Source organism: Peromyscus leucopus, chromosome 1 (assembly GCF_004664715.2).
Source record: "Peromyscus leucopus breed LL Stock chromosome 1, UCI_PerLeu_2.1, whole genome shotgun sequence".
NCBI classification, from domain to species: domain Eukaryota; kingdom Metazoa; phylum Chordata; class Mammalia; order Rodentia; family Cricetidae; genus Peromyscus; species Peromyscus leucopus.
In genome coordinates, this window is record NC_051063.1 from 120,934,077 (window position 1) to 121,006,165 (window position 72,089).

Below are 72,089 nucleotides of genomic sequence, written 5' to 3' on the forward strand. Positions count from 1 at the left end.
GATCAGCAAGCCATGCGTTTGTTAGGAGCTTCATGGAAGCCCTTTCACAATGATGATGGGTTGCAGCAGGAGAGTGAGCAGAAGTGTCCAGAGGTGAATCATCCAACAGCTCGAGCAGACAGGAAGAAGGAAAAAGAACGGAGTAATTCAAACCACATGATGGATTATTTTTTTTCATCAGATGGACAGAAATTACATAATGCAGCAAGATCAAGCCTTTGGTGAGACGGGAAGGAAAACATTCCAGCCATCTGCCAAGGTAGGGGATGCAACATCCCCTGGGCTTGCAAAGAAATAATAAAGCGGAAACTGGGAAAGCATGATATGATTGTCTCCAACAAGCTCAGGTTTCTCTTTATAGGACTAATAAATTCAAAGAAAATATACAGAAGAAGTTTAGTATACCTTTTTAATAGGGAAGATACGGAAATTATTTCAATACCCCTTGTGAAGAAAAGGAAGAGATGTTATGTAGTTTATTCAAATAATGAAATACTAAACATATGTCATAGGGAGTTTCATCTGTGTATATTTCTGCAATAGATTTCAAAAGACAAATAAATATAGTGATAGATCTAGGATAATAGCATTGACTTAAGACATATATTGCTAAAGATGCTTATATACATATATTCACACATACAATGTCTATAAATATGACAGTCTACTGATTGGATATACACTGAGTTCATGACAGTGTAAAAGGAAGGACTTCTAGTATGAGGCTAAAGAATAATCTGATTCTTTCTCTCTCTTTCCCCCTTCTCTCTCTCTCCTGAGCATTCTTGTGTAGTCCAACCTAGCCTGGCACCATGTAGCTCAGGCTGACCTTGAACTTGTGGTTCAGGCCTTCTGCATCAGTCTTCCAAGTCAGCTCTATAGTGTTTTCTTTATTTCTAAGAATAAAGGACTCCATGGAAACAAAATACAAACCATTGCTGACCCTCACAAGGGGAATGCAGGTGCTCATCACACTCGCTTGTGTATTATTGTGTGTCCTAAAGTTCTCTAAGTGGGAATCACCCCATACAAGGAGCCGTATACGCCTGCTCTGAACTCACACTTCAGCCCTGAGTATGTGACTAGATGACTCTGCTTTCTTGGAATGCTCCAAGGTCTGCTCATGTTCCCTCCTCCCCTTGCCAACAGGCTGCTGCTCCTGCAGGTGTCTGGAGGTAGGTCTGATTTTCCTAACCTAATTCCATGTCCCAGGGAACTCCAGGTCTCAGCCCTAACCCCAGAATCTGGGGTAGGAGGCCTCCTCACTATGGCACTGCTGTGGGTAACTCTGTCACTAAAGGACATCCCAGAGACTGCAGAACACTAAGTCTGGACCATCGATCCTAGAGGCAACATGGCATAGCATTTGAAAACCTGTGCACTCCTCCCCAGGAGTTCTGTGAGGGGGAGTATCTGTGTGGACTTTGCAAATGGCAATATTTATATAAACTTTCCTGGTTAGAATTGGGAGTTATCTTGGCCTCTAATCCAGCTGCCTTGGCATATGTGATTCAGTTATTAGTATGGTCTACTCATTAATTCATCCATCCATTTACATCTAGCCAGGTATTAAACATTTGTGCAGACCTCCAGGATTCCTGTTTCCATGGAATGGGTGGCTTGTGGAACATCCTGAATAGTATGAAATTTCACCCCATGGCTGGGTTATGATATACAGTAAAGGTGAAGTGATTTTGATGTTGTGATTAAGGTCTCCCATGAGCCAACTTTTAGGAATCAGAAGGAAGGGTTTTCTGGGTGGCCCTGGCCTACTCAAGGGGCTTATTGAAAGAGGGCTCACGTCTTCCCTGCCAAAAGGGACTGAAAGCCAGATAGCCACACTCAGCTGCCAGTGCAGGTCCATCAGCCATGCTGTGTAGAGTGTTGTGCAGCCGGGACAGGCAGGAAGCTTCTAGAACATCAAGGACTGGACATCTGACCAAGAGTCGTGTGAGACTGGAAGAGGGAGGGCCTGGGGTCTTTGATGAGATGTCAATTCTTGCGGATGCCTCCCTCAGTTGCTGTCTGAGGAGACTCGGCTGTGTCTGCGCTCCTAAGCCATGGGAACTGCAGGATGGTGAGTGGGCATCCCATCAAGCCACTCAGTTTGGTATTGTGAAATACCTGTGTGGCAAGGGGAGGAGGGAACATGAGCCAGGGGGGATGGACCATTGGACCAAATCTGTCCTCAGCATCTCCTCCTCTTCTTCACTCAGGGGTGGAAATCAGAAAAATCAAGATGGGGTTGCTTGTGTCCGAGCCCTGACAAGAAAGTAAATGAAGCATGAGGCTTGTTAAGTGGGAAGATTGGTACATGTGCTCTGGATAACAGACTATGACCGCAAAATTTGGCCAGACCACAACCTGGCCCTAAGGCCACCCCAATTTTGTACAGACAGTACCTCTGCAAGGACACCCCCTCTGACCTTGGGCTGGTGCCACCCTCTCTGTTGATCTTCCCGACACGGGGAGCTGACTGAAACAGCTGATGCAAAGTTCATTTGCTTGTGAAACCTTTTCCTTGCTCCAGATTTTTGCATATGCCCATGGCTTACAATGCTATTATATCGTCAATGCGATGCTCTCTGTTTCCAGAGAATTTCAATTTGGGGAGAGTCCCCACTGTTATTCCAATCGAGACAGTGCTGGAAAACACACGTGGTATCTATTGTCTATCCGTTACTGGGACTGTCGAACCATGGTGCCATTTTTGCTCCATAGGCACTCAGAGTATAGTAGAGGAGACAGAAATGTTAGAAGTCAGAGCTTCTAAAAAGCTGGTTACCATGGGGTAGAGCATGCAGAGCTGCCAAGCCCTGCACAAGGCCAGCCAGAGGATCCAGAGAACCACTTCTCGAGAGCAGACACAGTGGGAAGGAGGTAATGTCCGCTCTGCTCTTTTCCTTTGGCCCTATGGCGTGGAGGGTAGAAGCCTGGCATCTCTGTGGCTGTGAATTCTTCACCTCCTACCTGGAGGACGATTGGCCGTGGGAGAGAACAAGGCCAGCAAACACAGAAACAGCCAAGAGCTGAGAAGACAGGTGTTCTTGGGGATGGTTGAACCTTGGTTCCAGCTGAGCGTGGTACTGAGTCTCAATCCCCATCCTTCTCAGTGAAGTGAACCAGGAAACCGCAGGTGTAAATTTGGGGTCATGTCTAATCTGTGTCCTGATGAATACAGAGTTAAATAAGCTTGCAGTGTACTACACTGGCCACTACTAAACTGATATATTAGTCCTCATCAACTAAATACTGTGAACACGTCGAGGGTGGCCGCCTGAGTTTGGGTGCTCACTACAGAGTTTCAATACTTGTATGTTCAAACACCACAGTGCAAAGCACTCACTCATATCATTGAAGAGAAACAGAGTGTCGAGGTTGGTTTTTGCAGTCCTGGTCTAGCTTGCTGGTGAGCATGGCCAACCACCCTGAATGGAATCAAAGGCCTGATGTTTTCTTGAAAGGACAGGCTGATGTGGTGATGTATGTGCTGGGCATAAAGAAACACCAGGAATTGCCACTCACACACCACTGCTGTGAATGGGAAGTGACAGCCCCAGGGTCTCAGAGCTTCAGACAGCAGTGGCACATAACATAAGCCTGTAAAAGCTCCACATCTCTAACATCCCCAGAGCAGGTTTCTCTTCCAGAAAGCGTGGGACTGTGTGCTCCCAACTCTTCCAAAGAGGTCCAGTCTTTAGGAAGGGAACTGAAAGAAGCTTAGACATTTGAACAAATTAGGTCATTTAGATCTGTGGGCAGCGCCTGCCTGGACTTTGTCTTCCTTCTGCCCAGCTGGCTGGCAGACCCCGGGAATCTGCCCTGGCTGGACATGACCTGCAGGTGTTGGTCATTGTTGCTGTTCTGCTGGTCACTGCTGGATGCTGCTGACACAGAATCAGATTCCGTGAAGGATGGCTCGAACTTGGTTTTGACCCTGGTTTTTGGAGGATGCTGTGGGTACTGGACATTCCTGGATCGTGGCTTTTTGTGAACAAATGTGGGCTTCTCAGGCTGGCCCCCAAAACTATTGTCCCCAGACCTGTAGTACATCCTTGGCTGGTACTCAGGGTCTCTGGTGTCACTTTCTGATCTGTCAACGGTGTGAAAACGAGAAGGCCGAGGGAGGTCTGTCAAGGAGCCAGGGGGGATGGACCATTGGACCAAATCTGTCCTCAGCATCTCCTCCTCTTCTTCACTCAGTTGTGGTGAGCAAGGCTTGTGGGGGGCCCAGGACACATACTGCTGCACATTCCTGGGGTACAGCTCTACAATGTCACCTAAAGCATCTATCTTGAAATGTCTTTCTGGCCAGAAAGTCGGCTGGGTCTTTTTGTGACAGTCCCGTTCATTCACAACATAGTATCTGGGAGCGCGGAGTCTGTGGCCAGGCGTCACCAAGGCAGAGACCCTGGGTCCACAGAAGCGAGGTCTGATTGGCTGAAAGTCTTTTCGGGAAAGAGGCTCTGAGCGAACATCCTTGAGGGGCTGTGTCTGTGTCACAGATGTGTAGGATCTGTTCTTGTGGAGGTTGCCTGTGCTGGCACATGACCCATGTGGATACCTGTAAGGCAAAAATGGTTAAGTAGTTATAGCCTCTGTCTCCAGCCACATTTCCAGAAATTCCAGAGCGTCTCTTGGTGATCTGTGGGTGCACTCAGGGTGTGGGACCACACTGGAAATCTTAGAGCTTTGATACAACAAGGAATGCCACTGTCCATGAGGGTACATGGCAAGGTGTGCCTCATTAGTATTATCCCATCACAGAGCACTGGTTCTGTTAGGGGCATTTCATGGGACCAGTGTTTGTGGAATGCATGTTAGGAATACTGCTTGCTCTAGTGCCTAAACTGCCCTCCAGCTTCTCAGGCACTTCCTTAAGAGTCCACTGGGGGGAGCTATACATGCCCCAAGGACTAGTGACTGTGGTTTGACACACCTCCCCCGTCCCCCGTGACCTCCCAAGAAGGACTTAGGTCCCCTACTACTTGTCAAGGTACTACAAGGATATGAAGACAACTTGCTTAGAACAGAGTCTCAAGTTCTGTGATAACCTGAAGAAAGGAAAAAGAAAGGAAAAAATTATATTTATCTCTATGGTATCCACTGTGCTACAAATGAATATAATTCTGGCTATGACTTTGGGATGACATAGCTCTGTCCCCTCATTCTTCTGGATGCTGTACAAACACTAAAGGGAGCTGGATTCTCCTGCTTTCTTGAAGAGGATGCTGAAGCGGTTGGGCCATATAGAAATGCATTGAAGAGCTTGCCAATAACTTGATCAGTCTCATGCGAAGCAGAGACCGTTTACCATTAATACCGCCATTCTGGGACTGAAGACGTAATGAGCAAGGCTGGACAGAAAGATGGGGAAGTTATGGGACATGGGAGAGAGGAAGGCGCGCATGACCCCCAGGGTGTAATGGGAGCCTCTCCTCAGCCGAGAAGCAGGAATCCGGCACACTCACCACTGGCTCTGAGGGCTGGGACACAGGGTTCATATTGCTCTCATGCATAGATCTTTTATGAGTAGTTAGGAACCAGGATTAAGGCCTGAATGTATATGACTTTGGATAGAGTCATTCCTTTCCCCAGACAAGGTCTGAGACCCTCAAACCAGCCTGCTCACTTTGTTTCCAGTGACGGCACCCTCCGGACTTCCTGTGTCCCTGAGAGGCACACATTTTCTCCTGACGAATTGCAGTCCTGCCAGGTGCGTCTTAGGAATCTCATTTACATTTCATCATAACCCTCTGCATGCAACAACTTCAACCCCTATTGCGACAAACCACAACAGCAAAGCAAAAACTACGAGGAGCCCACACCCATGCCCTCCAGAGCATCTTAGCTTTTCTTCGGAGTGTACCTCTCTTTTACTTAACCTTCCTGCTTAAGTCTGAGTTAAAATACCTTTATTAACTCAATTCTACTTCATAAACTGGCTGGCCCTGAATGCCTCCCTGGGTGGAAGCCATGGGTCCTAGTTTGGCCTGAATCAGGTCCTTAAAACTCTTGGGGAAAGCCAGGGCAGCGATGGCACATGCCTTTAATCCCAGCACTCAGGAGACAGAACCAGGTGGATCTCTGTGAGTTCAAGGCCAGCCTGGTCTACAGTGCAAGATCCAGGACAGGCACCAAAATGACACAGAGAAACCATCTCGAAAAAAACAAACAAACAAACAAAAAACAAAAACTCTTGAGGCTACTGAGGGTGATGGTATGGATCTGTGCCTTCTGCTTCTGCACCCCCAAATTCTGACTTGGGACATGACTGTTAAAAAAAACAGCTTATTTACTTAGGCTACAGAAAATATGTATACTAGGCTTCGAGAAAGTTTTTTTACAGATGATATGATAATGTAAGGTTTGAAAAGTCTTGACCTCCCCACCTCCACCCCGCACCATTTCCCACATCCTCAGCATCCTCAGCATCCCAGCAGTCCCTGCCCCCTGACTCCTTCTGTCACATCTGGAATTCAGCAGCCCCAGCTTCCTGATAGCTCTTCTGGTCTGCCACTGGTATCACACTCAAGAAGCCTGTTTACTTTCTGTCTCAGAGTTCACCCTCACCTACTGGCATCCTGCTCTGGCCTTGATCTAGATCCACCTGGAAGAGGAGAGCAGAGGCCCCTGGACCCTTGCCCAGGACTCTGGGGCAGGGACCTGGTGACCGTCTCCATCCTGAGGCTCTTGCTACTCAACGAGTCAAAGTTGACCATGTTGCCATTGTTTTGGGATGTTGCCATGTATGCTGACGACAGCTGGCTGATGAGGTCACCATCCTTTAGAAGTCTCTTGGTGCTCTCTTCATGGGTTTGGATTCGAGCTGCAGGCAGAGGGAAGAACAGGTGACAGGTCCAGGTTTGATGTCTATGCTTTGAACCTTAAATCCCCTGCAAAGCCCTCATGCTAAGCTCTAGTCCCTAAACTGGCACTCTTGGGGAGAGGTGCAGCCTTTAAGTGGTGGTAAGAACTCTGGCCTTAGGGTTCATGTTCTCTCAGGGGATTGTGAGAACCCGTTCTGTTTCAGACTGTGAGGTAAACAGGTTTGCTTGACACACACTCGCAGGGTGGTATGTCCCCTCCCTAAGCAATGGGTCCAGTGGAACACAGATTAGAACCTGGAACTGTGATCCAAAAGAGACTTCTCTGTCTTTATAAGAGAGTGATGTCAGGTGTTTGCTATCCCGACGGAAAGCTGGCTGACACAAAGCTGATTTAGGGGCAGCACTTTCATAACAACTGGATCTACAGTCGTCAGGTGCACCCACACACAGTGGACCCAAGGCAACACACATTCAGCCATTTGAAACATGGTATTCAAGGAGCTTAAGCAAGAAATCGAGGAACCCAAGGTACCTCAAGACTCTTAGGTACAATCTAATACTGTTAAGGCAAGGCAGGCCATTCGAGAAAGTCTCTGTGGATCCTGGCTTTGGGGGGCTCTGCCTAGATTAAGCAATATTCTCAATTGGCAAGTTCTCTCTCACAGTTACAGTGGGCTTTACAGGACAAGCCACAGTTACCTTGTGTGTGTGAAATTGTCACCCAGTGACTCTGCATGGAGTGTGATCTTTAAGAGCTCTCTTCCAGATAGCTCACCTTAAAATAGTTACAGGGACTGGCTTATGGTAACATTTGAGCCCCATTCTCTTTGATGCTCTGGCAGGTTAAGTGTGGACTGTGCCAGCCCAGTGGTACCCACTCAGCATCCTGGCTCTCAGCGCACTCGACTAGTGAGTGGCCTTAAGGGGCAGTCACTGCCTCTGTTTTGATCTGTACCTCCTCCCCTTGAAGTTGGCTTTCTAGCTACACCAAATCTTGTTCCCCACACTTTCCTTCTTTCTGGGCCATAGCCTTCTCTCCTTCATGATGGGTCTGAGTTTGGAGACTTGGGAGAAAGAAGGTATGGCCTTGGAGAGTCTGTGGCTTTGGGTCTTTATTCTGCAATCTGCTTCAGTGGCTAGGCCTGCCTGGGTGGCATCACTAGGTGAGGCTAGGACAGAGAGCACAGAACGTAGGAATGTGGGAGCCTGGGGCAGAGGCCTGGGATATGGGCTCCCATGGGAAGAGATGGGTGCCTGAGAGGACACACACCAAGCGGTCAGACAAATAGGTTCTTGAGTATTTTCCACTTTACCACACTGAGTTTCTCTCCTGTTTCAAAGCCCCTTTCTGATTACAGAAGTTTGGGGCTTAGTTTCAGGCCTGGGCATGATCAAGTCAAGGGCCCAGAGCAGTAGATGGCCTGGTTTTACTGTCGTGTGCCCAGTGACTTGTGAAAACCCAGCACTGGTGATAAGCAATCTTCACCAGTGGTAGGCCTTCTGCCCTTTCTCAAAATGCCCATCGACTTAAGAGAGCAGACATTTGTGTTTGAAGATTCACTTACCCTCTACCATTTGGGCAACCTTTTTCTTATCTTCAGCTCTTGCCTGAAATGTGAATGACAGTCAGCTTGCTTCAGCTTGGAGAGGAGGAAGTTCACATTTTATTTTGGGGAGAGAGAGGACTTATGTGCTATTATTCAGACCTTCGGTATATTCGCACCGATGAGAGCAGAATGGTCATAGAAACCGGGCCTGTTATTTGAGTGAATAAACACAAGCATGGAAGAGCCAAGGTTTTACACATGATGGGTTTCCTGTAAGGATGACTAATTCATGGGTGTGTGAGATTCTGCCAAGGCAGGCAGAGTATCCTGTATCTGAAGGACGTGGGACCTGTGGCTTTTTCACATTCTGGTTAAGTTAGGGATGAGATCCAAGTCTCAAATGAGATTCCTTTCACTTCACCTGTACTGAGTACATGGGGCCTGGAGGTGATCTGATAGAACATTATTTTTGGTAATTTTGTGCACAAAATGTTTTCATGGTGTAGAATTTTCCACTCATGGCCTCATGTTGACGACCAGAGACTTTCAGGTCTCAAAGCAGTTCAGATCTTTAGATTAGAGAGGCTCAGCCTGAAACGGCTTGAGTCACAAAGAAAACACAGATCAACCACTAGGGAAATATCCATGGGCAAAACGCCCTGCAACTGGAAATGGATTTCTAACTTGACATTTCACAAAGCAAGTCTGTTACCCCTTTACATAAATTTGAATTTATGGGAGCAGTTCTTTTTTTCTTTCCTTATTGAAAAAGGTACAGGGAGACAAAGAAGGTGACCAGGATGCCACACTTAAGGAACTATGACTCTCAGTGTTATGAAAGGCAGAGTAGATTGGACCCAGCAGAAGCCTTCTTGAATTTGGTACCCTGGGTGCTTCCCTGGCCTCCTCCTGACCCTGAGGGAGGGGATGCAGAGGAGCAGTCATGGAAGGGCAGGGAGTGCCTGCCTCAATCTGGTTACTTTAGGAGATGATTTGTACCCTGGGTGCGAAGGAGTCTATGCCAGTCATAATCTAAAGAATAAGAAAGAGTAGAACCCTGTCTTGAAAAACCAAAAAAAAAAAGGAGAAGAGAGAAGAGTGTTTGGGGGTACACACAGCCCTAGGGGTTCAAAGGTCAAAGTTGACTCTGGTTAGATTAAGAGTGGCTTTTCAACAAGGTGCTTGGCACACTGGGAGCCTGGTGTGGCCATGCAAAGAATGTTCAAGCAAGCCAGCTTGTTCCCAGCCAATGGAAGCAACCACTGGATAGTCTTAGAAATAGCTCAAGGGGACTTTGAGGGTATCCATCCACTTTGTACCATAACACGTGGCCAAGTATCACTACAACCCAAGGGTCTGAGCTTCTTTGCACCCTCATGCTGGGGAGGGTGCAGGCATCCGGCCAGGGTTGACGTCCCAGATGAGAGCTGAGCTCACGTGATACTTGCGTTTTGGATCTGCATCCTGAGTTGCTGGCTGCTGAGCTTCAGTGATCTTGCGATGCTCTGAAGGTAGTAGATGAGCATGCTGGGATGGAAGGACATGGGATAGTGAGTGGGCTTCCACCGGCTCTTTAGCTTTCAGGTCCTGCTCAGGTGGCAGTGGAAGTGAGGGTTCCCAGGTCAGATGTGGGCTACCCACTGACCCCTGAACCTCAGACAAAGATGTACTTGGCTTCTCACAGCCTGTGGCCACTGGGAAAGTGCAACACCCCTCCCCATTTTTTCTTGTGCTGAAAGCACTAATAAACCTAAGCTACTCAGCTGAATTGTGACATTTCAAAAGTATCTACATTTCTGCATAACACTATACTGGTAATAATAGTATCCAGCCCCATTATAGTGGCCTCAGAAATTCACCAGATGCTGTGGTGGAGTCAGTACCTATGCAGCTGTCTCTCTGTGGCATGGTGGCTCAGAGTCCATGCTTAGATCATCAGCTCCTGTAAGTGCTTTCTGAATGGACTACTTTTATTTAACTATTGGACACCAGTGTGATCATGTGGCCACACACACACAGCTGTCCTTGAAGGGTAAGGGGTGTGGCATTCTCTGGAGGCTGGGAGGAGTGATGCCCCCTGGAGGCTGGGAGGTATGACACCCTCTGGAGGCTGGGAGCTGCAGTATCCCCTGGAGGTAGGTTGGAGTGGTGCCCCCTGCAGGCTGGGAGGTGTAGCACTCACAACAGAAGTAGTACGGCTGGAAGTATCACCACAGGGCTGCTGATGTGTCCAACCACAACGTGAAACCATGCGGGGAAGTCATTCTCTATCGTCTCTGACACGATGTCATAGATCTTCTCTTGTCCACTGAGAGAAAGAAAAAGATAACTCCAGATTCAACTGCTTTTGGCTACGGAATGATTCAAGACCTATCAAAAATGTTTGGGTGTCTGGAGGCGGATCTCCAAAACCAGCTGCAGAAGCTAGAGACAAATCTCCAAATGGCAAAGATGCCTAGTGTTCCCAGATGTTCTGTGAAGGAGTCATCTAGTTACCCGGCAGGACGGGAGGTGGGGCTGTCGATCACACCTCAAGTGCACTGGCTTTTTAACGAGTAAATGAAGACACCCCCGGGGGCTTGTGTGTCCAAACCGACTTAGGCATCAGTGGGGACTATGAAATTTCTGTATGGTTACAGTGAGATACTGTAGACTGAAAACTGACATGGACTGTCTTCAAGTAAAGCTTCTGGCTTCAACCATGTAACCAGCTGTTCCTTTTTCTCTTTCTTCCTTCCTTCCTTCCTTTCTTTTTCTTTTCTTTTATGACTGAGATTATAGTATAATTATATCATTTCCTCCTTTTCTTTTTTCCCCTCCAAACCTTGTCATAGATCTCCTCTTTGCTCTCTTTAAAACACATGGTCTCTTTTTGCATTAATTGTCATATGTGCATATACACATATTCCTAAATACCTAAGTACAACCTGTCTAGTCTGTATATTACTTGTACGTATGTTTTGAGACAGAGACTTATGGGTATCTCAGGCTGGCCTTAAACTATTGACAATCCTCCTGCCTCAGCCTCCCAAGTACTACTAGTATTAGAGATGTGACGAGCCATATCAGGCTTCTTTTTTCCCCCCTTTTACTTAAAAATATTATATTATCTTCATTTATTTATTTACTTGTTTGCTTTTTTTTCCTGTGTATTACCTGAAGGGGCCACAGTTCAGAGATGGCTTGTAGTGGACAATAGCAAAGATGGTTGGCAGCATGCAGAGAAACAGCATGAATAGGAGCATTGCCAGGTAGAAGTTGTTGGATCTGCAGAAAGACCAAATATCATGCAGCAGCATTCATTCCAGGCTCTGCAGGAGTGCATCCTACTCGACCACCCAGCAGCAGCCAGCACCTCTGTCGTTGGGACCAGTCTCTCCTCAGGGGCCTGGATGGCTCCATGGGTGAAGTGCTTGTGGCCCAGGCATAAGGACCCGAGTTTGATCCCCAGCACCTGTGTGAAAAAGGCTGGGGGCTTGAAATCCCAGCACTGGGGAGGCAGAGACAGGCGAGTCCCTGGGGCTTACTGTCCACTCAGGCTGGCCAGACCGGCAAAACATAAGGTGGAGAGTAATTGAGAAAGATGCCTGATACCAAACTCTGGTCTCTACATCTATGCACACCCATGTGCACATGCACTTGCTTCTATACACAGACCAGAATGTGCTTGAGTGTGGGGCATGTGCATGCGCGCGCGCGCACACACACACACACACACACACACACACACACACACACACACATCTAAGGGGCTTGCACAGCTTAGAAACCTCGAACTCAACTTTCAGAAAAAACCTTCCAGCCCAGCCAATTCTCTTTACAAACCCTGGCTGGGCACTAAGCTGTAAAGCAAGAAGGCAGCAGCTCCACCCGTGTGCGGGGCTTCTTCCCAGCTAGCTCTACATACGGCAATCTTAGAACTGCCGCCCTTCATCTGGGGCCTTACCTAATTGTGGTGGAATATTAACTGGGCCATTGCACCTGGCATTTACTCTGGACTGATGGCCACTTAGACCTTGGAATTATCTCATAAATATCAGTGATTGTTATCAGAGATTTATAGGGTTACTCTGTCCTGGGAATTTCAGAACCTTACCATAAATCTCAGTCATAAGACCTTCCTGGCACACCTGGAACTCTTATGACTGTGTTTGACTAAGTAATGGTTCCTTGAGACAACTCCTAGTTCAGATAAGAGGTTTTGGTATTTGGGAACTGACTTGCTAAATGGCCTCTTGTGCATCAATAAAAAGAGTTTCTGCAGAGCTCCTGGTCAGCCAGTCCATGGCAACTGATTCCTCCGCTGCTTTTGCTAAGCCCGAATTCATCCTGCAGTCTCTCTCTCTCTCTCTCTCTCTCTCTCTCTCTCTCTCTCTCTCTCTCTCTCTGACTGACCAGTGTAACTTAGAGCACTGACGTGGAGTCCCTTCTCTCCTGCTGCCAGCCTGGAGCATGCTTCTTGGGTCTCAGGAGGAAGGCTCCGTTGGTTGTAACCATCAGCCATCCAACTTGGATCACATATGCTCTCAGTTTCTTTCTCTGTTCCTTACTGCTCAGAGTGAATGGTCCCAGGCTGGTATCAGGGCCTTCAGTGGTCCCTGTGGCAGCTCAGACCAATTTGGTATGTGAGGCCCTGTATATAGTTTATCAGTCTAGTGATGTTCAACTACCCTGTCCATTGGTTTCCCCAACTTTCTCCTTCTCCGATGAAAAAGATTTAACCAGAAGTCCTGCGTGGACTGTGGTAAGTAAGTGCTAATGCTTGTACCCTCCACAGTTCATGTTGACATGTGGTTGCCTTTGGGGGGGGGTCTTTAGGAGCTATAGATTAAATAACTACATGTAAATATATAAAACCACATATATCCAAACATGAACACAAATGTGTACTGGTCCCCAGGTAAAATATAAAAAGCTTGCTATCCAGGTCATGCTAAAAAGTTTGATAGTTCGAGAGCCACCAATAGAGAAGACAGACACACAGATAATTACTGTGGCAAAGCACTCTAACTGAGGTCTCATCATGAGATTCAGAATGTGTTATGAATTCACCCATGTGGCTAAAATGAAATGCAGGAAAGAATTAGCATTGTCAGGATTGTAGAACAATTCAAACTTTTTTTTTTCTTTTTGGTTTTTCAAGACAGGGTTTCTCTGTATAGCTTTGGTGCCTTTCCTGGAACTCACTTTGGAGACCAGGCTGGCCTCGAACTCACAGAGATCCGCCTGCCTCTGCCTCCCGAGTGCTGGGATTAAAGGCGTGCACCACCAAACTTTTAACCAACTATGAAAACTCATGTGTACCTGACTTAAAACTCAGCATTACACTTTGTGGTGTATTCCTGATGAAAGCAGAATGTTCAGGGGTGTTGGGCGCTACAGTCAGCAGCTGGAACTAGCCACAGCACAGAGAAAGAAACCAGAAGGCCAGTTCTGTGTGCTTCCTCAGCGACAGGAAGCAGAGAAACACAATGTTGAGTGAAGAAAAACAAAAAACAAATAAACAAACAAACAACCCTGAACACAAAGGAGCACATTCTATGCATGTCTCATTTAACACAAACAACAAAACCAGGCAAGCTCTGTAGAAGTCAGGGGTGATGGGAAGCAGAAGTCATCTGGGAAGCAGAAGTGATCTGGGGATCACTCATGTTCTGTTTTTATGTGGATGCTGGTTGGTTGTATCTTTGTGTTCAGTCTCTGAAAGATCAAGCCTGATATTTTTAACTTGTGCACTTTTTCCAAATGGTTATTAGGTATCAGTAAAAACTTAAAAAAAAAAATGTGCCAAGAGCTTCAAAGGGATGATGACTGACTCCAGGAGGAAGGCGCAGGCAGTGACTTCATGGAGGGAGCTGAGGAGGGAAACAGGGTTTTGAGAGGCCCTGTGCTAGGAGGCCCCTGGTCGGAAGAGGATATATGGTCTCAGCCCAAGGCTGACGTTACTGCTACCGACCTGGAGGCTCGAAACACTTGCTGGTGGGGTACGTTGCAGGTCAGCACAGCCCAGCTCCTCAGGTACATCAGCCCAATGAGCTTGAGAACATTGAAGGCTGGTAGACATGGGGAGAAGAAGGCCCCCATCCTGAAATGGCAGAAGGTCAAGTCAGTCTGTGTGTGTCCACATTCAGAACTGCATACCAGAGGCCCCATGGTGGAGCAAGGGTCTAAGCCATGACATTTACACTCTATATGTCAGGAACTGAAGAAAACTCTGAGACACAGTCCCCACATTCCAGAGGTATTCGAGTCCCTATAGGCAGGCAATAGTGATGTGTTTATCTCTCTTCTCCTCGTTTAGCAAAGGGAAAGGCCTCCTCTGGGGAGAAGCAGACACTGGAGAACTAGGCCCTGGTTTAAACTCTAGACTTTGCAGTTCTGGGGCAAGGACTAAGTTAATAAGTTACTGAGTTTCAGACTGGATCAACACGGGTCAAGCACCCCCCACCCCCAACTTTCATTTGCTGTTGTTCTCAGCACCCCTGCATATGTTAGCTGATTTATTCTTCTGAAATTGTGAAAAGGAGGAGAGACGACTGAAGTTAATAGATCAGGAAGGCAAATCTGGGAAAATTAATCAATTTGATCAAAGACATGTTGCCAATTATGTGGCTCTATGTCTAGATGTGGACACTTTTAAGAGCAAAATAAGTGAGTTGGGAGTAACTACTCAGCTATCCCAGACACACTGGGGCAACTAGCCAAGGTACAAATGTCAAGTACCCAACAAAACCCAGGACCTCCACTTTAGTTCAAAATCAATTTGTATTGGCTATGCAATTGAACCGATCCCCGTGGAATTCAGATTTAGTGGCTAGAAAATGAAGTTTAATAAATAAAAATGTTTTAAGAATAAATGTTTGCTTCCTTCTGGCAGGCATGTCTCCTTGTGCCTCTGCTTATACTATGGGGTTCCCTATGTGCTCTGTGACTGACGGTGGTTCTGAACGTGTAGACTAGCCAAGCTTCCTCTTTTTCTTTGGCTGACAGTATCTGGATCTACAGTGCCATTTGTAGTCTCATAGATAAAGCTGGAGGCCCCCACTCATAGACACACTATTGAGGAAAAGATGATAAGATGACCCTTGCCAGTGCTCTCGTGCCCCTAGGAATGAGGTCTGCTTGGCTGGAGGTACCCCAGCCAAAGAGATTTGTCAGGGTCTTGGACACCCCCAGGATGTGCCAGCTATCCTGAAAAATAGCCCTCCATCTGGTCCCCATGTCTACATGAAAGAAATGATGGCAAATGCTCCAGTGTAACCACACAGTCCTTGACACCTTCCTGGCAAGAAGTTCCTCTTCCTGGATCACCCCCTTCCCAGCTGAGGGACTCTACCTCTTCCTATGCAGATGTTTTGGGGACTGGGACCAGAAGTAGTTTAAAAAGGAACCACCCCCTCATTCTTTTCTGTAAAATCCTCGTAAAGCTACTAATACAATCACCTCCCCTGAAAAACAGTCCCTTGTCAATAGCCTTTCCTGATGGTGACTGTGGCTGTGTGTAGTCATGGGTTCATCTGGGCTCATCATATCCTTAGCCCAGATGATGTGAGTGATGCTGGGAAGCAGCGTTGGGACTTACCAAATCATGCCTTGATTGTAGACTAGGTGCAGCACATTCTCAGCAATCTTGAATTCCCCATACTCAGGCTGTTAGAGAAAAGCATCTGCATTAAAAACAAAGTCCTTAAGTCCTTTGCACACAGCGGTCCATTGTGGTCACTTGTCCAGACTTCTCTGCTCTTATAGCTACCCAGAGATCACTGCCTTGCTGGTCACCAGCAAATGGTGAAATAGAAAGCCGGGGCAAGAGCTAACTTTGCACACCCTCTGTTTCCCCCTCAAGAACTCCCTTTGAGGTATCTCTGCCCCACTTGGGCCATGCTCATATGTAGCTCTTTCCTGGATGGAAGCATTCCCTCCTGAAGGAAGAGGGTCAGAAGACCTAGGAAAGTCAAGACTTAGAGGCTCAGGAAATGTCCAAGGCTCAGGAGGCCTTCCTCCCCTCAGCTACACAAGCAGTTAAGAAGGGGACAAAAGACTCTTGGGGGCAGCTGCCCACAAGGTAGGCAGCAAGCTTTGCTGTCCTTGCCCGTGCTGGTGTGGGCATTTTGGTGAAGTAGCTGCCTGAGTCACCCATGGGCTATAAGTAACCATTCATCTACGCTCTTGTAAGTAACCCCAAGAAGCTCATGGGTTCACTGAGCTAGACTCGAATGGGGTCACTTCTGAGTCTGTTTCCCTCTATTTGAGATGAACAGAAATAGACTTATAACACATGCCTGACTAATTCCTAGACAAAGCAACAGCAAAAGGTAGATTTAGTTCTAACCCCCTCCCCAAGCACACCGTATTTCACTTACAAACTTGCTTTCAAGGTCCCAACACCAATAGTCACTTAGGTAGCGAACGAAAAGTCCTCGGAAGAAGTCTATGAGGAGGATGCTGGCCACCGTGAAGAGCATGTCAATGACAGACAGCTTTAGCATCTCCTGCAACACATTGGGTCCTGCTGCCACCATGTCCTGCCCCCCATAGTCCTCCCCATCTCTGTCTTCTCCACAGTCCTCCCTGGTCCACCCTGTCTCTGTCCATTCCCTGGAGCCAGAGCCAGGGCCATCTAAAGTCTTCCCTTCCCATCTTTATACAGCACAGTGCCAGAGGGGGTGGCTTCAACCACATCATGGCTGTTTGGAGGGTTTCTGTTATTTTGAGTTTGGGTCACAAGATCCAAGGCAAAGCCCACACTCTACAAAACTTGGGAAGACCCTAAGGTCTAAGGTTCTGAAACATAAGTTCTTAACCATGTGTGCCTCAGTTTTTTTTTGTCTGTGCCTAGGAGGCTGAAGTCAGCAGCTTACAAGGACCTCTCTTAGTTACTACTCACAGTAACTTTGCTCTGATTACTATGATTAATTTTGAGACCTGGAACATAAGAAAATAAAATATCACTGGATTCCATGTTCCTTTTCTATGAAAAAGGAACAGTGATGCCCCAGAGAGTTGCCACGTGAGGTGTTGAAGGGACTTCCCAAGGGACAGAGGGGCACACCTGGCCAACATACGTCTCCCAGCACTGTCCTTGCGGTCCCTGCATGTAGGGCACTGTCTTGTTGGCCTTCGTGTGTGGCATCACAGTAGTCAGAATGCTTGTCTCTTCCAAGCCCCACGTGCTGGTGTTTCTCCGGAGCTCCACTCCCGCCCCAGGTGTGGGCCATTGCCCTTCTTCAGGCACTGTTCTGGTGCCAGAGAAGGTGGAAGGATCTGCCCAAAGGCTTGTGATGTTTTTGGTGGCAGCTTCCTGTTGAGAGGGGAAGGAGAGAAGGAAGGAAGAAATAAAGGCTGTTTACATGTTTGTAAGCAAGAATGCAGCTTGGACAAATGAAGGGGACCACGACTCAGGAGTAACCATCCACTCTCTCGCCATCTGCCTCTTTCTCCGTCTCTAGTGTCCTTTTTCCTCACTCCTTGTTCCTCTCTTCTCTCTTTCCTTCCCTCTTACCATTTGACTAGAGGTGACCACACTCACGAGACACCTGCTGAAATAGGCAGCATTCACTGTTCCCTAGTAAGATCAGAAATGGGTCTGTAGTTCTAGGTGACACAGTCCTCTCTTTTCAACCTCAACGGAATTTTAGATCAAGTTCATAAGGATCCAGTAAGTGGTAGACTGATGCTCCAGACAGAATGCCAGTAAGTGGCAGGTAAGGATCAAGGTCTATGTGACTTCAAACCCCAGCTCTCCACGGCCTCTTTGGCCCATATGCCCTGAAATTTATGATATACTTTTCATAAATGACCCTCAGCAAGCTCCTCCTCCTGTCTCCCCACTCCTCCCACTCAGGGTGTCCTGGAAGGCTGAGCAGGTTGAAATGAACATTAAGGCTGCCTGTGAGGCTGGGACTGGAGCATACACTGAGCTATTTGGTATGGGAAGACGATTCTCTTTCTACTTTCTGGAGGAGCCCAGGGCCTGCTCATCTTCCTGGGGTTATTTGAAAGAGCTGTTGACAGTCTTTCCTGATGGAGGCATGAAATAAGATCACATGGCCCAGAGAGACATGGAGGCAACAGCCCAGGCTCTCATAACAGCACTGTTCATTTTTTTAAATCTGGGAAATGGGGCTTAAATTTCTCTCTACACCTTAAAAGAACCACAGTGGCATGGTTTGAGATATGCCACGTGAGACACAAATATAAGCAGCAAAGAGGACAACGATGATGAAGATCCTGACATGGGGTGCTGTATGGGGAGCAATGACAGGAGACGGTCCCATTTGGACAGTGATGGGTGGGGGACGGTTCAGTCTAGGCCTTGAGGTTGGGTGCATATCCAATCCAGGCAGTGCAGGCAGGTGACTGTCCAATCTGGACAGTAGCGGGAGGAAGGGTATCCAGTGACGGCAGGTGCTGCACAGTCTAGGCAGCTATGACAGGTACCACCCAGTAGTGAAGGCAGGTGCTGTCCCATCTGGACACTCACCTCAATGTTCATGCTGTTCACTTTGTCCAGAAGAGCAATGATCAAGCTGTAGAGATTTCCTAGGTACAGCACCAGGACCCTGAAAATCACAAGACATCTTGAGAAACAAGATCACCACATACAGGACCAGCTGTCTGGGCCCTCCTGAGAGTTCTAAGCCATCATGGACATGATACTAAGACAGTGATTGCTGCACATGGCTTTCTTTGAGTTACCTTGGTGTTACTGAAAAAAACACAGATTATAGAGCAGATGGGATGGCTCAGTGGGTACAGGTACTTGTGGTCATGCTAGACCTCTGACCTTGATCTCCAGGAGCCACAAGGTAGAAAGAGAAAACTGATTCTCACAAGTTGTCCTCTGACCTCCACATACATCATATGAATCACACACATATACAAAAATGTGCATACACACACACACACACACACACACACGATAATGTAAAAAACAAAAATCCCAGACTATTCAAATCATCTAGCTTCAGCAGGTGTGGATGGGGTTTGGAGTCTACATCTTTCCTAGGCGATCCCACAGTAGCCATCCCTGGACCAGCCAGTTAGAAACATGAGGGTAGCAGAAGAACATGGGTTCTGTGGGGCAATTTAACATCTGGCCCATGCTTTCTGGTCTGGAAGTTTACGACCTGGCATCATTCCACTCAGTTCTCAGCAGGTCTATGTTACACTCCCCATTCAAGGGACAAGAGAACAGAAACATGGAACGCTGAGAGTTGTCCAGTCCACAAGACTGAAAGGACCAGCATGCCACTTGTAGATCCCAGCACCCACCCTTGGAAATACCGGGTGGGCTCCACAGGAACATTAGAGGGGCAGATTACAGTCACACCATGCGAGCAGCTGCCAGTGAGTGGGATCCGCCTGTGGAAGTCTGTGCCAATCACTATAGACATGGTGTCTGTTCTCTCAGCGTGGGATATTTGGGAACCATCCTGGCATTGCCCACAATGGAGCCTTGGGTCTTATGGGAAACCTGGCTAAAGAAATAAGATGGGCAAGGAAAGTAGCCTCTGCAGATCCTTCACTGGGTCGGTGATGTGCAAATGTGGAATCAAATCCAGTGATAGGGAAACAGCTTTATCTTTTTTTTTAAAGATAGATCTTTTTTTTCAATTAATTTTTAAAATTACATAGTGTTCTGCCTGCATATACACCCACACGCCAGAAGAGGGCACTAGATCTCATTATAGATGGTTGTGAGTCACCATGTGGTTGCTGAGAAATGAACTCAGGACCTCTGGAAGAGCAGCCAGTGTTCTTAACCTCTGAGCCATCTCTCCAGCCCCAAACAGCTTTATCTTAAGGAGACTACTTTCACATGGAAACAATGACCCACACATCCACACCAGCCTCCTTCATCTCTATGAGGGTCAGGGAACGCCATGTGTAGGTAGACGGCTTCTCAAGGAGACATCCTTGCCACTTGCTTTTCCTCTGAAACTATGAAGGGACTCCCTGATGCATCACCCCAGGATGATCTCAGCATGTGCCTTAGCCTGTGTGGCCACAGCCCCTCCAATGGTACATGGCGAGTGCTGACGGAAAATGGGTCTGATGAGTTCTTAACAGAGCTGGAGCTTAGGGTTCTCACTGCATCTTGGATGAAAGGTATCCTGGTCTGCTGGTGAGTTAATGGGACTGAAATAATCTGTCTTGCTTTTATTTCCAAAATTATGTCTCATTTGTCTGAGGTTATGTCTCTCTGTGGCTCTGTTTCTCTGGTTTTGAGTATGAATAACGAGGCCGATCTGTGTAATAGGATTGCTGTTACACCAAATGCAATAATGGAATTGATTCTCCCCAGTGCCTGTGGGCAAGGAAGGAACTGAGGAAGGTACCTCTTATCCAGGCTGGAGAGGTGCAGAGTGGAACAGTGAAATAAATAAATAAATAAATAAATAAATAAATAAATAAATAAATAAATAAATAAATAAATAAATAAAACAGCAGGGTGAGCGGGCCCCAAGCTTTGCCCCTGGTCTATCCTGTGCTGTGGGTTTGGTCAACTCCTTGACCTTTCTAGGGATGTCTTTCTGTCTTTAGGGCAGTAGGATTTCAGGAGTCCAGGAACTGGAGTCTTCAAGCCAAGCAATACCCTCACCTATTTTAGTAAACAAAATGCTGCCAGACAGCCCAGCCCTTTGTTCGCCCTATCAGCAGAGGCTATTTTTCTGTTTCTCCTTTAGAGCTTGCAGTTGGGATGGAGATGTATGCATAGATGGCCGATTATAAAATGTTGGTGGCTACATCTTTTTCAGAAGGTATTTACTGACTCCAGGGTGGAAGCAATCCTTCTCAGAGTGGTCTGAGGTTTGAGGAGTGTCACGAGGTGTCACAGAAGATGGCCTAGGAGAAGCCAGTGTGGGCAGGGTGAGGAAATACTTAAGGGCTCTGATAGCTCCTATACCCTGCTCTTTACCAATACATCACTTCAAGTGGAGGAGAAAGAACTCCAGGGAAGAAAAGCAGGTTTCCAGAAAGCCAGCCCTTGCAATGTGGCGCTACCTCTCGAGGAGGCAGTCTTGGATGTTCTCTTGCACACACAGTCTGCTGCGGCTCGGGCCACATCTGCTTTTGACATCTGCTATTGCAGCCACTGGCTGTCTTGGTACAGCTCAGCGCATCATACAACTCTGTGTGGGGGTAGTTAGTAGCGGAGCATGGGCTGTCTCTCCCATGTCTGGCAAACAATGGGGGTCTATTTGGCCACTCAGAGTCCAACCACAGAGGGAATTCAATAATGAGGAAACCCAGACATGCATTCTATCATCTTGCTGCTCTTTCGTGTCTGCTTTTCCTGCCTGCTTTCCCCCCTCTTTCCCTCTGTCCCTCCTCCTCCTCTTTCTCTGCTTCCTCTTCTTCATTACCCATAATCTCAACTGTGTTACCCCGCATCATTCTGTTCTCTCCTTCCCTGACTCCTTTCCTTTCTTCTCCATTGCCCCCAGCTTTTCTTGAGCTATGTCCCTAGGGAAAGCTTCATGCTGAGTTTGGAGGAGAACCATGCCTTAGCTCTGCAGGGATTCTACCCCTTGTGGGTGGATGATGGCTGAGCACACTGGGGCTTATATACCTTGCTAGCTGGAAGCGCAGCGTTGTCCGTGGGTGGTACATCTCCAAGGCAGCGATGAGGTCAAAGGCAGACGGTGCTAGCATGGTGACAAGGGAGACCACCACACTCACCTGTGGAGAGAGCAAGTGTTTCTCAAGTTCCTCACACCAGTTTTCCTCAAGCACATTTGGTTTTCTGTATGGCTACCTACCATTCACAGGGACACCGAGTTCCTGTTTAGAAACTTCCCTTGAGTCTTTGAGAGCTATCCTTTTTCAGAAGGCTACCACCATTCCATCATGAGTTTGTTCCTTTCTGGAACTCTCCTTTAAGGTCATGACGATGCTTATGTATGCTGTCTGGGCTTCAGGAGCATTTCTGTCACATTTACCAATCACTAATTCATTGTATTTATACCTCCCTGACCTTGGATGGAGGATGGAAATAATTGCGATTATTATGATCAGAAAGGGGAAGGCAGAGACGTAATTGAATATCCCTCTGTACACGGGGGATTAATTATCTGGAGAACCATGCCTGGCTCTTGTTTGTCTGGACTTATGGCAAAAGAAAAGCGAATTTAAGCTGGTTCACAAGATGCTTGAGCTAACTTAAGAAATACTTCCTGAACAGATGTTTTAAAATTTGCCACATTATAAACGTGCAAAGAGGTACAAATTTACGTTAATCCACATAACTGGTATAAGATACAAGGAGGCCACCTGGTATACTCTCAGGTTCTAAGAAATGATTAGACACAGCTGAACACACACAGGACAGATGTATGCCCATCTAATGGCTTTTAAAGTGGATGCTGGTTATTTTTACCAGAGTAATCCAAAAGGTGGTTTGGAGTTATTTTTGTCTTTGAAATCTTGGTAGGTAAATTGGACCACACATTCAGGACAACAGTCTCAATCAGTATTAGAAATTCTGAAATTCCCCCTCCCCTCCTACTTGCTAGTTTTCTCTTTACAGAGATATTCACACAATTGGGGGTGGGTTGTTCAATACCCAAACTGTTGGTGTGGCTGGTTCTGGAAACTGCCAAAGTGTTGGATGAGGCAGCTGGTGGGATCGGAGGCACACACTGTGGGTCAGTGTGGTCACAGATGCAGGTCTGTGGGCAGAGCCTGAGAGTGTGGATGCAAAGGAATAGCAGTGAGCAGGTCAAAGCTGAACCAGAAGGGTCGGTGTGAGCACCTGGAGGAGTTCTTAAATGAAGATCTTCCAAGTCATTTCACCAGGACTTGATGCTGCTGGACCTGAAGACCCTGGTCCCTACTCTAGAACTAGCAGGCTATACTTATCTCTAGGGACATTTCAATGTAATTCACTAAGGAAGCAGAGAAGAGGGATGTTGTTACTACCTCTGCCCCCAGTAAAGTGCAACCTGCTAATATAATTGCTGGTCAGTGGGTACCTCATTCTTCTCCCAAAGTGTCAGCTCCTTCTTCGACTGCTCCAGCTTCTGGGACCTGTCTACCACAAAGTAGATGAGATAGATGCTCCCAGCCAGCGACAGGAGCACCAGGATGTTGGCGATGATTCTCAGGCAGACAGTCACCGCCCTGAAAAGAGAGGCAGTACCAGGATGCAGATGGTGCGACTTCGGGAGAGGGGCCTTTCCCCTGCTTGGGGTCCTCTCTGCTCTCTCCACCTCCAATTTCTCATTTCTGAGACATCAACATCTGATGTTGTAAACTCACTGAGCCAGCAGCTTGGAACTCTAAGAAACCATCAAACAGGATTGAGATGCTCGATAGCTTCTTCTGGCATCCATGCACACACATGTATATTCATACCTACACTAACCAATACATACATACCTCTCCCCTCCACACACACACACACAATTAGAGTCCTGTGATGTGGACAGGAATTCACATAACATTTCCAGCAGAAGAGGAATGGGGAAGGGGGAAAGACTGGCCTCCCGTCTTTCAGAAGGCAGTTGGTGGACCCACCTATCATTCCACACTGTGAGTCTGGTATCTGCCATGTATTTACTTGGCTACTAGTTGTCTTTCCCCTGGGTTGTGTGAGATCTCAGAATCTTCAGTCTTTGTCATCCCTGTGTCCACAGCTCTCAGAACAGCCCCCAGCACATCTAAGTACTTTGATATGAGTTAGATGAGCCGGAAACTCAGTCACCATGAGAAGGATTTGGGAACACACCTCCCTTGTTTGATTGTACTTCCTCTGATAGTGTAGGGAGATTATAAATCATTAATGATTCTAGAATTTACATAGAACATGCACCCTCCCCCCCTTTGTAAGTACTAGGCAACTGACTAGTCCGTCTATTCCCAAAGCATTTCCTTCTGTCCATTTTGGGTCCAGCCTTAGCCTGGTTTCCCTGAAGCCAATGCTCCAGGCAAAGGCTTGTCTGCAGAGAGTTGACTTGGGAAATAAATCCAGCCAGCAGGAGTGAAGGCTGAGGAAGTGAGGTGAGATGAGCCATCACCACGAGGCTCAGTGGTAGAGTCTGCCACAGCTGGACACAGCTGGAGGCCTTCCCAGGGTGATGGAATGCTCCCAGCATAGCCAGCATACGAGAGAAAAGCATTCATTCCATTTCCTGTGGCACAGGGTGACTCCACAGGTGGTCTCACCCAGAGTGTACCCAGCTTGTGGATGACAGTATATGAGTGTGGACCAGGACCCTGTGAGCACTTCCCGGAGCAGCACTGTATGTGTAGCTAGCCTAGGTATGAGCAAGCTTGCATAACTGCCTGGAGAAACAGAAAGGGCCAAGATAACTTGAAGGGGCATCCAAGAAGTGTACCACCCCTCCCATGAAGTCCCACTATTGGGGAGCTTGGGCAGGTCAAGGTGTTTCCCTTTATGTACACTTTTGCCCTTCATCTGCATAAAGAAAACTGATTCCCAAATGAAATGGTAAATGGTATCTTCTAGGTAAAAAAGGAAATATAGTGTGCTAGACAACGGGGTTATTCTTTTGGAAGGGGAACATCACAGACTCAGAGCTGTGGAGTGCTGGAACAGAAAACACCGAGCCAGCTAGGTCCACCAATGCCATCCTCCTGCCTCCAAAGCACACAGTCATCATTGCCAGGATCATACTACTCACAAGGTACCAGTTAGGAGGAATGTGATGTGGACACAATGGCTGGCTCCCCATGGCCACGCACCTGGCGTCCTTCCTGGTGATAATACCAGTCAAAGTATGCTGTGCCTGGAGCCAAGTGGACAATAATAATCCCCTCTTTCTCTGGTCTCGAGTACCTGCTGCATCTCTGTCTTCCTCTGCACAAAGTGATGAGGACCAGGACTTGAAAACTGGTTCTTTCTGGGTTCACCAGTAATGAATTGTTAAGTAAGACCTCTTGGGTCTAGAATGAACTTAAAGGTGGTGATCATTTTCAAATTCCAGGGGTCATTTAAACATTTGATTGGATATGATAAAGACATAGACTTTGTATCCCATTGTCAGGGATGCTAACGCAAACTGAGGTCTGTGCTTTTAGAGACTGTAGATGACTGTGGTGGGCTTATGCTCTAGTCTCTGAGAGGCCTGATGGGGCCCATCCTGCCATTACACTGGAGAGGATGTGTTGGTCAAATAGGTTATGGGTCAGCTTTCTGGGTCACTGGGGTTTATGCCAGGGAGGGCTGGAATCCACCTCTCCCAGCTGCTTGCATACAGCTCTTTCTAGCACTGCCCCAGTAGCCATAGCTACAAATTTAACAGGACCATGCAATGAGGCAGGTGGACATGCCTTTCCTAATGAGGACAGGGCCATTGCCCCTTCATGGCAGCATCCTTCCATTCCACTGGGTCTCCGTTTAAAGATCTCATGGCAAACCTGGCCCCCAGTAGGTCATCTCAGAAGGCTCTGGTTGTGAATGGGATGCTCCTTGTATCTTAGGAACTCAAAGAATTGTTTCTAAATAAAATTAATCCTAATGATACTCATGTGTCTTCCTTTACTTAGCAAACTAGATATTGTTACTAAAGATAGCCATTTTATTGTGTAAGTAAAAGAACAGAAAACTGGTCAGTTTCAGACCCTCTGTCCAGGTGCAGAAGATACAGAAGGCAGAAGCACTCCTAGAGACAGCTATGGGAAAGGAATGAGGTTCCCACAGGTCACATCACTAAGGAGACTGACAACAAGAGGAAGGAGGAGCTGCCTGACAATTATGAAAATAAGTCATAGATAACTCAATAACTCTTTGTACCAAATGAGGCAAAAACTAATGAATGGGCATATTAATACTTACATGTTTTTGTTTTTTTTCTTTTCTTGCTCTTCCAGTATGGCCTCCTGGAAGGAAAAACACAGGCAGCATTAGAAGCCTAGCCTCAACCAATTATAACCACTAGGAGTAAGGTATCCAGCTGGGCATGGTGGTATACCCTATAATCCCAGCCCTTAGGAGGATCCACTAATAAGTATGGAACCAGCCTGGGTCTAAAAGAAAAAAGAAAAACAAGAACATCAACAAAATCATCCCCCCACAACTAATCCACTATCTTAATTCTTATCTTCAATGGCTATGACTTTCTTCTATAAGTTCCTATTGACAACAATGAATTAGATATCAATTATCTAATAATTAAACAAAAGAACAGAGAGTGGGAAGAAAGAATGGAGAGAAAAGGCTGTGATACTTTGGATCATTGAAATATTTTCCCCTCAGAATAAGGTGTCCTTTAGTTGCCTATGACATTCAGCTGGCCCCATCTCTGACTGATTTTGATCACATTGACTTCTAAGTTAAAGATAAAAGCTTATATACATATTGTAGAAGAAGTATTTCTTCATTTATAGACTTTAAGAATCCACCATGTAAATTATAAAAAATACACAAATCAAAAATTTAATAAGAAACAATATATAGAAATAAAAGAGTCGTTTTGAGCTTTTATTCTTAACTTCCTATGGGTTCTTGAGGTACATTTCCTGGTCAAGTTGACCTCCACTGGGTCTGTTGCCCTGGGTGGGGAGGAAAGGGAGTGTGCTGGCTCGGCCAGCAGGGGGTGCAGACTGTCTTGCAGTCTTGATAGTCTGGACTCTGGTGCCGCCTTCACTCACCTTAATGCTGTTCACAATGGCGGCTGTTTTGCTCTCTGCAGCCTCGGGGTTCCCAATGAGGTAATCCCAGGCACAAAATACCCTCCAGCAGAAGGTGTAGTTTTCGTTGGAAGCACTGGCCAGGCTGGTACGGGAGTTCTTAGCCATTCTGCAAGAGAGGCTCCCATCAGTCACAGGATTGGGTCTCAGGGATGGGGCCGCTCTCTCTAGGATATCACAACCTGACATGGAAACTTTGTGGGACCTGGGCAAAGCTGTCCTCTGGCACAGCTCCTCCGTCCCTGCTTGGCGAGCAGAGCATGGGCTGCACTTTAACCACACTTGGACCCTCAGCTCATCCTTTCACCGGATGAAAATGGCAACGGTAATTATTGCATGAGTCCTTCTGGTAGGCATTCCCATTGGCACAGTGGTGACCAGCGGCCATCGAGGTATGCTTGTCCCGGGAGACCTCATGTCTGCAGCTGTGATGGTAAAGTGGTCACCATCCCTCTGAGATTCAGCCGTGTTCCTGTCGCTTCTGCCTGTGGTAACTCCTCCCCATGGGATTCCCCAAGAACTGCCCAGTTCCTCCTGCACAGGACATTCCTTAGATATTTGAAGGCGGGAGATTCCCCTCTCTGCCTTTTAGGCCATCATTGGCTTTCTTCCTCAGCTACATTTCATGCTCTCACATTCTGTTCTGAGTTGCTTTTAAAGAGTAACACCTAGTAAAGGACTGGAATTGTTCTGATGGGGTCTTGAGGCCGCCACCAGGAGCTGAGCTAGAGAGACCTCAGTCATCTGAAGCAGGCTTGCAAGCCACTGTACATCTCTTCAAGTTTTGTGGGTTTGCCTATTTATTTGCTGTGTAGTTTCTGATCCCAAACACCTCTATGTGTACTTTGCTGCTGGGACAGTGGGGCGGGGCAACAAGTGGGTGAACGTACAAAGGAGACCACAGATAGCAGCTGAGGTAATGGGGACCAGGCGCTCCCTAGGCTCAGAGTTCCTTTGTCTACTCACATCTCTCTCTGTCTCTGTCTCTCTTTCCCCCCAGCTCTACACAGAAGCAGAGGATGTTCATCTGGAAGAAAGCCTAGTAGCCTGGTGCTTTTCTGAGCCAATGTGTGCAAAGAGGAAAAGTGAGTTGCCCCAGGGCTCTGGGTGAAACTAGTGGAGCTCACAGTGGGCGCTGCAAGACTCTTGACTCAGGCCACTTTGCTCTCTTTTATATGGTGACCTCCTCTCAATGATGGACAGGAGGCATCAATGCTTTATCATCCGGTCACAACCAAAGAGAGCTGTCTGCTTTCAACCGCCTCCAGTCACCTAGATGTCATTGATCATGTCTTATTAGTGCAACTAAGGTATTTTCTAAAATCACACACTACACATAAATCACTACACTTGTCTCTCCAAACCCCTTACAGAGCCTTGCACAAAATAGTCAATGTACAGTAAGTGCTGGTTAAAATTATATAACTCTCGAGCCTTGGTCTCTTCCTCTACAAAATGGCCACAGTGACTCATAACTTTTACAGGGCTGTTGACAGGATGATGTGAGATCATCAAACGTGTTCTAACTGAACTCCAGACATGGTTTTGAGAAATCGACAGTCATACTTTTTTAAGAGAATGATGAAGCTGTAAGCAAACACTGCCATCCCCACCAGGAAATATGCCAAGGGCAGGCGGTAGCCGGCTCTCCCAATCCTCCTCTCTCTTCCGTAGTACCCGTAGAACAGGACAGAGTACTGAAGGTAACCCTGCAAAGAGAGCCAAGAGTCATCTCTGATCCCCAGATCCCAGAACTGTGGCCCTTTCAGCCCTTCCGAAGGCCTGGGTGTAGATGACATTAGCCTTACCCCCAGGGACCAGACAGTGTCCAGATCCTGTGCAGACATGACCTGCTCCTGGGGGATGGTCTTGCTGGCTGTACTTCCAAAGGGCTGGCCTGCGATCAGCTGGTAAGAGAGGAAGGGCTGAGATGTTCCTCTGGGCTAGGGGACTAGATAAGAGGGATGGTGGATTCCCCATGTGCCTGTGGAGATGCCATGAGTAGGGTTTGCTTGCCTGTGCTATTACTGTGTAAACCCATGTGAGAGGATTAGTAGTGGCTTCTGTGGCTAGATTGCTGAGGTTCTTCCCGGAGGAAAGGAACAGTTCTGTTTATAGGAAGGAGTTCAGTTGGAATACTGGGGAGGCAAACCATCGTCTCAACCAATTAGAGTGTGTCACCTCTTCTTGCATGACCGGAGAGATATGGATAGGAATGGTTTTGACACCATTAAGCAACTGGGCGAAATAATCAAAGGAAAACCAACATAATATGAAATTCAGATTTCACCCTCACTGGTCTCTGCCTCGCTCAAACCTTCTTTTGTGATACACGGCAAATCTAAGCAGTGGTGACTGAGTCTGGTACATTCCCGTTCTTCTGCGGAGAGCTTGCCATGTCCTGCCTAGCCTTCCTATGATGTCAATGAGGGCAGCAGGTTATAGCGCCTGCCGCTCTCGCACGCCTTGCACCTCCTGGCACAACTCTTACCTCAGGAATGACAACAAAGGCACCTGTCATCATCGTGAGCACTATGTTAATTCCGAACAACCACCTCAGGAAGATGAAGTAGGAGGCCACGCCAGATCCGAAGTGACCTATGGGCAGACAACACGAGAGTGGCTCGGCTCAAGCCTCACGGAGCAGAAAGCCTGCCTCCAGCGGCACTGCATTCACCTCCACCAGCAGCACACACAGGAAGAGTGGTGTTGTATTGACGCCCCCCACCGGCTGGGTCAGCATCCTGTGCCTGGTCTCCAGCTCTACGTACGTACGAAAGGCTAGCTCTAGTTCACCAGGACCGCTACCTGATAATGTTCCTGCTGCTGTACTCAGCTAGCATGCCAAAAAAAAAAATTATTAACTTATGCATGTTTTGGAAAGTTAGAAACTTTCAAGACTTTCATATACTTCTGTCCTTTTTTTTTTTTTTTTTTTTGGTTTTTTGAGACAGGGTTTCTGTGTAGCTTTGCACCTTTCCTGGGACTCACTTGGTAGCCCAGGCTGGCCTCGAACTCACAGAGATCCGCCTGACTCTGCCTCCCCAGTGCTGGGATTAAAGGTGTGCGCCACCACCGCCCGGCTACTTCTGTCCTATTTTGAATCACTTTGTGCATTCCAAGGTTTCTCTAAGATGCTTTGTCTAAATTTCAGCATTAAAAATATCAAGGTGTTAACAACCAAGGAAGCCAGATAAAGGGTATATAGAAACTCTGTAACCTTCTGTATATACACACTTCCTCTAAATTTCAAGGTAAGAGAGCATTTAACTCCATTGTAATATCGAACTTGATTTTTCTAACTTTCCATCTAGTCTTTGATTTTTTTTTATGTATGTGAAGTCTATTTTCTGAGGCTGGAGAGATGACTCAGCAGCTAAGAGCATCAGCTGCTTTTCCAGAGGACTTTTGTATGATTCCCAGGATCCACATGGTGGCTCACAACCATCTCCACTTCCAGATACCCTCTTCTGGCCTCTGTGGGCAATGCACACATGTGGTGAACAGACACACATGCAGGTAATACTCCCACATACTTGAAAAGAAACAAATCTTTAAAAAGCATTTTCCAATAAGTAAATTAAAAAGCAGTTTTCTGGACAACTTCCCCCTTCACTTTTATGATTAAACAGGTCTCTATGCTAAGGTCTCATTTCTTATGTTTTCTTCAATGATTTTCATGATTTCTGACTGTATATTCATACTATTTAATAGAATATTAAAATGAAAGGACTAGATTTACTCTTTGAAAGGTCTGAATCAATTGTCCTGGCAATATTTACAGAGTGATTTCTATTGACTCCAGTAACAGTTGGGTGTAGGAGTAGTGGTCTGCCTTCTTATCTGTTTCTGAAATGTTTGCCTGTTCCTTTGAATGTCGGTCAGTCCCCACACAGTGCTGCTCTGTGCTGTTTGGTTTTTAACTTTTATTAATATATTTTATTTACCTTTTGTTCATGCAATTTCTTGGGAATATTTTCTTTCTCCTGTCTCCCAATCTATCTCTAGGATGTTTTCCTTCTTGCATTTTATGATCATGTGATCAAGGACTCTAAGCAATACACTGAGCATATTTGTGGAATTGCATTAAATTTGGGAACTGATTTTTGGGAAAGTCTCCAACTTTGAATAAATGTCCCCCTGTCTTTTCAAAAGAACATCATCATCTTGGCTCCAGATTGATGCTTTTCTTCACTTTGGGACATTTTAAAGTTTGTTTATCCTCTGTGCATGTGGGCCAGGAGGAGAAAGGGATTTGGAGTATGATTTATTTATTTTTAGCATGGATCTTCTAAATGCTCTCAGTCTTCTATAAAAAACATGTATTTTCATGTTTATATCTGGGAATTACATCTTACTTCTCCTTACAGTTTTTCACTGATCCTTCAGAGTTGCGCTCTCTGACCGAATGAACGCACTAGGAATGAACACGAAGCCATGGCTGAATGTAGAAATGCAGCCTGGGGACTTTGCCCTTTCTGGGAGGTAGTGAGGGCACTAGGTCTTCCATCTCTTCATCCCCACATGAGCAGGGTCTCCAGCTGTGTAAGTACCCTGGCTGACTCTATGCCATAAACGGCCAAGGCTCACCAGACGCCTTAGGCTGCGTGCTGGCCACAGCTGCACATCCGCCTCCACTCGTCCAGTGGATACTTACTCTCAATTTTCTTTATCCTCATTTCCCAGGGAATGAAGATGACCACAAAGTTACAGGCCAAACGGGCGAATTTCCGCCAGAGCTAGACAGGAGAGGCCATGATTAGAAAACGTCTCATTCATAACCTTGGTAATGGCCAGGGCTCTGGGGTTCTGGGTAGAAGAGGGGCTCCCGGACGCACCCACAGAACCTTTAATTATGGCCACTAAACATTTCCAAGACCAAAGTAGCCCTGTATTTTCCCTGTGTCCTGACCAGGCAAGGTACACCAGTTTGCACTCTGTGCTATGGGGTCTGCGTTTCTTTTTGGAGACAGACTCTTATGAATTCTAGGCTGGCTTCAAATTCACTGTGTACTTACATATAATCTTGAACTTCTGATCTTCCTGTCTATATTTCCCAAGTGTGGGGACCCCACAACATCAAGTAAGTGTGATGCTAATTGAGATCAGGACTTTGCACATGCTAGGCAACCACTCTGCCACCTGAGCTACACCCCAGCCATGAGATCTATATTCTTTCTTTCTTTCTTTCTTTCTTTCTTTCTTTCTTTCTTTCTTTCTTTCTCTCTCTCTCTCTCTCTCTCTCTCTCTCTCTCTCTCTCTCTCTCTTTCTTTCTTTCTTTTTTTTTTCCGAGACAGGGTTTCTCTGTGTAGCTTTGCGCCTTTCCTGGAACTTGCTTTGGAGACCAGGCTGGCCTTGAACTCACAGAGATCCGCCTGAAGACGTGCGCCACCAACGCCCGGCTGAGATCTATGTTCTTTTGGGTCAAAGCCTGCCTTATTCATGGGTTGAGGACTAGGAAAGTGGAAATCACATGAAGAATGTTATCTCAAGATACCCATCTGACCCAGGCACAGACTCCTAGTAGCTCCTAGTAGATTTATAGGTGAGTGGAGCCTATAAATCCATTTGATTCACCAGCTCCCCAGATGATTCTATCTGCACCCCTTTTTAAAAGACCAAAAGTCTAGAATCTACCCTGAAAATGAGCTCTACCCCAGATTCATCTTGTATCCTACAAGCTAGTTCCTGGCCTTGGTCCTGGTCAAAGCTGCCAAGAATAAGCTCGGGAATTTTGTCTTGTGGACTTGCCACACCATTGCCAAGAGTATGAAATCATTACTCTCCTTCTCAGAGGAGAACAAAGCAGTATGTGGCCTATGCCGGCTCTGCTCTCCAGCAAAACTGACAGGTTATGCATTCTAACACACAAACAGCCCTGCTTTGTGTTGGAAGCAAATGATATCACTGCACAAGGAAGAGCCACAAATGTAATTACCGCGTCCCCAACTGTAAGACAGCACACAGTCCTAACACAGACTCACAGGATAATGTCATTCTGGATGCATCTGCTGAGGGCAGACGGCTGCTTGCACATGGACATCTGAGTTTTATCAGAAGTTGGAACTGTCTTTAGCTCATGATTTGAGAACCAAGTCAACGACAGGCGCTACTCCCATGAGCAATCACACAGACTGCATGTGAACAGCCAGGAGCAGATATCTCTGTCTCTGAATTCTCCTTGTTAGGGTCACTGGTCTTCCTTGACATTTTCTTATGTCTGCCTGGCACTATCTGCATTTTGCACACTTGCCTCATATCCAGAGCCCAGAAATACACCAAACTTTCTGACCCCTCCCATCCCTATGGTCCTCAAAGGCAGGGCTGCTCAAGCATCCTTGAGCAAAGGCCTGGGCTTAGTGAGCATCAGGTCTCTGCACTGTTTTAAGGTCCTGAAGTCACGGAAGCACAGGGCAGGAGTCAGATCTGAGCTCCAGTTCTCACTATATGCCTGTCTTATCATGAGCCCCCAGAAAGTTCTTTTCTTTCCTCGGGCAGCCATCGGCTCATCAGTAGAAGGATCAGCAGAGCTCAGGGAGTGGCACCCAGTCCTTTTCGACTTCAATGTGAGGGCCATGGTGACAGCCAAATATAGGGATGAAGCAAGTGCCACTTACAGGTAAGGGGTTGAGTCACTCAGGAAGGGTTCTGGATTATTCTCACAAAAACTTTCCTTTTCCCCATGAACTAAGCTTACCTATAACATGCACCTGATAACAGGTGGTACCCAGGACTAAGAGCCAGGTTTGGCGTAGTTTGAACTTGCTGACTCATCCCCCCTTCTGCAGTTATTAACGCTGGGTGCTCCTAACCTACGGGTGATGACTGGGACAATGGAGGCTTCTGGGTTCTAGACACAGCAGGAGAGGAGGCTGGCTGGGCCTCACACGTGTGTGCTCTTTACCTCTGCTCCTGCTGCTTGGTAGCCTCGGGTCCTAGTCAACCTCCCTTCAAACTTCAGTACAATCTCCTTTGCTCGTCTGAGAGAAGAAAAACGTAAAAGTTACCACAACTTTATCACATTCAACATTTTTCAAAATATGAGAAGGCACAGCAGGAAAAGAATACCAACCGATAGAGGAGGAGAATTAACATATTACATTTCCTGACTTTTGCTAGCAAGAAAATGCCTTTAAAACTATTCTAAGGGGCTGGAGAGGTGGTGTAGGAGTTAAGACTGCTTACTGCTCCTTCTGAGAACCCAAGTCCTCATCCCAACATCCACATGGTGGCTTACAGCCCCCTATGATTCCAGTTCCAGGGGATTGGATGCCATCTTCTGACTTCCACAGACACCTGTACACACATGGTGCACAGAAAATCACGCAGGTGTGCTCGAGCACACAGGTGTGTGCACACGCACATACACACACACAAATCTTACAACTGTCATAACATTTATGTGGGTGAACTAATTGGAAATAGTGAATTCACACCAGTAGTTATGACTGAATTTCTCCCAAGTGCTTCTTAGGCTGGTGGCTGGCTGGGGATCACAGGCTTTGAGTATCCCAAGAGCAGCCAATATACATCAGCTCCTCCACTTGACGACTTGGCTCTTTCAGGCATTTCTTCCTATTGTATTTCTTGAGGTTTTATGTTTGCGCGTGTGAATGTTTGTCTGCATATATGTTTGTGTACCACATGAATGATGCAGTGCCAGTGGAGGTCAGGCAGTTAGATCCCCTGGGACTGGAGTTATGGACCACTGCAAGCTGCAACTGTATGTCCTGGGAACTGACCCCAGTTCTCTGGAAGATCACTGTCTCCCCAGCCCCTTTCAGTCACTTCTTTAGGAGTGGAAGCCATACCTTTCTTCAAGGAGCCTGCTTCAAGAAAGGGGCACTGTCAAGTTAATGAGTGTAACAAAGCTGGGTTTATATGCCAATGAACTTGACCTCTGCCTTTCAACTGCTGGGATTAAAGGCACATGCCACCTTACCCAGAAAATACTTGATTCTTAAAAATGGACAGCATTTGGAATTGGAATAATTTATTTAGTCAATAAAATGCTCTCCTTACAAGCATGAAAACATGAATTCAATCTCCCAAATCCACATAAAAATCCAGGTGTGATGGTGATCACTTGGAATTTCAGTCCTGGAAACAGGCCAGTTGACCTAGCCTGCTTGGTGAGGCCAGATCCAGACAAATAAGACACCTGTTTCATAAATGAGGTTGAGAGAGTCCTGAGGCATGGCACCAGAGTCCATCCTCTAGTCTCCACAGTATGTACACAGGCATGTGCCTTCTCTCTCTCTCTCTCTCTCTCTCTCTCTCTCTCTCTCTCTCTCTCATACACAAACACACAACTATGCACATGTACATACACACAGTAGGCTGAATTCACTGGGATAGTTATGGTTAAAATAATAACTGAATGAGTAACAGGGTTGGAATGTGAGTGTTAGCACCATGAGCTGAGCTGATGTCAGAGGCTCTCAGAGATGCACACTGTTCAAATAATCTAATGATTACAAACACACACACACACACACACACACACACACACACACATAATAATCTACCCCAAGGCAGAGCTACTCATCCACCCCCGATGATCAGCCTCTCTGTGGAGTTACATTCAGTGTTGAAGAGCTCAGTTCCACTCAATCAGTTTGTGGGTTTGACAGGTTTATTTAATAGGGCATTCCTGTATGTACTTCCCCAAGCTGCCCTGACAATACCCACTGAACATAAAGCCTTTGGGAGCATAAGGGACAAGTCAGTTCCTGTTTCCACAGACAAGGTGACCTCCCCAAATCATTACTTCATCAAATTCTGGAGTTTAGACTTCTGTTCCACTAACTGCAATACCTTAATTGCATTTTGTTTTTGTTGAGTCTGGGTCTCATGTGTGGCCCAGGCTGGCCTTGAACTTGCTATATATCCAAGGATGACCTTGAACTTCCTCTTCCTCCTGTCTTCCCCTTCTGAGTTTTAATTCCCTCATTATTGTAGCCTACCACCCACACTTACTGGCTCTACTCTGATCAAAATAACAGGTACAGAAAGGATGAAAGTTGATGTCCTAGCCCATGCCATGCCCATCACACTAGGGAGCTCTTTTAAACAGATATACAGTATGCATGTAAAAAATAAAATACTGCACAAGTCAAAATGGCAAATAATTCCATCTTATTTGTATGTATTTTTTGCATTCTTATTTTGGGTCAAGGACAGTGGAATATAGACATGCATAAAATGTTGAGGTTTGAGAGAAGCCCCCAAGAGAGATCATCAGTCACATATGCAATCATCAAGAGCATTTATTACTTCCAACATGTTGGGGTGGCAAATTGTGACCCCAAAGGGAGGTCACAAGCTCCTTTTAAGCAAAGTTAGGAGAATTCCAGGGAGGAGGGATTAATCTGGTGCTAAATGGTGGAGGAAAGATTAGTCTGGGGGCTGATTGGTGGGAGGCTCTAGTGGTTAGGGACCTTCCAGCTACAGGGTAGGAAAAGCTCTCTTTAGCCAACAGACGGCTGTGGGGCACCTGCTCATTGGTTGCCCTTGAGTTGTGGTCTTCCAGAGGACTGTGTGCTCAGCCCCAGGCAGTTCCAGTAAACCGAAACTAAGGCCTGGTCCCTGGCAGGGCTTTAGAAACCTATCGTGGATATGGTCTGGCTCCCCAGCCCTCTCATAAAAGAGCTGTCCTAGAAGGGCTTCCTGCTCAGTAAAGATGACCCAGCTGTCAAGATGCAGTGCTGAAGAGGAGGTCACAGCAGCTCTGTGGTGGAGGATGACAGGTGTAGAGAGCTAAGGGAGGGGAACACAACGCAGGCCCAGAAACAGGGAGCAAGCGTGTGTGGCGTCAAAGACAGATAGCTTTTACTGGTGTTGGAGTCCTTCCTTGATTTCTAAGCAGTCAGGGTTCAGTGCCTTCTGCAGCCTCCAGAGATACCAGGACAAGCCTGGGTGGATCCAATTAGAGCAGTGGTGCTCCAGTAGCTTTTCAAGGTAAAGAGCAAGAGACACGGGTCACAAGGGGATGACAGAGGAGCCTTGCTGTCAGCCTGAGGTGTGGCCTGCCTCTAACAGTTTTGGAGCACCGGTGAGTCAGGCCACGTGACTGAGTTCACCAGACATCCGAGTTTGTGTTTTATTCCTGAAGTTATCTGAAAGAATGGTAAGCAGCTCTGTTCTGGTCTCAATATTTAAAAGGGTTTAATTTGGACTGGGGAGACGGCTCAAGGGAATGAATCGCATCTTAGTGCGGGTTTTTATTGTTGTGAAGAGACACCATGACCCAGGCAACTCTTACAAAGAAAGCATTTAATTGGAGCTGGCTCACTTACAGTTTCAGAGGTTCAGTCCATTATTATCATGGTGGCGAACATGGAGGCATGCAGGCGGATGTGGGGCTGGAGCTGAGAGTCTTACATCTTGCAGGCAACAGGAAGTCAACTGACAAACATGCTGAGGGAAGCTTGAGCAAAAGAGACCTCAAAGCCCGCCCCCAACAGTGACGCACTTCCTCCAACAAGGCCACACCTCCTAATAGTGCTACTCCCTTTGGGGGCCATTTTCTTTCAAACCACTACACTTGCTTATGGTGTTATCATGGGAAACTGAAGTTGGATACCCAACCCAGGTAAAAGCTGGGCACAACAGCGTATATTTGTAAGCCTAGCACCAAGTGGGTGGGAGAGGAGACATGATATAGAGAACTCACTGACCGGCTAGTCTAGCTGGAATAGTGAGCTCCGGGTTCAGTGAGAGACTTTGCCTTAAAGAATAAGGTGGAGAGTGACAGGAAGATGGATGACGTTGACCCCTGGGCATTGCACATGCAAGTCAGCTCTCTCTCTCTTTCTTACACACACAGACACACAGACACACACACACACACACACACACACACACACACACACACACACACACAGTTTAACTTCCCATTACTCAGATAAAAAATTGTCATTTTTGAATGGTGTTTGAAAGTTCTGGTAGAACTTAATCGTCTTTAGCTTTAAACTGATTGCCCCAAAGATTACATAAGATGTCTATGGTTAACACAGACCTGGACTTGGGGTTAGAGCATATAGCTTATTTTTCTTAATAAATTTATTTATTTACTTATTTTATATCCTGGCCACAGTTTCCCCTCCCTCCCCTCCTCCTAGCCCCTCCCCCAAGTCCCCTCTGTTCCCACCTCCCAATCTACACCTCCTCCTTTTCTGTTTCAGAAAGGGCAAGTCTCCCATGGGTATCAACAAAACATGGCATATCAAGTTGCAGTAAGACTGAGTACCTCCCCATGTTTCAAGGCTGGGCAAGGTGACCCAGTATGAGGAGTAGGGTCCCAAAAGCATGTAAAAGAGTTGGAGACAGCTCCTGTTCCTACTGTTAGAAGCCCCACAAGAGGACAAAGCCCCACAACTGTAACATATATGCAGAGTGCCTAGGTTGTCCCTTGCAGGCTCTCTGGTTGTTGGTTCAGTCTTTGTGACCCCCTATGAGCCCAGGTTAGTTGATTCTGTGAGTTTTCTTGTGGTGTTCTTGACCCCTCTGGCTCCTACAGTTCTTTCTTCCCATCTTCTGCAGGGTTCTCCAAACTCTGCCTAATGTTTAGCTCTGGGTCTGCATCTGTTTCCACCAGTTGCTGGATGAAGCCTCTCTGATGACAATTGGGCTGGACACCAATCTGGTCACAAGAGATGGCCAGTTCAGGCTACATATCCACTATTGCTAGGCATGTAAGCTGGGGTCATCCTTGAAGATTCCTGGGTGACTCCCTTGCACCAGAATTTGACCTGACTGGGAAACGCCCCCACTTTGCAGTAGTCTCTTTCAGCACTCTCCCACTCCATTGCCCCACCCCCAACCCAATCGCTCATGTTCTCACCCCCACCCTCAATCCTCCAGGAAATCTCTTCTATTTTGGGCACTCACTGGCTGCATTTGCTCAGGCTGCTTTCTTAAGGTCTCAATCGATCTTTCTCATTTGACAAGTGGGCACAGCACTGCCCAGCCCACCCTCAAAGAATGGAGATGATGAGATCCAGAAACAGACCTGGGAAGTGGGCAGATGAGAACCCACTCTAGCCTTTCGAGATGAAAGTGTGAATGTCTTTAGCCAGAGGGGCCTTTTGGTCAGACTGGGATGCAAATCTCAAAAAAGGGTGATTTGATAGGAAGATGCACCAGCCTGATAGACGGGAGGTATGGAGGAAAAGGAATGCACACTGACATCTAGAAAACCACCCAGAAGAGCATGATGGGACAGTAGTTCTGGATACACAGGAGGTGCCTGAACAGCAGTTATGGGGATTGCTGCACAGTAAATTTATCCTCTAAACATAATGCTCACCACCACAGCTCAGTAGCATCAGTCACGAAGACCATGCCGCCAGCTTCCTTATGGGATCTGTGGCAATCACTCCCTTCTTAGGCATGCATATTCCATATTGAACACATAGCTGACACCCACAATGCTCAGCACATCTAATGTTCAATAAACTCAAACTTCAGAAGTTCAAACTTGAGTGGACAAAAGGATTAAGCTAAATGAATATCAAAAAATGCTGGGGACCTGGGATGTATTTCAGTGGTCCAGTATGGACTATTATGCATGAAGCCTTGGGCTCCATCCTCAGTGTCACAGAGATGAGAGGAGATAGAGAGGGTAGGGGAGACTGGGTTCATCTCTGGTGGTGTCTCGCTCTGGCTGAGAGGCGCCCCAGGCAATGTTTTTGACAGCACTCTGAGTGCTTAGCTGTTGATATTTTCTGCAACACTGTTGCAGGAGGTAGGAGTCATTGTTTACCACCACTTCTGCTCCAAAGAGAGGATCCTGGATCTGGAGAAATGAGGAAACTTGTCCAACGTCAAACAGCTGGAGGTGGAAAGAGGTAGTATTGGAATTCATAACTATAAATTAACTTTGAGGGAATCGGAGTCTCTAACAGACTCAAAATATCCTAATAACCTGGCCACTGAAGAGAGTTCCTTCCCAGGAGAGATAAACCAGGGAGTTAAGGGCATGTATCTTTGATGCTGGCTCTTACCTGTCTCCTGTGAGTTGGGAGACGATGTGGAAATCTAGTGTTCAGAAAAGAGATTAGAAACCCCAAACTGTCTGCCAACACAGCACACAGCACACAACACACACACACACACACACACACACACACACACACACACACACACACACACTCTGTAACAGCTACGTGACTAGATGGTCCCTTCAAGCATCTTTGGGACTTTTCTGAGTCAGACGCCAGAGAGTCACAGTTCTCGCATGGCTCTTCACCCCAGCTTCCATGGGCAGGATGTGGTTGTTTATCATAAAGTATATTCCCTTTTATTAATGATTGCCACAGAGGCCTTACCTCAGTGCCCGCAGCTTCTGTCCCATGGTCCAGGGTCTGCAGCGGATATTTGCCATGAGATCTTTCTGGAACTGTATATTCTGGAAGATTTGTTCCGGATCATTGCTGTCCCCCGTTTCATCAGCATTAAAACTGTCATCCGAGTTACTGAATGGAAACGGGGCGTCATGGAGGAAATCCGATTATAGCATTGCTTCCAGCAAAGAGCATCTTTCTTGAGTAATTTCTGCATCTCACTATCCTGGGGTCAACTGTATGGCGTGTGTGTGTGTGTGTGTGTGTGTGTGTGTGTGTGTGTGTGTGTGTGACTGGGAGTCAGCAGCCCACTGAAACTCATTTGTGGGATTCTATTACTTCAGTGGTCGGTGAAAAAGAATGACTTCTCAAGGTGAGAGACATCAAAGGAGAGAGCAGAGGAGGATTTCCCTGTTTGAGTTCACTCTTGAGGAGTAGCAGTTTTGGTAGGGGATACAATCTCATGTATAGGCTCACGGAGGTGACCAGCCAAATTTAGAGGAAGAATGTCTCCTTCTCTTGCACTGAAGGCCAAAGAAATGAACACAAACCTGTATCACCTAGAGATGCCTCTCTGTTCACTTGTGTTCATTTTAAACATTTTAAATCCAAGACAAGAGAGTTAGTAAGTGGGTTTTTTTTTTCAAAGAAAACATGAGTTAAGTGAATGCATGGGGCAGACTCCCCCAGGGCACAGCAACTGTGTAGAAGAACACCTTTTCAACTTATAACAGAGCCTTTCCCTCCTAGCTATATTTAATATGTAACTCAGTACATTTTTTTAAGTGGAGATGAATAATCTATAGCTTTTTAATGAGAAAACATTTTCTTTAATTCTAATTGAGATGTCTTTTATTTCCTTGAAGGAAAAATTTCTCCAGAGTTAGCGGAGGTTTCAGTATTTAACAAAAACCATTCCTGACAAAAACCTAACACATTCAGTTCCCACCCTTGCCCACGTCTAAGTCACCAGAAGCCTTTCCAGTGAACACCTGATTTGTCTGAGGTGACAGGTGTCTTGTCTGCTCTCTTCCGACACTAGCAATCAAGGAAGCAGGGACAGGCAGAAAAAGCCTATGGTGGAATTGGAGGGCAATAAAGTGCACGCAGCATACAGCTCCTGTCAGCAACAGCAGCTTGCAGCTTCTCCCTCTCCGAGCATTGCTGTGGTTGACACCCCGGTTCCATGTACCCCAGAGAAGTAAGTGTATGCATTCATTTTGGAGACCCCAACAGGGCACTCACCCAAGCAGCAGAGAGTCCTGGTAGAGGTAGCACTGGCTGGCGTTTCTCCGGATGCTTCTGTAGCGCTGGGATGCCTTTGAGGTTTTCATGAGGCCTGGTCTGCTGCCAGTGGTCCCTGGGGATAGCCAGGGAGCTGGGATGCTGGGAGCCTGCAGGCAGGGGTCTGTTCTGAATGAGCTTTTGGAAAGGGGCCTGCAGAGTTGATCTGCTCTCCTCCCTCAGAAGCAGGAGCAAATGCCAGCCTGCATCTGGTGTTGGGGCAGAAAAGAAGCCAGGAGGCCAGCCAGGGTCATACATATGTAATAGTGAGGAGGGCGTGCCCATATTCATTGGCTGGGATCTGGACAGTAGGAGGCGTGGCCTGGTGGTCTAGGGATGACTTGGTTCTTCCCAAAGTCTATCTGCAATCCTCTCTGCCCAGACAGAACTCAGAGACTCGCAAACTCCACTGCATCTCACCGTGACTGATAGTCACTGAATGCTTAGGGACCACAGAAGGCAGGGTGAGGTGTTCTCATTCTTGTCTCACCAGAAGGGACTGAGAGACAGCAAGCACACAGCTACCCAGGCCCAGACAATAGTGTTCTGTTCTTTTTCCCCTCCCTTCACATCCTTTTGTTTTTGTACTTTGAAAGATGTCAAGCTTACAGAAAGTTGTCGCCGCAGTACCATAAACATCTGGTTACTTCCAACACGGATTTACCACTTACATTTTGCCACGGTTGCCTTAATTCTACCCACATTTTCCTTGCCACCTACCATTTGCGAGGAAATGCCAGAAATAATGGCATTTCAACCTTAAAGACTTCTGTGTTCTAGTAATAAAAACAGAATTACTTTATAGTTTTACATGTATTAAGTGTGGACATATCAATACATACAATGACACCATAAAACTGAGTTTGAGAAATATTAAGGTTTTTTTAAGGGCTGGAGAGATGACCTAGCAGTTAAAAGAATGTGCTGCTCTTCCAGAAGACCTGAGTTCAGCTCACTAACCCCCTGTAACTCCAAAATCAGGGGACCTGATGACCTATTCTGTCTTTTGTGGACATCTGCATGTGCGTGGCTCTCTCTCTCTCTCTCTCTCTCTCTCTCTCTCTCTCTCTCTCTCTCTTCAAAAAGAAATCTTTAGAAAACAAGACTCTGAAGATCCATGTATGTTGGAGATCAAAAAATAACTAGCCTCTGAAAATAAGACACCTTTCCCATACTAGGCCTTGGACAAAGGCCCCAAACTCTTCCCTGTCCCAGCCACGGGCAACATGGAGCCTATTCCCATGTCTTCTGCACATTTCCCCTGTTAGCTGTATCCTGGCTTCTCAGCCAGACATCTCATCCCAACCCTAGGACCTTCCCGCATTTGTGAATTACAAACCTGTTTGCTGGTGAGTCTCCAGAATACTCGATGCTTACAGTCGAGTTCACTAACCTGTGTGTGGCTGAACAAGATAATGCAGCTCTGGAAAGCAGGCTTTGGCTTTGCTGAGCCCTCTGTGACGCCACATGTCGGTGAGCAGAGGTCAGGGCAGACAACAGAGCAGGAAGGCAGGCATTGGCAGCTGCAAGTGTGGGGAGGGAGAAGGTCTCACTCACTTGCTCATTCACTACCCCCTTAATGCACCAGCAAATAAGTCCATTGCTCTAATTTCTGGCCACAAGCAAAAACTCTGGTCAAAGGCAAGAGAGAACTTGTATCAAATGAGTAATTCTCTTTTTTTTACAACTGTTTTGATTTAATGTGTTCTTATGGAGATTGATAAAATGAATTATTAAATAAAGTTAACAATTATTGTTAACTTTAGAATATTTTAATTGATATATGATTGTACACATTTAAGGGGTACTGTGTGTTATATTTATATACAGTAATATGTAAATAGAGTCAAATCGGGATAGTGAACAGACATGGTTTGGAGTGTTTACCATTTCATTATCCTGGAAGCTGTCAAAATCCATTTTTCTGGCTATTTTCAAGTGTACGATCACTTTAAATAAAAGTTTTCACATGATGACATTTGTAGGGTCTCTTCATGGTTTCTTTGGTCCAGAATCCTCCCCCAACCCATCCCCTGCACCGCCCCACTGCTTTCTGCTAAGGACATGTGAATGAGGCCCTGGTAGCCGGTCCTTACTGCCCTGTGGATGAGCTCAGATGAACTCAGATCCACCCCTTTCCTCCAGGGTTCTGCCCCCTCGGGACTCCAGAAATCAGGGCAAAAAGTACAACACAGATGTGTCTTTCTGAATGCAGGGATGAATGCCATTGCATGCCTTAGACCCCCCTCTGAGGATGATTAGAAGCCTGAGAGCTACTGGCTAACTAAGTCGGCTCAGCATTTGCAGAGGGATACCACTGAAAATCCCCGCCACCCCGGAATACCTACAAGTCAAACATTCTTCTTAAAAGGGACCGAAACAATATCTAAATGACCTACAACTATTATTTTACACACCATACATGCTCACAGGGTCCACATCATGAGAGAAGAAAAACAGTGGAGGAAGAGGAAGAGAAGACATGGCCTTGTTCTATAGCATGTGGATCCTGTCGTTTCCAAAAAGAAAACAGACTCAAATGTAGTTATAAATCTCAGAAGATGTGAATAGAAGTCCCCGGGTGGCTTAGCTTACAGGAACAAAAACGTTCATTTCCTACATTGCCGGTTAAGTTTCTCTATCCTGCTGAGGGAATTCTATTCTGAGGCACTAATATCCCTGAGAGCATCTTGACCTGCAGACATTAGTCTGTTGCCTCCATCTGCCGAGTGCCTGCTTCTCAGGTAACAGTTTCTAGCCTTGGGTTTTATAAGAAGGTAGCCTTTCCTCCTCTTGGGATTTAGCTGAATGCTGGTTACATTGTTTTAGCGACTCTGAAAGCTTTGATTTGAAGATGAGAAATGTTTAGGGTTTGTAATTTAGGGAAGATGCTCAAAACAGTTTTCAGCAACCTGCACCACAGCTGAATTGCTTGAGTCATGAGAACAGTTTCTAGCTGTTTCCAGCTACAAATCATCTGGAAACCCAGCATTCATGCGGAGATTCCCTGGGGAGGTGGGTGGGCTGGGGAGGGGCTGGCCTTTACCACAAGTGAAGACATATTCTTGGCACCACACAACCCTTTCAAAGGAAATGCTTTTAGCTGAATTTGGTGGCCCAGCCCAGTAATTCCAGAACCCGGGAGGGTGAGGCAGGAGAATCACTGTGAGTTTGAGGCCAGCTTAGGTTACAATGTAACCCCATCTCTCCCCAACTCCCTAAAAAATGAGACACTTTTTTACCATGAAGAATCGGGGGACATGCATGATAAGCTTGTATGTATACATGCGCAGAAACACCACATGGTGGTCAATAAATACATACAATTTTTATGTTTTAACTTAGAAAAATAATGATTATAATGCAGCCTTTAAAAAGATGAAGAGGAACTGATCCAAAGATGATATACAGCTGACATATATGTGAGCTTTGGAACTCTGCCCTGCCTCTTGTCAAACTTTGTCACAGAAGAAAATTCTTCTCATGTCTGATCAAGCATATGCATCGTCTTCAGGAAAGGAAAAAAAAAAAAAAAAAAAAAAGAAGAAACTTCTTTTAAATCAAAGTAAAAACAAACAAACAAAACAAAACAAACAAACAAAAGAACAGTCAAATTCCTTGTCAAATAACTGTTCAGGAGTTGACTGAGATTTTCCATAATGATTTTTTTGGTGGTTTTGCTTCATCCCTTTTGCTCAGGGACTCTGAGTTGGCACAGCGGATGCTGTTGTTGGGTGGTGGTGGGGGTGTCTTAGGGTTTCTATTGCTGCAATGAAAAACCATGACTAAAAAGCAAGTTGGGGAGGAAAGGGTTTATTTGGCTTACACTTCCACATTGCTGTTTTTACTGAAGGAAGCCAGGACAGGAACTCAAACAGGGCAGGAACCTGGAGGCAGGAGCTGATGCAGAGGCCATGGAGGGCAAGCTGCTAACTGGCTTGCTCCTTATGAATTGCTCAGCTTGCTTTCTTATAGAACCCAGGACCAGGGATGGCACCACCCACAATGGGCTGGGTCCTCCCCCATTGATTACTAATTGAGAAAATGCCTTACAGCTGGATCTCGTGGAGGCATTTCTTCAACTGAGGCTCCTTCCTGTCTGATGATTCTAGCCTGTGTCAAGTTGACAAAAACAAAAACAAAAAACTAGCCAATACAGGGTGTGACCTCTGACAGCATCTCTGTAGGTTTCTTGCAGAGTTGCTGTGTGCCCATCAACAGAAGAAGGAAAGCCAAAGAATCTGGAGTTGCCAAGGGACCAGAACAGAGCAGGTACCAGAAAAAAACAGTTTTGCTGCGTTCATCTTCCGCCGTAGATCTGCCGCCTTCCAGGTTTCTGCGTTGGTCTTAAGATGAAATTTGAAAATTCTTCCAGGACAGTTATCGTTGTTTCCTTTAAGATTTGCTGACACCCTTTTTCATTTATTTATTTCTGTTTTAAGGTGCTTAAGACTCCAACATAGATTGAATGGACTAAGGTGTATGATGAGTTGACACCATGGATGTAGACACTGTGGTCATGTCAGATGTGTATTTTACATGGAACACTTTCATTTCTTGCTTTTTAAAGTCCTTTTCAAATCTGTTGTCTGGGGCTGGAGCAATGGCTCCGTGGTTTAGGGCTCGGTGGTTTAGAGCATTTACTGCTCTTCCGAAGAAACCAGGTTTGGTTTCTTGCACTCATGATGGGCATGGACTCACCATCTGAAATGTAAGCCCCAATAACCTCTTCTATAAGTTGTCTTGGTCATGGTTTTTTTTATTACAGTAACTGAAAAGTAACTAAGACATCATCTTCCTGTGCTTCTCAGGTTGGTCTGGCATTTGCTGTGTATCACAGTTGGCCTTAAAATTCAGAGACTACCTGCCTCAGGTCCTTAAGTGCTGGGTTGATGGGTATACCCACACCTAGCTGATTTCTGTTGTTTTAAAACACCACCTCAGGGAAATTTGTTATAACAACAGTAGACAACTAATAGAGTTACTTTATCTTTAAAATGAAATCAGTACTAGTCTATACTTGGAGGTGATTTCTGTAAAGATAAAATGAATGTAAACTCTAAAAAGGACCCAGACGAGTGTTAGGCCTAGAAACTATTCATAAATGTTATGTGTATTTGTGATAAATTCATTTTAAAGTATTGGGCTAACATCTGTGATAGATTTGCTCATTTTTGTCAAGGAGTTGGTATATTTATTATATAGAAAGTTACACAAAATTAAGTCACTTGAGTTTTAAGTGGATAAAAACTATTCACTGAAATTAAATACAAATGATTAACAAATTCAGGTGAAATTTTACCCTCTCAGACTTCTTGGCCACCCCACTGCCCTAAATTGCACCCTCTTGGTACTCACTGCACTAAAAAATGAAACAATAATAAAGTAAAATTTGATAAGGAAGATATTTGAAAGACAGTATCAAAGTCTGATGTTCTGATTGCTTTACTGCTGTTGTGATAAACATCATGACCAAAGGCAATTTGGGGGAGGAAAGTATTTATTTGGCTTATATTACCAGGTCATGGTCCATTGTTGAGGGAACTCAAGGCAGGAGCATGAAGTACAATCCACGGAAGAACACTGTCTACTGGCTTGCTGCCCAGGTCACGTTCAGTGATTTTTCTATATAGCTCAGGTTTACTGGCTCAGGGATGGCACCACCCATGGTCGGCTGAGCCCTTAGACAACAAGGTTGACAGCTGAAGGAAAGCTGTCAAGATTTAGGAAGGTGGATTTACCTGAAGCACACTTCAGGTAAATTGATATAATCCTTGGTGACGGCAGTTTCATAATAAATACTTTTAATTTTGATATCCTGTCAGAAAGACAAAATGGGTATTTGAATGTGTGCACAGGAGTACTATGATTATTTATTACTCAGATTCAGAAAAGGAACAATAGCCTTAATGTCCTTGTAACAAATGTCTTTGGGTACAGGGTTTGCTTCAATTCTTAATGCTCCTACCTCTCACCTAGGGTTAATGTCTTTTTTTGTCATTAAAAAAAATTAGTTTGTTTTGTTTTTCAGCACTAGAGATTAAATCACACATGCTAGACAAATGCCTGCTGCCAAACTCTATCCCTGGCACATCTGTATTTTTTGTATTTTTGAAATGGTCCTAAGCTGGCTAGGAGTTCACTCCATAGCCCAGGCAGGGTTGTAACTTGTGATCCCCCTGTCTCAGTCTTCTTAGCTGGGATTTTAGGCTTTTGCCACCAAGCCTGGTTTAATTATATTTTGTCTTTGTTCTTTGTCTGCAATGGCATTGCCGCTTAAACTCCACAGCGAGAAAGCTCTGACAGCCACGATTATCACGACATTCACATTTCACTGTCCACACAAAAACTCGGGAAGGAAGCTGGAGATGAGCTGTTCGAGAACTGACCCGACTGTCTACAGAACTGGAGAAGGAAAGTCCTGCAGACACATTTATTATAAATATCCCACCTGTGCTCTTTTAGCCACTTACAAATACACTAGAACCCTGGAAACGATCCCCTCTTCTGAGAAGCTAACGCTATTCCTCTGTAGCTTCATTTAAAACAAGTTGGCTCTGGTCCTGCTATTCCGACCACATTGCCCTTCTCTCTGACTAACACAGCTCACTGGGGTGCTCCCTCACTCAGTCTCTGCTTCATCCCCAGTAGTTATGACAGCGAACAGATACATTGATAGCAATTTACGCTTTTCTTTATAACAGTTGTCCCTTCTAGGAGTTAAACACACACACACACACACACACACACACACACACACACACACACACACACACATCTACTCCTTGATAGCTTCCCTTTTATAGCATGATACCTTTACATGATAGTGGAAAAAAAACCAGAACATGCCAATTTCTATATTTCATCTTTATTCCAAAAAGGACTGTATTTGGGTGAATTAAAAAGAACAACAACCAAGTCTGTGACTTAGTTGGTTTGTCCTAAAAATTTAATTTTTCAACCAAAAATAATCTGCTTGATGTGCAACCATGAACACAGCCTTTACCCTGTGTTTGCCTGGAGCCAGCAGTGATTGTCTTTGAGACTTTTCCTTACATACAATGGAGAGATCATCCTTCAGGGTTATCACAGTTATAGCTGTTAGCAATATTGTGTGTCATAGCCCAGCACAGTGCCTGGGCATAGTGGAGTCCCCAGATTGGCCACCATGTTTCGCTATGTCTATAATTACAACATTATTTATTAATTGAACCTCATCATGAAACTCTGGCCAGGATGCCTTGGGCTTATTAATTTCATATTAATCGTTGTTACAGTGATGATTACCATGACTCTTAAAATTATTTTAACATCAGCACAGAAGTTTGGCTAGAGAGCTTGGGATAAGCTACGTTTTTGGTAACCAACCGGATTTCATGTAGGGGATTTACAAAGGAAATGTTACAACTGTGTTTCTAAACTATACCCTGGTGTTTTCTCCTGGGTAAACACATTCCACATGATCTTTTAGCCTATTCTTCGGACAGGCAGAATGCTGAAAATATCTCCCCCGACCTGGAGAAACCAGCCTGAACACGATCCAAGTCCGTGGGAAGATGTTAACTCAGGTCTGGATTTACTACATCTTGTCATGGACTAAGGAAGCAGCTCACAAAGCCGGGAAGGGGGGGGAGCGGGGAGGGGGGGAGGGCACACAGACCCCTTCCCAGAGCTGTGGAGGCCCATTGGCTGGCCAGTGAGGCTGCCTGGGTAGCTGATCATGTGGTCCCATTCCAACTGCAAGAAAGAGGAAGTGTATAAAGTGTGGTGTAACCATCCTGGCAGGAATTCAGGTATTCTGTACCCTTCTTTTTGGTTCTCAGACTACTGAAACAGTGGTCCCTAAGGAACTGAGATTTCCCCAGGAGTCTCATGCTGAGAGAAAGGCTGGAGCCTGGTGCCAGGCAGAGGAGGAGGGGCTTGTCTCTGGAAAGAGATTGCACACCGTACTGACCTTCAGGGGAGACTGGAGCTGAGATGATGGATCAGGGACGGGCGGGACCACACCTCCACCAGGACTGCTTAGTTATACAGTTCTCCTCCTTTTGTTTAAACCTAAACCTCCTGTTGGGACTCTGAAGATGGACTCAGGGAGTGGGTTCACCAAACCTCTTTGCTTCTCTTCCCATTGTGGCCGCATTGATTATAACTCTCTTTTCTGCTTTTTACCGTTACATGTTTCTTTAACCTATTGAAGAAAGATGAGCAAGCCTAGCTTGTTAGAACTGCCAGGGCCCAGGATCTGACCTCAACAATTCTGGTAACTGTATCTTTGATGAAGTTAAAAGGGGATATTATTACATCCCTACTTTGCTAATTTGGAAACAGATAATTCAGACTTGGCATACATAACAGAGGATAAAAATGAAGAGTTAAGTGCTATCATTTGGAAATTTTGGATTAAGCTGTGCTGTTAGATGGAGGCCTTGCATTCATTTAATTATTGTATCTCAATTCCATGTGCCTATTTATCACCCTGAGGCACCATCTGCCTCAATGTGGCCTGGGTTCTCCTCCAGTGCTCAGAGTGAGGGCAGGTGCCATCAGAGCACTGGGGTGGTGGAAGGTGGAGAGGAAGGTTCATGAGGGCTGACTTTCTAGACCCCTCTTGGGAAAGCATCAGGGGTGGACTTTGAAGAAATGCTGACATGGGCTGAACATACCAGCCCTGTAAGAAGAAGCAGAGAGCGAGCCCCACACATCAGCCCTGTTCAGATTGAGCAGAGAGCTGAACCCCACACATCAGCCCTGTTCAGATTGAGCAGAGAGCGAGCCCCACACATCAGCCCTGTTCAGATTGAGCAGAGGGCTGAACCCCACACATCAGCCCTGTTCAGATTGAGCAGAGAGCTGAACCCCACACATCAGCCCTGTAAGAAGAAGCAGAAAGCGAGCCCCACACATCAGCCCTGTTCAGAATGAGCAGAGGGCCAAGCCACTGTAACTGGGAACAGCATCACAGTGAGGACTTGAACTAGTGTCGTGGACAGGACTGGAGGCCACAGTTCCTAGGACCCTGCACACATCCCCTGTGTATTGACCTCACGAGGTAGGAGTTACAGCAGGACTGAGGGGAAGTCTGTCCTATGCTGTTGTTTTCACTATGTGATACCCAACCTTGTAAACTAATTTCCCTAGGGGCTTTTGAAAGCATCCTAACCACATTATCATTTTTCTGTGTAAAGGAAACTTAGCAAGAATTATAGGATGGACTTCAAATGATCCCCCAAATGGCCATGAAACAGAGATGGCAGAGGAAAACTGATGAGGTTCCTTTTGCTAAAACCCGTGGTTCCAGAAACTGTGGTTGAGTTCCTCTGCATGTTCGGTTCTAGAATTTCTTTTTCTCTCCTTCTGTCTATGATCTCTCTGTTCTGTGTCTTACAAGCCCATCCTAAGATTAAAGTACAATTATTTAAAGTGGGAGATGGCATGGCCTGGGCGAGGAGAATGAGAAGATCTTTCTGTATAATCTAAAGTGAATTAGAATATTCACTCATCAATCCTCCCACAAGCTGATGGAGAATGACATCCTCCAGGCATGACACAGCTCCTGCACTTTTGAACTCAGCAGCCGTGATTACCCTAAGGAGTCCTGCATAAGGAGTCCTGTTATGAAGGATGGGAGAGGCTTACAAGCCTCACTCCTCCCCACAGATATATAAGAAGCTGAGCAGGGGAACAGTGAGATGGCAAGATGGCTCAGTGGTTGAGAGCTCTTGTTGCTTTTCCAGAGGACCCAGGTTCAATTCCCAGCATCTACATAGTAGCTTACAACCATCTGTAACTCCAGTTCCCAGAGATTGGATGCCCTCTTCTGGCCTTCCTCTGCACCCACTAATGACACATGACATACATGCAGGCAAAGCATTCATACACATAATTTTTTTTTTAGAAGAAACTAACAGGAGACATCCAGCCCCAAGATGTACCTATTAGCTGCTAAATAATGGTGGGGAAGAGTTATTTTTTCCTTCCATTGTATAGTTGCCTTTGCTTCTGTAAGCAACCCCTCCTGCATACTCCTGTAACTCAGGATAAATCCACCGATTCACCAAAATATATCTGGAAGGAATCACTTCTTTGTTCTTCCCATTGATGCCCTATCTAGGTGAAGCAGTGTTCATCTACTGAAAAACGTTCATACTTGCACAAGCATTTAGTGGCCTGTATCTGACCCAGTACACTTCCTTAGGAAATGAGATGGAAATATGGGACTCCTTCCTGCCTCCCTTCTCCTGGAAGCAGCTAGGCATTTAGCTTATTGCATGCCAGACAGACAAGTCAAGGACCGAGCAAAGGGAGCTACCAGCTATGCTGGATGGATGCTCGGGGCTGAGGGAGAGAAGAGGAAGGGAGAGATGGAGGGCTGCCTTGCTTCAGTCTGGAGGGGTAAATTTGTGTTCTGAAAGTACAGTGGCAGGGAGGTGAGGATAGAGGCTGGCCAGTCAAGACAGAAATCTATAAAGGCCTGTGGGGGGAGACGATATCTGTTGTACTTCTCCAGCAGTTAAGACCATGCCTCAGAACCCAGACAGTCCACTGATTCATTTCCAGGCCATGTTGGTAGGGCAGAGTTCCCAAAGATACATCAGAGGTCACAGGGTCTGGACCCTTGAAGACCTGAGAAGATGCAGATCAAAGGATCCAGAATCCACAGCTTAGCTTATGGCCGTCCAGGGAAACTGGACTGTGGGAGTTAATGGCTCAACCTTAAGACCTGGATAAGCCAAATGAGAGTTTATAGAAGGTCTGAAGTGTACCTACTCATTCATTAAGTGCAATCTCATTCACTCAGTAATTTATTGATCAACAGTGATTGGCACTCACAATATGCCACCCTGTTGGCTAGTCTCTGGGGAACATCATTGCTGGTGGCTTATACCATTTGGTGCTGCTATAACAGGCTACCTAAGACAGGGTAACTTATCAGGAGAATGATTTATTTCTCAAGTTCTAGATGCTGGGAAGTCCAAGATCAAGGAGTGTGCATCTAGTGAGGTCAATCCTGTTTGTCTCACCCCTAGGCAGAACACAAGAGGCTGAGACGAGACAAGGGAGAGAGTTTGCCAGTGTATGTCTTTCTTTCTGGTTCATCATCTGACCCTCCCAGCCTCAAGACTGAATCTACTCCTGTATGCCTTCCCAAACTCTCAAGGCTGAATCTACTCCTGTATGCCTTCCCAAACTCTCAAGACTGAATCTACTCCTGTATGCCTTCCCAAACTCTTTGCAACACATGAATTTGGGGATTGTTTCCATGATACAGACATCAAGGAATGTGTTTAAGCCATAGCCCCAGGCGTCTATTACTGAGATCTGAGAATCTTGTGTCATGGCTCTGTGGTTGATATATTGTGCACCCCAATAAACTTATCTAGGGGTCAGAGAACAGAACAGCCATAATATTAAACATAGAGGTTAGGCAGTGGTAGCACATGCCTTTAATCCTAGCATTCCAGAGGCAGAGATCCATCTGGATCTCTGTGAGTTCAAAGCCACACTGGAAACAGCCAGGCATGGTGACTCATGCCTTTAATCCCAGGAAGTGATGGCAGAAAGCAGAAAAGTATATAAGGTGTGAGGACCAGGAACTAGGCTGGTTAAGCTTTTAGGCGTTGAGCAGCAGTTCAGCTGAGATTCATTCTGGATGAGGACTGAGAAGCTTTCAGACTGAGGAAACAGGATCAGCTGAGGAACTGGCCAGGTGAGGTGAAGAAGCTGTGGCTTGTTCTGCTTCTCTGATCTTCCAGCATTCACCCCAATACCTGGCTCCAGGTTTGTTTTTATTAATAAGACCTTTTAAGATTCGTGCTACATGGCTCTGGTCAACCGGGATCGTCCTTGCTGTTTTATCCCATTATACCTCTTCTAAGGAAATACCCTTGCTATTCCCGCCATCTTCAGTACAAGAAACCTGCACTCCCATTTTCCAGCCTTCCTCTGCAGAGTGACTTTCTTCCTCACGGCCAACTTAGTCATCTCTCTACTGCTGTGACAGAATGCCAGAGAGAAACAACTCCCAAGAAAGGTAACTATGGGCTCACGATTTCAGGTTTCTCTTCATTGCCTGCTGGCTCCATTGGTTTTTGGCTCTTGGTAAGGCAGATCATGTCAGGAAGCAGCTGGCAGGGGAAAGGGCCTTCTTTCTAGTGGATGTGAAGCAAAGAGAGGAGCCAGGGGCCAGGGCCTAAATATTCCCTTCTAGGGAACATCACAGTGACCTAACTTCTTCCAATAAGTCCCCAGTCTTAAGTTTCTACTACTAGAAGACTAGAGACTAAGTAAGCCTCTAATGCATAAATCTTGGGGGGCATTTAAGAACCAAATCATAATCTGGGTGTGGTGGCACACATCTTTAATCCCAGAACTCAGGATACAGGGGCAGGTGGATCTCTGAGTTTGAGGCCAGCCTGGTCTACAGAGTGAGTTTCAGGATATATATATATATATATCAATTAAAGAAATAAAAGAAACAAACCATGACACACCCCCTTGCGCGGTTCTCCCTCATCAGAACTGTCTCCTCTCTTCTGCTTCCCTATCTGGGGCTCAGTGCTCTCCCTAAAGTCTTCCACAATCATTACGATGGCTGAACTGTCAATCTGAGGAGGTCCACGATGAGGTCACCTCTGCATTTTTTCTCCTCTCCATTAGTCCCTCTCTTGATTTTCACAGTTTTCTGGCTTCACTTTCTTTTGTCTTCCAGATTGACATGTCCAGCCCACAACAGTTCCTTTTCCAGCACTTCTGGCTGGCAGATGTCTGGGGTCTCACAAGGACGACTTGCAGCCACAGAGGCTCTTCAACGAGGCATGCCCAGGTGCTATTGACAAACCGACAGAAAACAAGGGACTTAGCCGGAGAAAGTAGTGTATTAGGGGCGTGTCTGCTTCCTGTACTCGCGAGGTAAGCAGCCTCCTTCTCTGCTTGCTCCTGCCACCAGGATGCCCAGCCTCTCTTCAGGCCCCAGTAACAGAGTCAGCCGAGCACTCACGGAGAACATGAGCTGACATAAACCTCTCCACTTAGGTGTCATGTCACAGCATTTTGTCACAGTGAAGAAAAGCCCAGCTGGCACAAACGACAGCATGGCGTTGGGCAGCAGCTCCGTGGTTACCTGGGTGTTACTTGCTGCCTAGGGGTGGGGAAAATGATAACACGTGGGAAGTTTTTAGTACAGGGAAACTGCTCTACACTAACCTGAAAGACACGTGGCAATATGCTTTTGCTTAAGCCCTTTAAGCTTTTTACTATGCAATGAGCCTTGATTTAGACAAAAAAAAAAATCATTTGAAAGGCTATCATCCTATGACAGAAAGCAGACTGTGGGGACAGGTCCTAGAGCTGCATGCATGAACCCCCTGTGAAGATGGTAGGGGGAAGATGCTGGCCCACATGACCTCGGAACTGGATAGGCTCTCTAAGACTAAAGACCAACCTCTAAAAAGCAACAACACCCAACCAGGCCTCTAGTTGATGATGTTGTTCCCCATGGGGCCCGGGTTCACATTTCTGAAAACAGGCTACCACGCAGACTGGGTGGAACAATAAAGTGAATGGGAGGCAGGTGGTGGGAGCCAGGTTTCTTACCACTGGACGTGAAGGTTATAGACAAGCATGGGAGGAGACAAGAATGGCCACGTCAATGAATTAGACTTGAATACGTCAGTATGATTTCATGTTCAGCTTCTTACAGACACAAACAGACAACTATGCACACACCCTTAATGAATCTAGGTTTGTATATTTGTGCTTTTATCAGACACACAAACTAGCTGTGTCAAGTAGAAGGACCTAGAAGCTGTGAGCACACCCAACACTCAGCACCCAGCATCCAGATCTTGGTTTCTAAAGCTATTCTCAAATGCAGAAATATAAACTTTTACAATTCTAGCATCATTTGTAAAGTTGAAGAATTACTAAATTCAACTCACAAAAAATAAAGTATCTATTCTTCGAGAATCCTCATTAAGAAAACGAAAAGAAAAGCCAATGTTTAGGATAAAATATGGCCCGACTTCCCTTCTGGACCAGCTGTGAGTATCCGGGCCCAACCCGGACCCCATCCCTGGGCACCAGCCACTCTGGGAAGACCTGCCCAACTTGGCCCCAGGTTCCGGCCACCAGGCAGGTCCCCTTCTAGCCCCACCGGGAGGGATCCCCTTTTCCAAGCCCCCCCCCCCCCGCAGCTCCTGCAATCTCCGTGCCCTGCCCCCACGCCCATCTGCCCGAGACCCCAGCCACTTCCTGAGACTAAGAGACCAGCCCCCAGCTCCCATCCTGCTCCACACCTCCCTTCTGGACCAGAGACTTCCAGTCCAGGTAAGAGCTTCCATCCTGCCCTGGAGTTCCCATTTGGACAAGAGAACTCCCATCTGGACAAGAGAGAGAGACTTCCTGAATCTGTCAGCTCTTTCTGAACCAAGTACACTGATAAGACCAAGAAGGAACCACAAGGAGATGGGCAGACGTCAAGGCAGAAGAACATACAACAAAATGAAGAGCAATACAGCATCACCAGAACCTAGTCCGCCTCCAACATCTAGACCTGAACATCAAAAATTGGAAGAGGCAGAAGAAAGTAGCCTTATGAGTAACTTCATGAAGAAGTTAGAGGCTTGTGTAGAGGAAAAGACAAGAAAATTGGAAGAACGCTGTAAACAACTAGAGGAAAGGGCAAACAAATTAGAAGAAAACAATAAAGACCTGCAAGAAAACAATAAAGTACAGGAAGAAAACAATAAAGTACTGAAAGAAAATCATGAAAAAGCAATGAAACAAATAAAGGAAACAGTCCAAGACCTGAAAAGGGAAATTGAAAAAAATAAAGAAGACACAAACAGAGGGAATACTGGAAATAGAAAACCTGAATAAAAGATCGGGAACTTCAGATGCAAGTATAACCAACAGAATGCAAGATATGGAAGAGAGGATCTCTGGCATTGAAGATACAGTAGAAGAAATAGTTTCATCAGTCGAAGGAAACACTAAAGCCAACAAAGTCATGAACCAAAATGTCCAAGAAATTTGGGACACCATGAAAAGACCAAACCTACGAATAATAGGGATAGAAGAAGGTGAAGAATGCCAACTCAAAGGCACAGAAAATATATTCAACAAAATTTATAGGAGAAAACTTTCCCAACTTAAAGAAGGAAATGCCTATGAAGATACAAGAAGCCTATAGAACACCAAACAGACTAGACCCCCCGAGTCCCCTTGACACATAATAATTAAACAACTAAATGTACAGAATAAAGAAAGAATATTAAGAGCATCAAAGGAAAAAGGCCAAGTGACCTATAAAGGTAAACCCATCAGAATAACACCTGATTTCTCAATGGAGACTTTGAAAGCCAGAAGGACCTGGACAGATGTAATGCAGACACTAAGAGACCATGGATGTCAGCCCAGACTAATATACCCAGCAAAACTTTCAATCATCATAGACGGAAGGAACAGGACATTCGAAGACAAAGCCAGATTTAAACAATACCTATCCACAAACCCAGCCCTACAGAAAGCACTAGAAGGAAAATTCCAACCGAAGGAAGTCAGATACACACTCCATAACACAGGCAATAGATAAAGCCACAACAGTAAACCCCAAAGAAGAGAAGTACACACACACTACCACCAAAAATAACAGGGATGAACAATCACTGGTCATTAATATCCCTTAATATCAATGGACTTAACTCACCTATAAAAAGACATGGGCTTACAGAATGGATACGAAAGTAGGACCCATCTTTCTGCTGCATACAAGAAACACATCTCAAATTCAAAGACAGACACTACCTAAGAATAAAAGGCTGGGAAAAGACTTTCCAATCAAATGGTCTTAAGAAACAAGCGGGTGTAGCCATCCTGATTTCCAACAAAATAGACTTCAAACTAAAATCAATCAAAAGAGATCAAGAAGGGCATTACATCCTCATCACAGGAATGATCCACCAAGATGAAGTTTCAATTCTGAACATTTATGCCCCAAACACAAGGGCACCCACATATGTAAAAGAAACATTACTAAAGCTTAAACCACATATAAAACCCCACACATTAATAGTGGGAGATCTCAACACCCCACTTTCACCACTGGACAGATCTCCCAAATCGAAACTAGCAGAGAAATAAAGGACTTAACTGATGTCATGACCCAATTGGACCTAATAGATATCTACAGAACATTCCATCCTAACAAGAAAGAATATACCTTCTTCTCAGCACCCCATGGAATTTTCTCTAAAATCGACACATACTTGGCCACAAAGCAAATCTCAACAGATATAAAACAATTGGAATAACCTCCTGTGTTCTATCAGACCACCATGGTTTAAAACTAGATTTCAACAACAACAAAAACTACAGAAAACATACAATCTCATGGAAACTGAATAATGCTCAACTGAATCACCAATGGGTTAAGGAAGAAAGAAAGAAAGAAATTAAAGACTTCCTAGAGATCAATGAAAATGAAGACACCACATACCCAAACTTATGGGACACTATGAAAGCAGTGCTAAGAGGGAAATTCATAGCACTAAATGCCCACATAAAGAAGTTGGAGAAATTCCACACTAGTGACTTAACAGCACACCTGAAAGCTCTAGAACAAGAAGAAGCAAAGTCTCCCAGGAAGAATAGACGCCAGGAAATTTTCAAAGTGAGAGGTGAAATTAATAAATTAGAAACTAAGAGAATAATACAAAAAATTAATGAAACAAAGAGTTGGTTCTTTGAGAAAATCAACAAGATAGACAAGCCCTTATCCAAACTAACCAAAAGACAGAAAGAGAGAATCCAAAGCAACAAAATCAGAAATGAAAAGGGGGACATAACAACAGACATTGAGGAAATCCAGAGAATTATAAGGTCATATTTCAAAAACCTCTACTCCACAAAACTGGAAAACCTAAAAGAAATGGACATTTTTCTGGATAGGTACCACATACCTAAGTTAAATCAAGACCAGATAAACTATTTAAATAGTCCAATAACCCCTAAGGAAATAGAAACAGTCATTAAAAGTCTCCCAACCAAAAAAAGCCCAGAACCAGATGGTTTCAGCCCAGAATTCTACCAGATCTTCAAGGAAGAGTTAATACCAATACTCTCTAAATTGTTCCACATAATAGAAACTGAAGGAACATTACCAAACTCCTTCTATGAGGCTACAATTACCCTGATTCCTAAACCAAACAAGGATGCAACAAAGAAAGAGAACTACAGGATAAAATATGTACACAACCACGTATCTAAGAAAATGCTTCTGTTTAGACTATGTAGAAGAATTTTAAGGCTCAATGGTAAGAAAACAGCCCAATTAAACAGAGATCAAAGTTATGAATTCCTTCTGTACCAAAGGATGCCCACAGATAACATGTAAGTATGTGAAAAGGCATCCACTCGCATGAGTCATTTTAAAGTCAAGCGAAAACACCAAGGAATTGACACAGACCTATTAGAAAGAAAGAAAAAAAAAAAAAACAAAGCAAAGGACGGTGAAGATGAGAGCTGCATTTCTGTGTCATGTTGGTAGAAACGTAAAACTGAGGGGGAGTTTCCTGTGTAACTAAACATATGCTCTTATCTAACAATGAGGGGGAGGGGGTTATTGTCATTTTATTTACACTCCCCTTCTCTAAGCCTGTTTCCAGGTCTTGGAGAAGATGTGTCTGAAGGAAATGAACATTCATACAGTGCATCCCGAGAGCCACTGTGACCCAATATGAGCTCCACCCCTCCCCCCAGCATTGGTTAAGGAGATTGCTTCTTCCCCTGTCACAATTACAAACGTAACAATCACATGGAGTGTGCATCGTGGGTCATGTAAAGTGATATTCCCCTCTTCTTCTTCTGCCTCTTCTCCCATCATGTTAGTGGAAGGGCTGTCCTTCAAGACCATTCTTTAGGAGCTCAAGGGCTCTGTCATTTTTTTTTTCTAAAACATGTCCTGGATGATAGGATAGGAATTTATACATGGGGTAAGTTGAAGGGAGGCTTGAGAACATTCTGAAAAACACCATTCTCTCTGAACAATTCAGGCCACAGTGAGTGCTCTACATTTATAGTTTCATCTTGATGGCAAAAGAAAACACATCTGATGCTGTAACCGTGGTGACTCCAGATGCCCGCTTCCCTCCACTGCTCGACATCAGAAGAGGTTTGTCTCAGAGGCAAGAATTGGCCCCTCCACATTTATAATTCCTGGTGGAGACAAATCCTCCCATGTAACAATCAGCCAATCCAGACCTTGTCCAAATCAGGAGCAGGGGATGGGTAGAGGGGACATCTGAGCTAATAAAATATGTGTTAAATAATCCTACTCTGAAGACATTACCTTCCAGGCCAGAGAGAAAGAACCCATCTCCTGCCCCTGTTTTGCACCTTTGCTCTGTGGCCCTACCTTTATCCATTCTATCTGTGATGGCTATTTTTCACTGTCAAGTTGAATGATTTTGGACTCACCCAGGAGATAGACTTCTGGCTCTTTGCAGAGAGTTAACTGTGTGGAGGGAGGCCTACTGTGAATTCGGGTGGTACCCTCTCATGGGCTAGGGTCCTCAAAGGAATGAAGGACTGCCAGCGCTCATCTTTTCTTGCTGCTTTGCCCAGAGCTGAGTATACACAGCCACATGCTTCTGTTGCTATGAACTCTGCAATTTGTTCCCTGCCATTACTGATTGCACCCTCAAGCTATGAGCCAAAATGTTACCTTCTCTTAAATTGTTTCACATAAAGAATTTGGTCACAGGAATGAAGAAGACAATTGTCTTAGTTAAGGTTCCTGTTGCTGACCAAAAAGCAAGTTGGGAAGAAAAGAGTTTATTTAGCTTATACTTCTACATTATAGTCCATCATTGAAGGAAGTCAGGACAGGAACTCAAACAGGGCAGGAACCTGGAGGCAGGAGCTGATTCAGAGGTCATGGAGGGTTGCTGGTTACTGGCTTGCTCACCATGGATTGCTCAGCCTGATTTTTTGTAGAACCCAAGACCACCAGCCCAGGGATGGCACCACCCACAATGGGGTGCTTCCTCCTCCATCAATCACTGGTGAAGAAAATGCCTTACAGCTGGATTTTATGAAGGCATTTCTCCATTGAGGTTCCCTCCTTTCAGATAACTCTAGTTTGTATGTCAAGTTGACATGAATAATCCGCACAGTGACACACAGTCCCAAAGAACTGAGCTACTCTGTCAGAGAAAGTTGTGTTGCTCTCATCCAATTTGGAACTATGTGGGAGCAGAAACTTAATCTGTAAGCCCCACCCACCTAAGAACAAGGTAACTTCCTGGAAAGCTGAGAGTTGTAGTTCTTGGAAAATAACAAGCCACATATTTTTACTTCCCCAAACAAGTATTTGTTTAACCAACTACACTGGATATGCTTGATCACATACAGGCAGGAGTTATGTAGGCAGTAACTACATCAGGATGTATGTTTGCCCCTAAATGGACCTGATGGGAAATGCAATGAATTATGGATTTTGCCTTTTTAAGTCCTTGCAGAATGTGACCTGGGTCCACTCATTGGAAACTCAAGGGTGGACCTGGCCAGAGTTCATTTTTCTGGTCAGTTCAGTACTTAAAGCTTGCTTCAAATTTGGTTCGAAAGTGTGGAACTGGTCTTTCTTGGACAAATCTCAGGATTAATATTTGGAGGCCCCAGTGAGATGAGAGCAAAAGCCTTTCCCCCCAGATTCTGGAGTGGGGCTCTTCATTCTGTGGGGTGGGCACACCTAGGGATAGCTAACCCAGTGGCTTTGGGAACTCCTGAAGTGAATGGCTACTGTGGAAAGAGAGAGCAAGCATTTTTGTTTATTTGTTTGTGTGTTTTTACAGAGGCCTCCTTTTGGTAGGTCATAGAAGCCATTTTTAGCTTCCTGTGATATTTTTCTACCTGGTGTTTGGATTTTGGTTATGGGGTAATAAGGTGGTATTCTATTTGTACTGAAATGTGACTTTAATTGTATGTTAATAAATAAAGTTGCCCGGGGGTCAGAGCAATTAGAGCCATAGAAAGAGTATGGCGGTGGTAGTGCACGCCTTTAATCCCATAGATCTCTGTGTGTTCAGGGATACAGCCAGCATTGGAGACATATGCCTTTAAGACCTAGAGGGCTGTACTTACAGGCAGTGACGAGGCAGTCATGTATTTGGGTTTACAACCAATGAGAAGGCAGAACAGAAAGACTATTTAAAGACATACACACAGGAAATAGGTCTCTTTTGGGGAGCTAGGAGCACCCCAGGAGGAAGGGTGAGACTTTAGCTCTGAGCTCTGACCTCTTGGCTTTCTCTTTTACATTGGTTCTGTGTTTCTTATTTAATAAGACGGTTGGTTACATCTACATCTGGCGCCCAACGTGGTGATCCAGCCTGACAGACTACTTGAACAAAGACTTGAAACATGCCCTGAACTTTCCTTTTATGCAGAGACTGGAAAAATAATACAGGACTTGACAATTAACCCAAAAATTTTCTTTTCAAGATTCCCTAAAGATATCTTCACCCCTAGAAAGCAAAAAGAAAAAGAGAATAAGATATGAGATAGATCATTGAATCTACTCTGAGAAAAAAGATAAATAATAGGGTAAATAGGTAGATCATTGAATCTACACTTAAGAAAAAGGGGAAGATATAAATATGACAAAAGGTAGACTACTGAATGTATTATGAAAAGAAAAAAGAGAGAATATGGATATGAAAAGATAAAAAGGGAGATTATGGAATCTACTTTTAAAAAGGAACTACTTGTTTTAAATAAGATAAGTATTGAAAATTTTTTGGTCTGAGTTTATCAGATGTTACTGGACTAGACATTGTTAATATATATAATGGAGTTTTTATCTGAATCTGTCAAATGTTAATGAACTAGACATCATTAATGTAATTTTTGGCTGTATATATTGTATATACTTATTGAATAGTTTTTCTTGTATTAGTTATAAGCTTTCTTTAATTTTAGACAAAAAAGAGGAAATGTGGTGGTATTGTGTTCCCCAAAATATTGTGTACCTTAATAAACTTATCTGGGGTCAGAGAACAGAAAAGCCACTAGTTAGGCAGTGATAGCACACGCCTTTGATCCTAGCATTCCAGAGGCAGAAATCCATCTGGGACCTCTGTGAGTTCAAGGCCACATTGGAAACAGCCAGGCTTGGTGACTCACGCCTTTAATCCCAGAAAGCGAGCCTTTAATCCTAGGGAGTGATGTTAGAAAGCAGAAAGGTATATAAGGCGTGAGGACCAGAAACTAGAAGCATTTGGCTGGTTAAGCATTTGACTGGTTAAGCTTCAGGCTTTTGAGCAGCAGTTCAGCTGAGAGCCATTGGGATGAGAACACAGAAGCTTCCAGTCTGAGGAAACAAGACCAGCTGAGGAACTGGTGAGGTGAGATAGCTGTGGCTTGTTCTTTCTCCCTGACCTTCCAGTATTCACCCCAATAACTGGCCTTGGGTTTGATTTTATTAATAAGAACTTTTAAGACTCCTGCTACATTGTACCCTAATCTGGGATTGAGGAGGACCTGAAGAAGTCTATGCACTCCTATTCAGGGTAAAATGAGATGTTCCATGGCTCACTGGTTATTTCTGGCTATTTGGAGTTCAGCCAGAACCACCAATTTTTCTCTTCTGACCTGCCTTGGAGTCTGAGGGCCCTGTGGGGATACTGGGAGCCAAAGACCATGGACAGGATTCCAATGCTTAGGCTGCACAACAGCTGAGAAACCATAGAGTGTTCCACGACACTGGGCACCAAGCCAAGGGCTTAAAGAGGCCCAGCATGGGTTCAGGAGCAGAGAACTTGGAGAAGCCCAGTCTCAAATGGTTTCCTAGTGTTTGGGTTCTGTAGGAAGGCTAGAGAGAGGCCCCCTATTTGTTAAGAGAATTTCTCTTGGTCAGACTGGTAGACCCCTAAATGATTCCAATTGTTTGTGTTTTCTATTGTCATTCTGGCTCTGTGTTTTCTGTTGTTGCATTGGATCTGTGTCTTGTCTCATGTCTGTACCCCTATTTCTGACTAGAGCGACTGAATGGATGAATAACAGAAATGGCGGAGCTTTGGAAGCATGGGGTTTAGTGGGCCAGGCTTGGGGATCAATGGGCAGCTTTGAAGAAAAGCCCAGGGCCCCACACAGAAGCGGGCAAGTGGGTGGGCCTCACTGGAGTGCTGTGGATGGAGCTTCAACTCCAACACCACATCCTGTAACTGCCTGCTGTGGTAGCTCATGAGTGCCCAGCCACTGCTTTTACGATTTCCAGCCATACCAAAAGGTTCCATTGCTCTGCCCACCACCCTGCCAGAATTACAACGCTGGAGGAGGCAGGGAAAGTTTTGTCTGAATATATGAATTGGGTGGCCACCACATGTCTGTGATTAGTCTTCAATGCGTGTACTTACTGTTCCGTTTCTCCGGCCACTAGCTGCCAGGGCTCAGAACTGATCTCCGAGCTTTCTGGCCATTGGACCTAATGTAATATGATTCAAATGTTATTTGGGTATGGGTAATATTAAAGTTGTTTTATGCTCTTCTACTTTACTGAAAAGCTGCTCTGGAATTGGGCTATGCCCCCCCTCCCTTTTTCAGACCCAGGCATGTTTTTGAAATCTCTTTGTTTGGGTCAGGGGTTATGACAAGGGGAAAAAAAGAGCAAAGCAGAATGTTTAAAGGGATTATTGTCTTGTAAGTTTATTGAGTATGATTAAAAATATGTATTATCTTTAATAAAAAGTTAACTTAAAACTCATAACATCTTGTTGTAATTCAGAATCTATGCATAGGTAATCTCAAAAGAACCATGTGGTATTATTCCATTTGGGGATATAAGCAACATTCTGCTATCTTTAGGCAGCCATGTGGCTGGCAGCCATCTTTGATATGGTTGGAGAGCATGTCCCATGACTTCACTGCCATCTTGATTAAGGGCAACCACATGGTGCAGGCCAACCAACCATGACTTCACTGCCATCTTGATTAAGGGCAACCACATGGTGCAGGCCAACCAACAGATCTCCAAGATACTTTGAATTGGGATAGATTTTTATATGGTAATTCCTGTCCTGTCTTGAAAAACAAGGCTTATGAAAGATAGGATTTAAAGACAATGCTGGTTTAATGAGGCATTAAAATTGTACCTCCATGTGTTCATATATACGAATGTACCTTGCTGACAACCAAACTTTGTAGTAAGAGTCACCCAGGTGGTATTGGTTTTAGAGGCATGAAGGGGTCATGGGAAACAGCTGAGGCTTGCCAATGTGTAGCAGGCCCTCACAGTTTTGGAGATGCCAATGTGGCAGTCATCAGCTGCCAAGTGTGGGACCAGAGGATGACCCAAGCCCCTTGGAAAAGCCCCAGAAGAATCCCAGAATTGTTTGCACTGTTGGCATTTGGTTTTGCCTTGTACAGATTATGGTTGTACCCCATATTATCACTCTTGAAATTAAAAAGGTACTTTACTTTGATATTACAGGAGTTTAAAGTTGAGAGACTTTAAACTGTTTTAAGAGGAAATTCTGGAGTTTTACAGAAAATTTAAATAAAAAAATGGGTATTTTTTAAGGAACAGCTTTTAAATTTAAAATATTTAAATTTATAAGGCTTTGGAACATTTTATAAGATATATTATTTTAATGTCTTTATTAATATATAATCTTAATATATAGACAAATAAAAGGCTAAAGAATTAGGGCCACAGTTATGAGCACCAAACACTAAATACCACAGACTAGGATATTCCTATCTTACAATGCAGTAAGACAATGACCTAAGCAGTTTGTCAAAGGGGCTCTCCTTACCTAAGGTCTATTCAGGCTAACAGAGACTGATTTAAGAATGTATGTCTAACCCCCTTGTTTGTGCTGTAGCTATTTTGGTAAACTGAGTCATACAAGGAATTGTGACATTCTATAATAGTGCACTATATAAAGACCAGGAAGGAAATGTTGCCAGTCTCCTCATGGACTATACTCATGATTTAAAATCTTTCTTTTGGTATTAAAAAAGTTTCAATTTAGAAACTGGGCACCCCTTCAGAACTATACTTGTAGTTACACTAAGTACTAATGTAATTAATTACAGAAAAATGCTTGATTTAGCCTCCTGTATATGTTTTCAAGATATAGCCTAAAGCAAGTAACTAAAATTAAGCAAGGGCTGTGTAACTCGGATATACTTAATAGATAATGGTCCTCAAACTTATCAGAGATCTGCTGAATATGGCATTTAAAATATTTAATGAAAAAAACTTACTATGACAGACAGATTCTAGCAGTGACCACAAAGTCTCCAAGAACATAATGGGGCATGATGATGGCTTCACCTGGATCATGGTAACACTAACCACTAAGATAGACTGCCCCCATGCCTTGCCTGTCACCAGGACCCAGCTCAAACTGTGGAGTAACAGGATCCTGGAGAGTTGATGGCCCCACTTTGCCTAGACAAAGTCAGGTTAGTCCTCCATGTTCCTCCTCCACAGGAAGTCCTCTTAGATTTGCTGTGCCTGGAAGCCAAAGACTGATGCTGCCCTTGGGTCTCTGCCTCCAACGAAGCCATTGACAGCACAGGAGCCTTGTGCGTTAGTCTCTGTCGTTTTAATTGCTGCGTAGGCCATTTGGATTGCACTCTATAATTTATCCTTCTCAGATCTCTGATGGCATTGATAACCAGGCTAACTGTAGCTTTGTCAGCTTGGCAGGCCACTAACTTCTTCCCCCAAAGCTGCAGCCACTTAGTTCATCTAGAGCTACCAGGTCTCGGGTTAAGAAGAGGCAGACAGGTTTGCGTTGCCAACAGGTTTCAGATTAAAGGATAAACAGGTTTCAGACATAACTTTTCACTAAAGGAACATGTCTTGACTAATCTCAATAAGAACTCATGTATCTGGTCAATGATTAATGAAAAAAGGTTTAACATTTATGTAAGTTACAAAGGTGTAAGAAAATGATTGCAGGTATATGAAAAATGGGAGATGTTTTAGATTTCTCCCCCACCCCATGCTATTGTTATACTAAGATTTCAAAGGTTCCAAGTTTTAACATTGATCAACAGAGTTCTGATAAGTTGATAGAGCACTGACTATTATCTATTCCGTCACAAGCTCAAGATTTTAAATTTTCCTTGATTGTCTTCTAAATATAGACTTAAAGGTGTTTTTCATTGGGCTGAACATATCTCTGTCCAGTCTATATATCTGGTTCTCTGGACAGAGGAAAAAAATGTTCATGCTTTTTAACTCGAAACTATAGGACTCAAATGCATGTGTGTATCCTAGCTGTTTTACAATGTGGATTTCAGTACAGATTAATGCTCATACATCTAAAACTTTTAACTCTTTTGTAAACTAAAAAAAAATCACGTAGGCATCAGAGAGTCAAGAGAATCAAAAGACTTGGACCCATCTGTCATAGGTCAAACAGACTCTAGATAGGTACAGTCTAAATTTCCCTACTTGTCTATTCCTGAGAATGGAATCTCGTTCCCTGCTGGCTTGGGACTCCTCCTGCCCCCCCAATTATTAGGACAATTGGTCTGAAATTTCCAAATGTAAGATTTTCCTTTAAGTTCCAAATTTTAACTTCTGTTCCTAGTCTATATATGTTTTAGCAAATTTCCACTTAGCTGGCAGGCACCATCCGAGGATCACCTGCAGACTGCAAACTGCCAAGCTCTAGACTTGCAGAAAGCTGATGTGAACCAATCTAGCCAATGTGATTGCTCCCTGTCTCTTCAGCCAGGTCAGTTAACCAGATGCTTCTGATGAAAGCCCCATTGCCCAGCCTCTGACTAGCCTTTCAGCCTTCCTGGGCCCTGATAATGATACCCTAGTTTCAGCTGGAAGTAGTTACAGTAGAGAGTATGCTGTCCCTTGGCCTCCAATAGGCTGACATGCTAAGTCAAAAGGAAACTCCCTTCATAGGGGACAGAAATGGCTACCTATAATGCCAATTGGCATACCAGTAAAGTGGACTCAGATTTATTGACAGGTAGGTTCTCAACTGAAATAGTTCTACAATATGATAGGGCACTTGGCCTGCTGTATACAGAAAAAGAGGTATTATATTGCTTTAAGAAAAAAATATTGTTTCTATACAAACTATCTGAAATTATAATATGTCTATACTCAAAGAAACTTTGCAAAAAAGGGGACCTGAGATAAAATAAAGATGACTGGTGCCCAGTCCATTTCCAGGCTCCTTCTAGATAGTAACTCTAATGTCAACCATCACAGGCCTTTGGCCCTTCTGCTTCTGCTAATTACTGTTGGCTCTTGAATCATTGATGCCTTCTGTAAATGATAATTCCTGTCTGGATACCATTAAGCTGATGGTTATTAGATTACAATATAAACAGGTACCCATCACAGAGTCAAGGATTTAATTCAGAATACAACTTAATGGGGGAATATAAGAGCAGAAGTAAGCCCCACCCACCTACGAACAAGGTAACTTCCTGGAAAGCTGAGAGTTGTAGTTATTGGGAAATAACAAACCACATGTTTTTACTTCCCTAAACAAGTTTGTTTAACCAACTACACCAGATACATTTGATCACATATAGGTGGGAGGTATGTAGGCAGGAAATACATCAGGATGTATGTTTGTCCCTAATTGGACCTGATGAGAAATGCAATGAATTATGCATTTTTAAGCCTTTTAAAGCCCTTACAAAATGTGACTTGGGTCCACTCATTGGGAACCCAGGGGTGGGCCTGACCAGAGTCCATTTTTCTGTTTAATTAAAGCTTGCCTCAAATGTGGCTCAATATTGTGGAACTGGTCTTTCTCTCACAAGTGTCAGGATTAACAACTATTTGGCTCGAATTTCTCCAGCTTTGGTCTACCCTTTTGGGTGGACTGTTTCTGCCTCTGGCTTTACAATTCATCCAGCCCTGTTGTAACCTGTTTTGCCCTGTTTCCCTAAGGTAAATTTCATGGCTGTATTTTGCTTCTCTGTAATGTGGAGAGCCACAGGAGGCAAGTCAAAAACCTCCAACTGTAATGAACAGACTCCATTTGCCCCATGGAGTCAGTGTCTGTTAGATCCAAACAATGGTATCTAGACAAAAGTCAGTATTCCTCAGGAACTACCAAAGGAGCCAGTTCTCTTATTACTGGTAGGAGGGACAAAAGGCTTTCTGTGGTGCCTATTAGCATGCCAAAGTGCATGTCTGCCTCCAGGCTTCCTCAGTATCACAAGTGATAGTGGAATGTCTTTCTGTATGCTGTGAAAATATGTTGCTCTGACTGGTTGATAAATAAAGCTGTTTGGCCTATGGTAAGGTAGCTTAGAGGCAGGCAGAAAATCCAAACAGATAGGAGGAAAGAGAAAGACAGAGCAGGGCAGCTGCTGCCAGCCACTGCCATGAGAAGCAAGATGTAAAGATACCAGTAAGCCAAGACGCCACGTGGCAAAATATAGATTTATAGAAATGGGTTAGTTTAAGATACAAGAGCTAGTTAACGAGAAGCCTGCCATGGCCATAGTTTAAAAATAACATTAGCCTGTGTGTGTTTATTTGGGTCTGAGTGTCAGTGGGACTAGTGGGGCAGAGAAATTTGTCCTGACCGTGGACTAGGCAGGACATAGGAAAACTTCCTACTACACACACGTGCCTGTTACACATTTCAGGGTCCATGCTGGTATCTCTGCTCTTCCCACCCCTTATCCCACACTTCCCAGGCTTGGAAGATCCCCCCACATCTTCTCATTCTTCTTATAACCCTGTGGTTTGAGCTGCGCTCTCCTTTTCTTCTGTCTTCCCCCTTAGTCCTCTCTCACACCCTCTCTTGATCCTCTCTGTATTGAGGCGACTCTTGCAGTGCTGTGGTCTCGAGTGCGTTCCTGGCTGCATGTCAGAAAAGGAGAAGGGCTGGGTCTTAGTTAGGGTTTTCTATTGCTGTGGTAAAACACCTTGACCAAGGCAACTACAAAAGAAAGCATTTACGTGTGCTCACAGTTTCAGAGGGTTAATGGTGGAGGGAAGGCACAGTGGAAGCAACAGCTGAGCTCACGTCTTGATCCATAAGCGTGAGGCAGAGAGAGTGCTAACTCAAAATGGTCTTTTGAAACCTCTAAGTCCAACCCCAGTGACATACTTCCTCCAGCGAGGCCCCATCTTTTAATTCTCCCCAAACGGCCACCAACTAGAGACCAAGTATGCAAAATATGAGCCAATGGGGAGCATTCTTATTCTAACCACCACAGACAACGTTTTTGGAAAGTCTGTAGACACAGAATACTTGAAGCTACCTGTAGCTCTGTGGCCCCACCCTCTGAAGCTGTAACCTGGAATTTGGGGGAGAGGTTTCCTTTGTTAACACTGACATTGGGAATCCAGATTGGACTGACATGACAAAACCTGGAGCTGTGTGGGGTCCCTGGAAGCCACCCTTGCCAGTGGTTTTTCTTCAGAATTAATTACAAACCTACATACAGGACCAGAAAAACCCTGCTTTTCACGTTTGAGTTTTGGCAAAGCCTGACTTATCAGTAAACATGTTAAACATGTATATTCTTTGCAATTAAGATGGAGTTCTGATTTTCTCAGAGTTGAAGCAAGTCATTTGTCTTTCACTAAAGCTTGAAAAATCTTTCTATAGTACAACTCAAATACGTCAATTTTGGGATTCTCCTGTGGCAGAAGAAGTGATATGCTCCACGTAGTCCAGATGCTTGTAGTTAGAAGATGGTGGACCAGGTGATGGAGACGCAGGGTGATGGTGCTGACCTCAGCCTGGGTCCACGAGTGGAGCAAAGCTCTGCTGACATTTGCACAGGCAACAAGTGAGAAATATGACTGTTCTGCCAGCCACTCATAATTTGGAGTCATCTGCTTCCACTGTGTAACTGACCTAACATACCTTCCGCTCTCTCAATTTCTGCTTCCTTTCCTGGCTGCATAATTTGCTCAAGCCATCTGTCAGCTTACAGAACCATTTGCCTTCTCTCTGGTGTATAAAGTTTTATGTGTCATGCATGGTCTACTTCATGTTATGTTTTGCCCAAGGATCACCTCAGTCTCCATGTGGCAATGTTTCCCGTATGTTTCTCTGGTGATAGAAAGAATAGTGCACCCCATTTGTGCCAATCACCCCATTTGCTTGTCAGTGTCCTCTTCCCCATAACTCAGAGTTGCTTGTCCATGTCTGATTCATTCAGAAACTTGAGAGCCTAGCTCAGCTGTCAGGGGAAGCTATAGGAGGACATTTGTTTGTCTGAACCAAGCCTTGTCTTTGTCTCATGAGGATAACAACTTATAGGCCAGTGCAGGTAGCACTGTGAAATAATCTTCATCGTCTGTTTTATGTATAGTGGTGGAAGGAAACAGAAAGTAGCAAACAACAACAAAGACCATTTTTTTTTTTACATGAAGAATTGTCATTTTCAGAGTACGCGAGCGGTAAGCACTGGTGACCAGAGAAGAAAGCAGAGAGAAAAGTGATGTCTGTTAACACCACAGTGAGAATCAGCAGACATGGTGTTAGATCAGACTCCTTAAAAACTGATCCTGTGGCCCTCAGATTCTCTTCCCTGTGGGTGGGGTCAGGGGCCTGGATTAGAGATTAACTAAGGTGTGTAGTAGGCACAGAAATTCATGGAGCTGGGCTGTTCCCAGTGCTAAACAGGACAAAGTCTCCATCTTGTGGCTGTATTCAGAGCTGCAGTCACTCTCATGACTGGGTAGCTATCAAGCAGCCAGGAAGTCCACACAGAGGTCAAGGACATCTGTGAGAAACAGGAACACATCTCTGTAGTTTAAATACAGGGAGGTGGGTTTCATTCACAGCAACTGAACGGGGAGTACTGCTTTCATAACTGTGTAAAGCTATTTATTCATTCTTTCACTCAAGCGATGTGCTTCCCCCGTCTTTCCAGTTTTGAAAGCTGAACGGTACCCTGTATCTACTGCCCTACACCCCTTGGCTTGTAGTCCCTTCTCCTGTCTCTGAAGCCAGCGAGGTAGCAACTTGCTCAGGCCTGCATTTGCCTTCCTTAGTCTCCCCTCTACTCATGTGAGTCCACCCAGATCACCCAGGAAAATTTCCCCATCCCAGTCTCCTCCATTTAATTGCATCTAGAAAGCCACATTTGCCCCAAAGAAAACTTGTACAGGCTCAAGGATAGGACTTGGTGTTTTGTGGACCATTGTTTAGTCTACCATGGGGAGAAAGAGAAGGGCTTGGGGAAGTGTAACTGAGCACATTGGCCCCTTTCAGTCTCTTCTTCTCTGCCACCCCTGGGTTGCAGCTGTGACCCGCCACCAAAGCTGCCTGCAGAATTCCCAGAGTGGCCTCTGGATTGGCATAAACCCCTGTTATTCCCATTCACTGTGTGGAGTGCTCCACTTGGGAAAGGACACTTGAGCTGGTTCAGACCAGCCCAAGACACCTGCTGCCCCTGTAAAAAG

At 45.2% G+C, this 72,089-nt stretch overlaps 1 protein-coding gene across 1 annotated transcript; it reads right to left on the reverse strand.

The window, feature by feature from the left end:
• Positions 1–477: 477 nt before the first annotated feature.
• Positions 478–41,875, reverse strand: Tmc3 (transmembrane channel like 3). Its single transcript, XM_028873816.2, is given in 25 exon segments — positions 478–4,564; positions 6,574–6,829; positions 7,917–7,950; positions 7,953–7,999; positions 8,290–8,295; positions 8,396–8,438; positions 9,826–9,904; positions 10,560–10,685; positions 11,534–11,644; positions 14,334–14,462; positions 15,960–16,027; positions 16,741–16,869; positions 17,430–17,678; positions 18,861–18,939; positions 21,954–22,063; positions 23,356–23,503; positions 26,181–26,224; positions 26,996–27,143; positions 28,601–28,743; positions 28,843–28,941; positions 29,526–29,632; positions 31,692–31,773; positions 33,940–34,015; positions 40,367–40,513; positions 41,627–41,875. Coding segments are annotated over 25 exon segments (3,393 nt in total). The 5' UTR covers positions 41,716–41,875; the 3' UTR covers positions 478–3,720.
• Between the last annotated feature and the right edge of the window lie 30,214 nt (positions 41,876–72,089).